The sequence below is a fragment of the Artemia franciscana genome, chromosome 18 (genome assembly GCF_032884065.1).
Source record: "Artemia franciscana chromosome 18, ASM3288406v1, whole genome shotgun sequence".
NCBI lineage: Eukaryota > Metazoa > Arthropoda > Branchiopoda > Anostraca > Artemiidae > Artemia > Artemia franciscana.
In genome coordinates this window covers 17,255,517-17,327,283 of record NC_088880.1, presented here as the reverse complement: position 1 = coordinate 17,327,283, position 71,767 = coordinate 17,255,517, and the positions used below count along the sequence as shown (strand labels likewise).

The 71,767-nt window shown below is 35.6% G+C and overlaps 1 protein-coding gene and 1 non-coding gene across 2 annotated transcripts; one reads left to right on the top strand and one right to left on the bottom strand.

Moving 5' to 3' along the window:
• Positions 1-31,268: 31,268 nt before the first annotated feature.
• LOC136038391 (uncharacterized) lies at positions 31,269-70,297 on the bottom strand. Its single transcript, XM_065721462.1, has 5 exons — positions 70,130-70,297; positions 69,958-70,039; positions 43,745-43,813; positions 36,022-36,140; positions 31,269-31,475 (listed from the first exon to the last, which is right to left on the bottom strand). The coding sequence occupies exons 1-5, from the start codon at positions 70,295-70,297 to the stop codon at positions 31,398-31,400; spliced, it is 516 nt and encodes a 171-aa protein (XP_065577534.1). The 3' UTR covers positions 31,269-31,397.
• On the top strand, positions 52,410-52,515 carry LOC136039017 (U6 spliceosomal RNA). The gene has a single exon (XR_010620350.1). It is a non-coding gene; the product is annotated as a U6 spliceosomal RNA (small nuclear RNA).
• Positions 70,298-71,767: the final 1,470 nt, after the last annotated feature.

The following is a 71,767-nucleotide window of genomic DNA, read 5'->3' as shown; positions in this document are numbered from 1 at the left end:
AAGTCACATTATTACACACAAAATCTGCCACTGTTACACATTAAATTTTTTTCACTCTGGCCAGTTAGACTAGATCTATTAATATACTATTGAACACACTCAAGCACAGTTGTAAAGACCGAAATATTTTTTTGTTCCTGCTGTAAGTGGCACATGAAAATCAAAATTTCAGTTTTAGAATTCTTATCTAATTAAAATAATTGTATCTTTCTTCTCGAATAGAAGACGAATTGTTAAATACCTAATTATGTTTGTGATACCTTCTCAATTTACAGTGGTTTGTCTCAGGGAAGCTTCTAATGCCTATTTTTATTTCTTACAATGATACATAACCTTGGCGTCCGTTTCTTTAAAAGATAAAAATTTATTGATAGTTTAACTGTCTTAAAAACATTTTGCATAAATGTAAAAATATCCCACTGGATAATCTGGAATAGTTATCATGTAACTAATTGCATAAAAGTAAACCATCTAACCGTTTCGGTCACTGCCCTCACCTGAGAACATACTCTAAATGCCCCATTTTCAAAAACCCGTTTAGATGTTTGTAGATTTGCGCTCCATGCTCACCGATGCTCAAAACATAAGTGGTATAGTTTTCTTCAAAATTATGTCTTCAATTTGTTGTGGTTTTTAGAAGTTGAACTTCAATTGTGTGCCAGGAAACAGAAGTACTAGGTATGATTAGTCCAGTTCTACTGTGGTTCTATGAGAATAATTATGTAAACAAGTACTCATTTTTTGTTCTTTACGTCCGAAGCCATCTGTTGGCACTTATTTTCGGCAGTAAAATCTACAAAGAGTTCACTGATTTCTAAAGTCTTAAAGTTCTTATTTGAGTCTGACTCGCCCTCTACTTTTTATCCGATTTTGGCTGGTTATTTTTGGCGATTCCTTCTTTTTGTTACGCTGTTTTCTTTCTTTATTTGTTGTTGTTTTTTACTGTCTTTGTACATACTTTTAATACTTTTTTCCTGGTTCCTCTGGTTTGCGTCCAACAAAGAGAGTCTGGTATGCGAATATTATAAACGTGTTGAACGAGATAGATTCTGATTTGTCTAATCTTTCCGACTTGACAAACTCAGATGATGAAGAGGAGGATGAGACACCGCCAAAGGTACAAAACCAGAGTGATGATGCTGAAACGTTATCGGAAAGTGTTGATGAAGAAGGTGCTTTAACCAATGGCACAGCAACATCAAATCCAAAGGTGCTTCGACTGATCTGAAAAAGTGCTATATTTAGAAGAAAAAAAATGTCCTAGATTGCGGTTTAAGTCGACAGCCAGTTAGACGAGGGAAGCCTTCAATTAGTATTTTGATTCAAACGCTCATGAACTCGGGGTAAAACAAACTAACTTACACTATGTCCTGGAAAGAGGAACGAGTATCGATTTTACTGCTACGAAAATAAAGAAACTCATTGGAATGCACATTGCTACGAGTTCATTCAAGTATCCCGGATATCGCACGTATTGAAGCAGCAAAACTCGCGTGCCGTTTATAGCTTATGCCTTAAATTTCAACAGATTTTGGCAACTTTGGAAAATAATGCCAAAAAATGGTAAGAAAAAAATTCCAAGGATCCTCAGAGCTCGGGTCGATTGTGGAAGGTTCAACCTGTCATATACCAAATCCTGCACAAAAACCGAGAGTGTTACACCATCTGAATATATTTTAGTTGATGAACAAATGATTCAATACACTGGAGCCGTCGACATAAAGCAGTATATACATGGCACACCGACGCCATGGGCTATAAAGATCTTTATTCTCTGCAAAAGCAACAGCGTAATCCTGACTTTCAATGTCTATCAGGAAAGAAGAGTATCCTCACTGACGAACAGAAGGAGTATGGATTAGGCGCAGGTATGGTTCTAGTCTTGGCAAGTCGTGTACACCTCTATCCTTATGTGAAACTTTCTTTTGATAACTTCTTTACAAGCATACCTCTGGCACAAGAACTGGAAAAGATGGAGCTTTACGGTACAGGTTCCATAAGAGCAAACATGGTACATCGTGCAAAGATCGACTCTGATTTAGCCCTCAAGAAAAGAGGCAGGGAATCTTGCCATGAATTAGTTAGTAGCAACCTATGTCTTGTGTAGTGGATAGAGAGCAGATAAGTCGGTATCGCCTCAAATGTGTTAAGAAGCGAAGAAAAGGCGAAAAATCAACAAGGCTGAAGTACCGGTAAGGTAATCTCAAGCTATTGCAGTGTATTATCGGTCTATGGGTGGAGTCGATAAACTTTACCAAATGGCTTCGGATTATCGTGTCTCATTCGGTCCAGGAAGTGGACACTGCGGTTTGGGGTCCGTATGACGATTTGGCGGTAGTGAATAGCTGGCTTAAATACACCGAATTTGAAAAGTCCAAGAACTCTATGGATTACTTGACTTTCCGTCTGAAGGTGGCCGAGTCTCCGATTATGATCAAAGAGGGGATGCTCATGAGACGAGGGATGCCAACCTTGATCCCCTCGACCCCCGTTGTCAGGAAGAGGAAATCAGTGGCTCCTCTGTTGCTGGGCCGTCCCAAAAGAGGAAAACAAAATTCCAAAGACCATGCTCTGCCGTAAAAGGTTTTGCTCATTGGCCTAAAAAAAAAAGAAAAAATTAACTTTAAAACAGGTGCAAAAATATCCCATGAATCATGAAAACCCGCTTCAGCTGCACCAAATGCAAGGTCTCGTTATGCATGGAGAAAGCCAAAAACTGCTTTGTGAAATTTCACGTTCCTAAATAAGAACGTAAAATGATATAAGAATGTATTTAAACGAGATAAGAACATATTTCGTAATAATGGCTTCTCACTAATTTTTGGTTATGAATATATAACCAGTGCAATTTTGTCCTCAGACAAGTACATTCAAGATCATGAACAATGAACAAATATAAAAATTCTGAGAAAAATACTGTATCATCTTGGGGTGTCAGAAGTCTTAAAAACAGTAGTATAATTTCACCCTCTCCAATAATTTCGTGTGAAAGCGTTAAAGTTAGCAATTTTAACCAAGACTGCTCCCCTATTTTTCACTTGCTCAACCCTTCTAAGACGAAAATCAGCACAATTAAATTACTGGGTGTCACATCCGTTTTGTTCCATGTGAAAAATACGGGTAATAAATATTTTACTTACTTACTTACTATCTCTAGTGACTTAATATGGGATTACTATGTTAACTGTAATCCTACATTTTCTTTCCTTAAACTCCTTAAAAAATTAAATGTCTAAAGTCCCATGTTTTAAACAGCAAAAGCTTTAAAATTAAAAATTAAAAATCGCCCCCGACTCCAGCTTAGGTCTATTCATACCTGGAAACTGAGATTTTCTGCGATTTTCTTTTGACTATTATAGAATTATTAGTAATTTTAGATTGCATAAAAGTCTCCCCTTTGTTGCCACACTGGAACATTATAAAAGGAAACAAGATGAAAATTTTCTTATTTACAAGCAGGCCCAACCAGACAGGCACAATACTCATTTTTCGTATGATCGCGAGCAGTACAGTAATCAATAGGATGGTGCAACCGTTATGTTCAATAAGGCTATTGAGCAAATATAGGCTAATGGGATATGTAAAATTAGGTAGTAAAAGTGGTTAGTTTTGAATCAGACAAAAATAAGGGTTCTATTGATATGTCAATAGTCAACTAAAGGGACGAATGTAACAGAAAAGTATAGCCTAGCTGGTCTTTCTAAAAATATGCTTCTATAGGTAAGTCCATTAACTAATAATATGAAGTGTTTCATCTTGAATGATTTTAATAATATCCATATTAATGCATACCTTGCATTTTTGGCAAGACTTAGATTTGATATTTAGTGTTGTTGGCACTTCAAGGATTTTCCTCTCATTCGTGCGCACCATCCTCGAGTTCCCACGTCGAATTTGGCATCCTTGCAATTCTTATGAATTGTCGGACAGACAAGTAGCAGTCCAAAAAATTGCTTAAGAATTGTCTTCAATAACGGTAGAGTCCCTTATATTTCCCTTCTTGAGATAGTGAATCTGGTCATCATCAAATAAAAGAGAAAACAAATTTCGTTCCTTTTCGGCAATAGCGCCATCCATAATACTCAAATAAATTCTATTTCCCTAGTCATTAACAGCTAAAATTCTCAAGATAAAAAGGGAATAAACCAAAAACAAACAAGAGTACAAAATTTAGTCTTGTGACGTAAAATGAGAGTAGAGATTTACTTAGTTAACATATCAACTACTTACTGGACAAGAGATCTTATATGTCTTTCAGTAAAAAATTTTATTGGTGGAAGGAGGGAACTTTTCGCTGAAGCAGAATGATGGAGGTGAGATCGGAAAGGGAAAAAATGACTAGGGAAATAGAATTTATTTGAGTATCAAACAGTTCGTGGTAACGAACTAGTAAGGAGCGACCCGGCTCAATAGTAACCAAAACTCTATAAAACGGAATTTTGATACCAATAGTTACATCAAAAGAATCGCATTTTAATGCTGATTTTAAATATATAAGTTTCATCAAGTTTAGACTTACCCATCAAAAGTTACGAGCCTGAGAAAATCTGCCCTATTTTAGAAAATAGGGTGAAACATCCCCTAAAAGTCATAGAATCTTAATGAAAATCACACCATCAGATTCAGCGTATCAGAGAACCCTATTGTACAAGTTCCAAGATCCTATCTACAAAAATGTGGAATTTTGTATTTTTTGCCAGAAGACAAATCACGGATGCGTGTTTATTTATTTTTTTTTTTTTCCAGGGGTGATCGTATCGACCCAGAGGTCCTAGAATTTTGCGAGAGGGCTCATTCGAACGGAAATGAAAAGTTATAGTGCCCTTTTTAAGTGACCAAAAAATTGGAGGGCACCTAGGCCCCCTCCCACCCTCACTTTTTTCCCAAAGTAGTCGGATCAAAATTCTGAGATAGCCATTTTATTCAGCATAGTCGAAAAACCTTATAACTATGTCTTTGGGGACGACTTACTCCCCCACAGTCCCCGTGGGAGGGGCTGCAAGTTGCAAATTTTGACCAGTGTTTGCATATATTAATGGTTATTGGGAAATGTAGAGACGTTTTCAGGGGGATTTTTTGTTTGGGAGGGGGGGGGGGGGTTCAGAAGAGTGGGGGAAATTTTCCATGGAGAAATTTGTCTTGGGAGAAGAAGATTTCCATAAAGGGGGCACAGCATTTTCTAGCATTATTTTAAAAAAACAAAGAGAAAATAAATATGAAAGAGTTTTTTTTCAACTGGAAGTATGGAGTAGCATTAAAAGAACAGAAAATATTACGCACATAAGGGGTTCACCTCCTCCTAATACCTTACTCTTTACGCTAAAGGATTTTTAGTAATTTCAACTATTTATTCTACGGCCCTTGTGATTCAGGGGACAAAATTTAAGGTTTAATGCAAAGAGTTATTGACGAGGTACTGACGAGTGGGCGAACCTTCTCATATACGTAATAAAAACATACGAACATAGAAGTTTGTTACGTAAGCTAATTCGTAAGTTACGTATATCTTTTACTAATGAAAACGTTCGTAAAAACTAAAAGTTCTAGTTGCCTTTTTAAGTACCCAAAAAATTGGAGAGCAACTGGGCCTCCTTCCCCTCCTTTTTTCGCAAAATCATTCAATCAAAACTATGGGAAAGCCATTTAGCCAAATAAATAAATATGCAAATTTCGCTTTAATTATTCATCTGCGGAGAGCCGAAATCAATCAATCAATCAATCAATCAATTTATTAATACTAAAAGAAAAACTATTACAAAAGTAAATCAGTTAATAGGCCCAAGAAGCTTTGCTTGTAATGGGCCACAGAGAACAAGAATAAAACACTTTTATAAAATATATACAAGAAAAAAAAAAAAACAAAACAAAAAAAACACTGGAACAAGACAAGGACATTTAACAGATAGAAGATTTAGAAGGAGATTTAACATATAGCTGAAAATGATTTTAAAAGAAGAGAAGTGACATACAAATTGGGGTAGAATTAAAAAGAGAGACAAAAATTATTGAACTGGAAAGACCCGACGAAATAATGCCTTTGCAGAAAGAAAAGAGGGACATCCGAAGGGATGGAGTTCCATAATAGAATTGACTGATATACAGGAGACCTCTGAGCTGCTGTAGAGGATCGTTTTGGTAAAATAAATCGTCGAGAAGAATTACGCAAAGAAGAAAAGTACCTACCTGATCCTGTCCTTGAGAAAAACTGCTGCAGGGTCGGTGGAAGAGTACCTAGAAAAGCAGAATACGCTAAATAAAGAGTACTTTTACCTATAATATGATCCAGCGGAGCTATTCCAGTATCATTATAAAGATCAGAGGAAGGGTAAAGCCGAGGGAGAAGAAAAGTAGCCTTCACTGCCCTATTTTGGGCTCTTTGAAGTGAGCAGAGAAGAGATTTATTAGTATTGCCCCAGACAGAGCAGCTATAAGAAAGGTAAGGATGAATAAAAGCATAATAAAGAGAAACCATAATATCAGGAGGAAGAAATGAATTAATCCGATGCAACATTGAAGACTGGCGGAGGATTAAGGAACGGGTGTGAGTTATATGCGGTTTAAAAGAAAGAAAACAGTCAAGATACACACCAAGAAATTTCACCATAGTAGCTTGTGGTATAATATCATTCCCAAAAGTCAGGGTGATTGGCTCCTGTACGTCTCTCATACGGTAAGGGGTCCTAAAGTTGATAATGGCACTCTTTCGGCTTTTAAGAGCCATACCATTTGACCAGCACCAATCCTTTACTTTATCAAGAAGACCTTGAGCTTTAGAAGTGGCAGATGGCAGGTCCACCGCAGCAATGAAAAAGTTACTGTCATGTTTTGATCAAATCAAAACATGGATTAACTAAAAAACGTTCAGAAATTAAATAAAAAAAAACATGTTTTTTTAACTGAAAGTAAGCAGCGACATTAAAACTTAAAACGAACAGAAATTACTCCGTATATTAAAGGGGCTGCTTCCTCATCAACGCCCTGCTCTTTACGCTAAAGTTTGACTCTTTTTCTTAACTCTACATTTTAAAACAGTAAAAAACTTTAGCGTAAAGAGCGGGGTGTTGAGAAGGAGCAGCCCCTTTCATATACGGGGTAATTTCTGTTCGTTTTAAGTTTTAATGTCGCTCCTTACTTTCAGTTAAAAAAAACTTGTTTTCTTAATTTAATTATGGATGGCGCTGTTGCCGAAAAGGAATGAAATTCTTTTATTTGATGATGACCAGATCCACTATCTCAAGAAGGGAAATATAAGGGACTCTACCGTTATTGAAGACAATTCTTAAGCAATTTTTTTGGACTCCCGCTAGTCTGTCCGACAATTCGTAAGAATTGCCAGGATGCCAAATTCGACGTGGGTACTCGAGGATGGTGCGCACGAATGAGAGGAAAATCCTTAAAGTGCCAACAACACTAAATATCAAATCTAAGTCTTGCCAAAAATGCAAGGTATGCATTAATATGGATATTATTAAAATCATTCAAGATGAAACACTTCATATTATTAGTTAATGGACTTACCTATAGAAGCATATTTTTAGAAAGACCAGCTAGGCTATACTTTTCTGTTACATTCGTCCCTTTAGTTGACTATTGACGTATCAATAGAACCCTTATTTTTGTCTGATTCAAAACTAACCACTTTTACTACCTAATTTTAAATATCCCATTAGCCTATATTTGCTCGATAGCCTTATTGAACATAACGGTTGCACCATCCTATTGATTACTGTACTGCTCGCGATCATACGAAAAATGAGTATTGTGCCTGTCTGGTTGGGCCTGCTTGTAAATAAGAAAATTTTCATCTTGTTTCCTTTTATAATGTTCCAGTGTGGCAACAAAAGGGAGACTTATGCAATCTAAAATTACTAATAATTCTATAATAGTCAAAAGAAAATCGCAGAAAATCTCAGTTTTCAGGTATGAATAGACCTAAGCTGGAGTCGGGGGCGATTTTTAATTTTTAATTTTAAAGCTTTTGCTGTTTAAAACATGGGACTTCAGACATTTAATTTTTTAAGGAGTTTAAGGAAAGAAAATGTAGGATTACAGTTAACATAGTAATCCCATATTAAGTCACTAGAGATAGTAAGTAAGTAAGTAAAATATTTATTACCCGTATTTTTCACATGGAACAAAACGGATGTGACACCCAGTAATTTAATTGTGCTGATTTTCGTCTTAGAAGGGTTGAGCAAGTGAAAAATAGGGGAGCAGTCTTGGTTAAAATTGCTAACTTTAACGCTTTCAGACACGAAATTATTGGAGAGGGTGAAAATTATACAACTACTGTTTTTAAGACTTCTGACACCCCAAGATGAAACAGTATTTTTCTCAGAATTTTTATATTTGTTCGTTGTTCATGATCTTGAATGTACTTGTCTGAGGACGAAATTGCACTGGTTATATATTCATAACCAAAAATTAGTGAGAAGCAAAGATTACCAAATATGTTCTTATCTCGTTTAAATACATTCTTATATCATTTTACGATCTTATTTAGGAACGTGAAATTTCACAAAGCAGTTTTTGGCTTTCTCCATGCATAACGAGACCTTGCATTTGGTGCAGCTGAAGCGGGTTTTCATGATTCATGGGATATTTTTGCATCTGTTTTGAAGTTATTTTTTCTTTTTTTGAGCCAATGAGCAAAACGTTTTACGGCAGAGCATGGTCTTTGGAATTTTGTTTTCCTCTTTTGGGACGGCCCAGCAACAGAGGAGCCATTGATTTCCTCTTCCTGACATCGGGGGTCGAGGGGATCAAGCTTGGAATCCCTCGTCTCATGAGCGTCCCCTCTTTGATCATAATCGGAGACTCGGCCACCTTAATCCATAGAGTTCTTGGACTTTTCAAATTCAGTGTATTCAAGCCAGCTATTCACTACCGCTAAATCGTCATACGGACCAAAAACCGCCGTGTCCACTTCTTTGTCTTTAAGGATGACATTTCCCCCACATTCCTCAGGGTAAGGGTTGTGAGTTATGCCCTGGGGGTCTATAAACTTTTTTTTTTGTACAGAAAGGTTGGTCATATAAACTCGGGAGGGGGATTATTTGATTGCCACATCCTCCGTCTCCATACCTTTTATTCTCCAAAAATACATCTGATAGAAATTTGAGATGGCCATTTGTTGTCGTAAAAACTTCCAAAAAAGTTCATTCGATTGGAAATTGAAAAAGCTAATGCCCTTTTTAATAGTGAAAAGTGATTGGGGGGCAACAAGCCTCTCCTCACGCCAATCAATTCCCATAACAAACCTAATTAAAATTTTGAGAGTTTATTCAGCGTAGTTGAAAAGTCTGGAAATTATGAATTTGAGGATGACAATCCCCTCACATCCCTCAGCCCAATGGTTGTACATTATGTCCCGAGGATATATAAAGTTTTCATGAAAAAGGGTAGTCGTATAAACTCCGGAGGTGGCTCAGTAGATTGGAAATCAGTTGTACTAGTGCCCTTCTTAAGAGTCAAAGTGATTGGGGACAGCCCCCCTCACGTTGAATTTTCCACAAATGCATCGGATAAAAATTTTGATATAGCTATTTGTTCAGAAATAGTCCAAAGATCATAATAAACAAGACAATAAGGGCTATGGGGTTGATAGAATCCCCCAGAGTCGCGGGGAGGGAGGTAGGGGCTGTGAGCCGTGCCCCAGGGGCAAATACTATTTTTATTGAAGGGGTGATCGTGTGAAATTTTGTAGAGGCTCGTTTCATTGGAAATATATTGTTCTAGTTCTCTTTTAAGAATCGAACATGATTGGTATATAGGTCTGAGGTTTTTTTATGGAATTGGTAGTCATATAAACTTTGGATCGGATAAAGCTCATTATATCTGAAGTCAGAAGCTTTAGTGCCCTTTTTAAGAGTCAAAAGCGAATTAAAGACAATCCCCCCTCCCCTAAGTCTATCATTTTCCATAATATATCAGATCAAAATTTTAATAGAGTTATTTTGTTCGTCATTGTTGGAAGGTCCAGTAATTATGTCTTTGGAAATGTCATCCTCCCCACAGTCCTCAGGACAAGGGCTGTAAGTTAGGCAATTCATTCTTTGTTTACTCATAGTATATGCTACTGAGAAAGGTATGCATGTTTGAACTTTAAGATGAAGGAGGAAATTTAATGAGCCTTTCATAAAATGTTGAGGGGAGTGCTGAACTAAATCAAAACACGTTTTGTGTGTATGGATTTTCAAATCGTGCAACACGGGAATAACTGAGTATATTAATTTGGAGAACTCAAGAAATAATAAGGGAGGTGGTCAAGAAGGCAATATTTGCATATTACTACAACTACCACAACTACTGCTACCACACTAATTCATTTACAGTGTTGAGGGAATATTTTAACTAAGTCAAAAGACGATATGTGCATCCATACCGTCAAAATAGCGTATCTTATGAATTGATTTGGGAGCAGAATTTATTGCGTATTGGAGGGGGACTGTCCTCTCCTTATCCACACCTCCACCTCAGGATCTCAAAGACTTCTGAGGTTGCTTATTAGATCAAAAAGGACAGATCAAGAAAATACAGTTCTTGTCCTTTCTTTATAAATTGAAAGTTATTTTAGACCAACCAGCCGTGGGGGAGGCTATTTTTCGAGGTAATATTTTTTACCTGGGGTATTTTTCCATGGGGGTATTTTCCTTGAGGAGCTATTTTCCGCAGGGGTTGGATAATTTTTGGGTGTTTCTCGGGGGGAGAAAGCCAACCACCATTTCTGATAAGTACTCTGAACAACCTGTGTGGGCAAAGTGTGTTTTAATTTAGTTTCAGACAGTTTCAATATTTCCCAATTACCCTTAATACTTTCGCCTTAATACCCTTAATTTTAGTAGCAGCAGTTGTAGAAGTAAAATCAATTCTAGTAGCCTTAGCTTTAGTGGGAGAAATGGTAATGATAGTAGTAGTAGTAGCAACAGTAGTTGCAGCAGTAGTAGCTGTAAGTAGGGTTTTCTTTTGGTTAGTTCAAGATCTCTTGCAATAAGCCCTGTTAGTTTTAACTTCACACACCAAACTGTTCCTAATATATTACTGTTTTGCTCTTTTGACAACCTGCATACAGACGGCGGGTGAGCTTCTCCCCCCCCCACCAAAAAAAAACAGAAGAAGAAAGAAACCTCCGTGAGAATTTCACGTTCATACCTTTAGGCATAGTTGTAATAGTAGTCATAGTAGCAGTATTTGTATTGCTATAGCAACAGTACTAACGTATTACCTTTACAAGTAGTTACAATAGAAGTAGTATTAGTAGTAAATCCAGCGGCGGTAGAAGTATTAATAGTAGTGTCTACAAATTGCCGTTTGGCTAGATGATTTTCCCCTTTTAGCATCCTCTTGAAGTTCCAACTTAAAAACCGAATCGATTCTTGAGACACGCACATTTGACAATACGCGCACATAGCATCCTTTAGTTTTGTTGAAATTTTCCCTCCATATTGTAAATGGAGTAGTGTTGTAGTAGTAGCAATAGTAGTAGTAGTAGTAGTAGTTGTTTTACGCAAATATTCCCTTTTTGACCATCCTCCTTCTCATCAAACAGTTCGTGTTAACGAACTGTAGTAAGGAGCGACCCGGCTCAATAGTAAACGAAACAAAAAAAAAGAAGAATTTTGATACTGATAAATACATCAAAAGAATTGGATTTTTATGCTGATTTTATATATATAAATTTCATCAAATTTAGTCTTACTCATCAAAAGTTAAGAGCCTGAGAAATTTGCCTACTTTTAGAATTTATCGAAAGGATTTTAATGAAAATCCCACCATCACATTCAACGTATCAAAGAACCATACTGTAGAAGTTTCAAGCTCCCATCTACAAAAATGTGGAACTTCGTATTTTTTTGCCAGAAGACCGATCACGGGTGCGTGTTTGTTTGTTTGTTTTTTTCCCAGGGGTGATCGTATCGACCAAGTAGTCCTAGAATGTCACGAGAGGGCTCATTCTAACGGAAATCAGAAATTTTAGTGCTCTTTTTAAGTGACCAAAACATTGGGGCCCCCTCCCACGTTCTTTTTTCCCAAAGTCACCATATCAAAATTTTGAGGTAGCCATTTTGTTCAACATAGTTGAAAAACATAATAACCATGTCTTTAGGGCTAACTTAATCCCCCACAGTCCCCGGGGGAGGGGCTGCAAGATACAAACTTTAATCAGTGTTTACATACAGTAATGGTCATTGGGAAGTGTACAGACTTTTTCAGGGGGATTTTTTGGTTGGGGGGGGGGCTACATGGAAGGATCTTCCCTTGGAGGAATTTGTCATGGGAGAAGAGAAATTCCATGAAGAATTTTTTCATGCAGGACTTTCTAGCATGATTAAAAAAAAATGGCATGAAAAAGATTTTTCTACTGAAAGCAAGGACCAGCATTAAGAATTAAAACGAACAGACATTATTACGCGTATGGGGGGGGGAGGGTTCGACTCCTTCTAATTAACTCGCTCTTTACGCTAAAGCATTTTTAGTAATTTTAACTATTTATTCTACAGCCTTTGTGATTCAGGGGTTATTCTTAAAGAATTGGGACAAAATTAAAGCTTTAGTGTAAAGAGCGAGGTATTAACGAGGGGGCAAACCCCTTCATATATATAATAAAAATATACGAATATAGAAGTTCGTTACTTAAGTTAATTCGTAAGTTACGTATATTTTTTTCTAATAAAAACGTTCGTTACAAATTAAAATGCTAATTGCCTTTTTATGTAACCATAAAATTGGAGAGCGACTAGGTCTCCTCCTCCACCCCTTTTTCTCAACATCGTCTGATCAAAACTAAGGGAAGGCCATTTAGCAAAAGAAAAATTAATACACAAATTTGGTTTTCATTATTCATCTGTGGAGAGCCAAAATCAAACATGCATTAATTCAAAAACGTTCAAAAATTAAATAAAAAAAAGTTTATTTTTAACTGAAAGTAAGGAGCGTCATTAAAACTTAAAACGAGCAGAAACTACTCCGTGTATGAAAGGGGCTGTTCCCTCGTCAACGACCCGCTCTTTACGCTAAAGTTGTTTATTGTTTTGTAAAGTAGAATTGAGAGAAAGAGTCAAACTTTAACGTAAAGAATGGGGCATTGAAGAGGGAACAGCCCCTTTCAGACAAGGTGCAATTTCTCCTCGTTTTAAGTTTTAATGACGCTCCTTACTTTCAGTTAAAAAAAACGCTTATTTTTTTATTTAATTTCTTGAAAGTTCCAAATTAATATACCTAGTCATTCATGGGTTACGCCCTTTTGGAAATGGGTATGCATATCGTGTTTGATTTTAGTTCAACACTTTCCTCAACATTTTCTGAAAGGTTTACCTAAATTCCCTTTATATTTTTGGAAAATGAAGTTCAAACATGTATACTTTCCTCAGTAACATATATTTTATGTGAACTTACAGCCCTTAACTGAGGACTCTGGGGGGGGGGGAGGTTGACATCCCCTAGGACATAGATACTGAACCTTTCGATAATTCTGAATACAATAGTATTCTTAAAATTTCGACTGCCTGTGTTTTGGGAAATGTTAGGCTTGTGGGGGAGAGGTTGAGTGCCCTCCATTTACTTTCGACTCTTGAAAAGGGCACTAGATCTTCCTATTTCAAATCAAATGAGCCCCATTCGGTCCAAAATTTAAACGATCATCCGATCCATAAAAAGCTTATATGCCTGGATCATAACTTACAACCTTTGTCCTTGGGCACTGGAGCGTTGGGTTCACCCCGAAGGCAATGTTATTTAGTCTTTGAACTATTGTGAACAAAATGGCTATCTTACAATTTTGATAGAATACGCTTGGGAAAAAAAGGGTATCGGGGAGGGGAGGAGTTAGTTGTCCTCCTTCACTTTTGACGCTTAAAAAGGACATAGAAATTTCAGTTTCCCATCAAATGAGGCTCCTCTAAGGTTATTACAACCACTCCTATCATAAAAAACTCGTATGCTCCTGGAGAACAACTTACTACCCATTTTCCCAGACTCAGGGGGGCTGTGTCAATCACAAAGGCCTAGTTATGTGATCTCTGGACCGTTTTTGAGCATACGGTATCTTCTAATTTCCATGGTTGCATTTGAAGGAAATAGACTCTAGGGGTGGGTGGGTGTTCTATTTGCCCTCTCATCACTTTGATTCTTAAAAAGGGCATTAAAACTTCCGATTTCCAATCCAGTGAGCCCTCTTTGAAATTTATACTACCACTCTTTCCATAAAAAAAAACTTATCTGCCCTCTGGGATGAATTTAAAACCCTTGCCTTAAGGGCTGTGTGTGTGGGGGGGGGAAGTCTTATCTATTCTAAGACATAATTACTGGACCTTTCAATTCAGCTGAACAAAACAGCTATCAAAATTTGTATTGGATTTGTATGGGAAAATGAAGGGCGTGAGAGTCTGGTATATCCAACTACGCTGCGAAGCACCATAGTTTCCAGTTTAGAGCAATTAGAAGTGCTAATCCTAAAAGTGCATCCATTGTTTAGCTTTCTAAAATCTATTTTTTAGCTTTCTAAAATTTCCCTTCAACGAGATAAAAATGCGTAAAGTGGGCAGTGTTTTGAAGTCAAGGGAAATGTTGGGGTTGTACAATATGAATGAAATCATATTTTAAATACTTTTTTCGGTCATCACTGGTATTTTTTTTTATAGTAGTAAGTCGAAGGATAATTAAAAAACTTACGCATCTATTAATACTAATCATCCACTTTCACTTTCGAGTTGAAACTAGCCAGTGAACCAGTGAATCACAGCGATTAGCTAAATGTTACATTTATGTTCTGTTGATTTGAAGAAATGCCTTCCGACAGAATGGAGACTATACAGTTTTTCAGTTCGAGACTCAATTTGTTTGTAAAGATGCTTTGGCTATGGGAAGGCCTTGGTGAAACAAATTTGGTTGAATACTGAGGTAACATTACCCATAGAGCGAAGCGATTTAGTCCGTGAGCCCCGCGGGCAGCGGGGTGAGGTCTGTATTCTATATTTATTGAATAATTATTCGGTCTGAAGCCTGAAAGACTAAACAAAAGTAGGTCATAAACATCAACTAACAAGTCAACCGATCAGAATACAGACCTCACCCTGCTGGCCGTGGGGCTCATGGACTAATTCGCTTCGCTCTATTGGTACTGTTACGTATATAAGCAAAATCGTATATTAGCAAAATCAGTTGTTTGTTTCCTTCAAACAGCTGGGTAGTTTAAACTCGAAAGTGAAAGTGTATAATTAGCGTTAATGTTTGCGTAAGTTTTTTAATTATCTTTTGACTTACTACGATGAAGAAACTACCCGTGACGACTGGAAATAGTATTTAAAATATAATTTCATTCATATTGTACAACTCCAACATGTCCCTTGGCTTCAAAACCCTGCCCAGTTTACCCATTTTTAATGTGCCCCATAAAGGACGAGTTAACATTTCTAAGTGCTTGTGTAAAGCACTTGTGAAGAAGTAAAGCTTGTGACGAAACTGAACAATTACCCTTTCGACTAATAAAAAGGACACTAGAACCTTAAATTTTTGTTTGAATGAAAAGTTTTGAAGTTTCTACGACAACTTCTATGCGAAGTTCCCTGGTCTAAATAAAAAAAAATAATAGTAATATATTTTTCTAACATCGTTTTTTAATTAGGCAGCGCCTAAGAATTGGAATTGAAAGAATTGGAAGATATGTCTGCGAACCAAGGCTAGAAAATTTGAAGATACAGTTATGACAGTAGTCGAATTTAGTTCTGAATCATGTGTGCTCCGAAAAACGGAAGAAAGTTTGTTAGATGTTTTGAAGAGAAGTTGGCTACGGATTGTTTGGGGTACCCGACTGACTGACCGTGTTTCCAACAGCTTGCTCTGAGAAAAGTGTGGTTCGATCATACTTTCTTCGGCTATATTGAAAAGAAGGATAAGATGGCTAGGTCTCGTTCTGCGGATGAAGGATGACATATTACCAAAGATCGTTCTTTTCGACCAATCGTCTAGGACTAAACAGAAGGCAGGTCGTCCTTGGTTGGGGTTGGAGGATGTCTTAAAAATAAAATCAAGGGAAACGGGAAGTCCCTGGGAGGGGAGGGGGGTGGTGTAAAGACTGTGATTTTTAATAAATTGGGATGGAAGAACTCGAGTTGCTGTGTTGACCTCAAGCACCTTGGTGCTGTGGTGAGCTGTTAGTTGTAGTAATGCAACTGGCCAATGATTTGATGTTAAAGGTTGAAACTTACACTTATTTCCAAAGGAAATATTGTGTATCTTTTGTTATTATAGTGAAAACATTATTGAAACTTTTAAAGGGAGCTAATTCGATTTAATGTTAAAGTTCTTGTGCACTGATTAAGAGTAATAAGAGATTGGAGGGCAACCAGTCCTTCTCTCAAGCCCATTCATTTTTCAAACTCATACAGTCAAAATTTTGAATAAGCCATATTGTTAAGCATAGTAGAACGGGTTAGCATCTATGTTTTTAGGGATATTGGGTATGTCCACCCACGATTATGTAATTGGACCATTATGTTCAAGACTAAATGTCGCTTTAAACTAAATGAAAAGGCATTGTGTTTGTGGTGGCCATAAGACACGTCAGCGATATATCGAGAGCGACGGGGGGTATTAAGTTGAAACTTTTGGACTGCTACTATTGCTGCCTCTTCTCTTACAATTTTAATAAATAAAAAGAGTTTAAATGTGTTTAGATTGCCAAAGAGAATAAATAGTATCTTTTGGAAATTATACCAAGTTTTATTTTCAGGTCAACTTCAGGAGTTATAAAATTAAATTAAAAGATACTGTTTGTGTCAGGATTAAAAATTGTTGGAAAATTTTTTGCAACATGCAATTAGCAACCTAAACTGGGATAAAATAGTAAAAACCGAAATGTACAAAAGTTAAAAATATGAAAAAGACCATGACAATAAACAACAAATAGAAATCCATTTAAGAAAACTGTTTCTATAAAACAACTTTTCCAAAGAAAAGTAAAGGGCTTTGTTAAGCCAAACTTTGCAAAAATAGAATTAAATAATCTTCAAAGCGTAAAACTACCACAGATCACCATCAATAAGTAAATGAAGCTCAAAACGAACAGAAATTACAATAAATAGCTGAGTCAAACTCAAAACGAGCAAAAATTAGATCTACATTGCATGGGCAACGTGGCGTATTGCGGCAACCTTTGTTCGGCTTCACCGAGTAAAGTGTTGCGAAAGCAACGTTTTGGTATTATTTTCTCGTTTCTATCAAACGCTGAAGTTGTTAATCTGTAAGGATCTTAAAATAAATACTAGGTACACCAACTCGCAAGAGTTGTAAACCCCTCATTTTAACTAAAAAAAGTTGCAAACCCCTAATTGCTGAAGATGATTATAGTCTAACAGCCGATTGTTACTTACAAGTTCCCTGCATGTCTTACCACTGGAACCAAAATGGTCTTACCACCAAATACACCGGAAACAAATAATAGGTACACGAACTAGCAAAAGTTGCGAACCCCTCATTGCCGAGGATGATTATGAGCTAACAGCCAAATGTTGCTTAAAACTCCCCTATATGTCTCTCATTTGGTATCGGCGTATTCTTTGTTTCAGTGTGTACCTTACTACTGAAGTTGTCAACCGCTTTAAACTTTCAAACTGATATATTTCATGAAGGAATTTTTCTCAATTTTGATCTGCTCATCCAGAGCTATCGACTGCCGTCGGAAAAAAAATCAATCTGTCTTAGTTCAAAAGTTGACTTTTTTGCCATAGGCCAAGTTTCTAACGTCATCACTTAGAAAGGAGCAAAGGATAAGCTGTAATTTCTTTAGCAATGAGAGAACATCTGAAGTTTAAGAGGCACATCTGATACCGTTTCTCTATCGCAATCCTAAGTGCAAAAAACGAATGATATATTCAGCTGAAATCACGAACAGAAATGTGTAGAAACAATACACTTTGGCCGCAGGTAAGAGATGTACGAAACTTTCCAAAATGCTAAGTCATATTCATATTCATCAATATTCATCATAGTCATATTCAATCAATTCAACGGCCTAAGGTCCACACTTTCGTAAAAACAACAGAGGTTAGAGCCTTACCATTTTCTAGGAATAAGCTGAAATTGAGGTGCTAGAAAAAAAAACATGACAAAACTAAAGTGTTGCTCTTGCAACACAATTAACATGAGTAAGGCTGATATCCCCCATGCTTCTCAAGACCAGAACATAATGTGTGCTTTACTGAAATAAATACGTTATAAATGTTTTCAGTTTTTTTTACTTTCATAAATAATAAAATATCAAAACTTTTAAGGAATAAATATTAGTATATGTGAATTAAACTGACAATCCCCGGTCATCTTTTTTTCAGTAAAGCTCAGTATGTTTTCTGGTCGAGTAGGAACGGTGTTATCAGCCTTACTCGTGTTAATTTTTGCTCGCTTTGAGTTTGACTCGGCTATTCATTGTAATTTCTTTTCGTTGAGTTATATTTATTTATTGATAGTAATTTGTGGTATTTATATTAATTATTAATTTATTATATTAATTTATTTCAATAAACACTGAGCAAGAAGGTATTATTTTTAAGCAACCCCGTGTACAGGAATTTGTTTACATGGGAGAGGGGTAGGGAACAAAAAAAAAAAAATACTAGGTGGTCGTGTATGTTTTTTACGCTGAATTTTGTCCTAGGAATTTGATCTAGACTAGTGCTTAATTTTTAGTGTTATTTATGTTGAATTTTGGGAGTTTGGGCTTTCACATAATTTAATTAGTTCTAGCATTGGATTTTTGGAAATGCTTACTATAAAAGGTTTTAGGTCTTCCAATCTAAATTGATACTCTTTTTGATAGAAGAAACAGTTTTTCTTTGCCCGTTCATGTCTTACAATTCAAAATATTCGCCATGAAAATTATGTCTTTTTTGTCTTTCAAGGCTATTTTTTTTTGTGCATCTATGGTCTTAAAACGTTGAAATAAAATGCTACGTCTATTTAGAATTGTAGTTTTACTCTGTAATTTTTAGGTACCCAGGGCGAAGATGAATCTGCAAAGATCTCGTCGCTTCTGTTATTCACAAGAAGCTGCTTCAGAAAAAAGCGAGCAAAGACGTTCAAACGATTGATATAATTTGCTGTAAACCGAGGACGATTTTTGCTGAAAAATGAGCAAGTGGTTGCAGACACATATTCAAAAGCAGTTTTCAAATAAAACTGGAATTTGTGTAATTCTGTTCGATGCGAGTGTTCCCAGTGTGGCCGAGCACAAGATACTTAAACATATTCGGAGAGAAAAAGGTAAGGATTGATATTTTTGGTATATATTCGTAGATTGTGAAATCATTTATCTAAATCAAGCATATAGCAAGATTTGACCGGCTGACGGTTTCTGTCATCTGAGCACTTTATGTCACTCTAACTCATAAAGAATACTATATATATATATATATATATATATATATATATATATATATATATATATATATATATATATATATATATATATATATATATATATGTGTGTGTGTGTGTGTGTGTGTGTGTGTGTGTGAGTGTGTGTGTTCGTGTGCGTGTGTATGTGTGTGTGTGCGTGTGTGTGTGTGTGTGTGTGTGTGTGTGTGTGTGTGTGTGTGTGTGTGTGTGTGTGTGTGTGTGTGTGTGTGTGTGTGTGTGTGTGTGTGTGTCTGTGTCTGTGTCATGTCTGTGTCTGTGCCTGTGTCTGTGTCTGTGTTCTACTTCGATAACCCTTTGGTTTTCTGAATAAAACAAATTCGAAAAATGTATTTTGTAATGCTCCTTGTTATTATTTATTTTTCAGTGCCTGGAATAACAATGCCTGATACAATTTTGGGGTGAGATGACATTGCTTTGCAGAGTAAAGGGACCTGTACAATACTTCCTGGTCCCTCCCCCACTACACACACAACGGAGATTGCATGTGAAGGTTTTTCTTCTATGTATCTAGATTGTTTCTATGATTAGTTCGAATAATAACGCACGGCAGAAAATTCTACTAATAATGAATAATTTTGATCGACACGTGTTTCTGAAGGGGGGGGGGAGAGGTTACTTCTAAGGCCCTGTTGATTTTTTTGCACGCATAAGATTCTTCATATTGAAAAGATCAGTAGACATTGCTGATAAAATACATTTGAAATTGTTTATTGCAATTCTGAAAGTCGTTGGCTGTATAAAATTATTTCTTACTAAGTTATTACACGACTGGGAAATTTGGGATGATGTGTCACTAAACAACCAAAAAGTATTTATACTGAATTTATTACATAGGCTATTGCTGCTGCCTTCTTTTTTTTTTCTTTAAATATATTTTTAGTTCTTCGTGAGATATGATGATGCCGTTAAGTAGCCACAAAGAAATCTTTAGCGTTATGATCTACGATCTTTGTTTTGTAATTATGTTGATTTACATGTTTGTTTTAAATATCCATAATTGGGAATAAGAATGTTTCAGATCTACCACTTCTATTATTAAGAAACGAAAAAAAATTAATTGATCCATACAGATACAAGTTTTAACTTGTTAAAAAACAAGTTTATTTGTAACTGCAAGTAAGGAGTGCATTAACACTTAAAACCAGCAAAAATTATTCCGTATACAATAGGGGTTGTCCCCTCCTCAATGCCTCGCTCTTTACGTTAAAGTTTTTTTTATTGTTTTAAAAAGTACAGTTGTGAGAAAAGGTTAAACTTTAGCGTAAAGAGTGGGGCGTTGAGGAGGGGACAACCCCTTTCATATACGAAATAATTTTTGTTCGTTTTAAGTTTAAATGTCGCTCCTTGCTTTCAGTCGATTTTTTATTTTTTATTTAAGTTTGACTTTCTCACAACTCTACTTTTTAAAACAATAAAAAGCTATAGCTTAAAGAGAGAAGCGTTGAGGAGGGGACAACTCTTTTCATATACGGAATAATTTCTATTCATTTTAAACTTTAATATTGCTCCTCACTTGCACTTGCAAAAAGAAACTTGCAAAACTCACTTGCAAAAAGAAACAAACATATAATTTCTGAACATTTTTGAATTAATGCGGGTTTCAATTTTTACTCACCATGCAGGAAGAACTAAAACGAAATCTGCATATTAATTTTTTTTAACTAATAATAATTTATAATAACCTATTTTTTATTTTTGTTCTAGTTTTTTAAGAATGACTCCTGAATCACAAAGGCTGATTAATTTGAACAGTAACCACTTTTAAAGTAAAAAAAAACAACTTTAGCATAAGAACAAGCTATTGAGGAAAAACAACCCCCTTAAATGCGGAATATTTTCTGTTCGTATTAAGTTTTAATGTTGCTCCTTACTTGAAGTTAAAAAAAACTACTTAGTTATTTATGGAATTGCTGATCTTTTTTAAATAACGTTGTGAAATCTGTTTCCCCCTCCAAGGAAAAATCCATTCCCCCACGCGAAATTTCTCCATGAAAAGATTATCCCACGTTGCTCAAATTTGCAATATTTGCGGAACTAATTTTGTAAGGCATAGTAATAGAACGACCAAAGAGGTAGAAATTTTTGTATGAAAACGAAGTCATAAGTTGAGCGATTCTCAAATGGCTGAAATAAATGAATGAGCGAAAGAAAAGATCTTTACCCTCAGACAAATCAAAATCAAGCTCATGTAAAGAATAAAACTTCATAGTGACAGATTACACAAAAAAACTAGTTTTTTTAACTGAAAGTAAGGAGCGACATTAAAACTTAAAACGAACAGAAATTACTCCGTATATCAAATGGGTTGTCCCCCCCGCAATCCCTCGCTCTTTACGCTAAAGCTTATAATTGTATTAAAAAGCAGAATTGTGGCAAAGAGTCAAACTTTAGCGTAAAGAGCGAGGGATTGCGGAGGGGACAACCCATTTGATATACGGAGTAATTTCTGTTCGTTTTAAGTTTTAATGTCGCTCCTTACTTTCAGTTAAAAAAACTAGTTTTTTTGTGTAATTTCTGAACGTTTTTGAATTAATGCATGTTTGATTTTGGCTCTCCACACATAAATTATTAAAATGAAATTTGCATATTAATTCCTTTTTTGGCTAAATGGCTTTCTCTTAGTTTTGATCAGACGATTTTGAGAAATAAGGGATGGGAAAGGAGGCCTAGTTGCCATGCAATTTTTCGGTTACATAAAAAGGCAACTATAAATTTTTATTTTTAACGAATTTTTCTATTAGTAAAAAATATACGTAACTTAAGAATTATCTTACGTAACAAACTTTTATATTCTTTAATTTTTATTATGTATATGAGAGGGTTTGTACCCTCGTTAATACCTCGTTCTTTACACTAAATCGCAAGTTTTGTCCCAATTCTTTAAGAATTACCCCTGAATCAGAAAGGCCGTAGAATGAATAGTTGAAATTACTAAAAATACTATAGCATAAAGAGCGAGGTATTTATCTCCTCCTAAATACCTCGCTCTTTATGCTAAAGTATTTTTAGAACCCCTCACATGCGTAATAATCTCTGTTCATTTTAAGTTTCAATGCTACTCTTTACTTTCAATTGAAAAAAAATTTCCATGTTTATTTTTTCATTGTTTTTTTATAGTAATTTTAGAAAATCCTGTGCCCTTTTCATTGAATTTCTGTTCCCCCATGACACATTTCTCCATGGAAAGATCCTCCCACGTAGCCCCCTCCCCTCAACCCCACCCCCAAAACCAAAAAAAATCCCCTGAAACCGACTGTACACTTCCCAATAACCATTATTATATGTAAACACTGGTCGAAGTTTGTAAGTTGCAGCCCCACCCCCAGGGACTTTGGGGGAGTAAGTCATTCCCAAAGACATAGTTATTATGGTTTTTGACTATGCGGAACAAAATGGCTATCTCAAAATTTTGATCTGTTGACTTTGGAAAAAAAATGAGCGTGGGAGGGGGCCTAGGTGCCCTCCAATTTTTTTGGTCACTTAAAAAGGGCACTAGAACTTTTCATTTCCGTTAGAATGAGCCCTCTTGCAACATTCTAGGACCACTTGGTCGATACGATGACCCCTGGGGAAAAAAAAAAAAAAAAAAAACAAACAAATAAACACGCACCCGTGATTTTTCTTCTGGCAAAAAATACAAAATTCCACATTTTTGTAGATAGGAGCTTGAAACTTCTACAGTAGGGTTCTCTGATACGCTGAATCTGATGGTGTCATTTTCGTTAAGATCCTACGACTTTTAGGGGGTGTTTCCCCCTATTTTCCTAAATAAGGCAAATTTTCTCAGGCTCGTAACTTTTGATGGGTAAGACTAAACTTGATGAAACTTATATATTTAAAATCAGCATTAAAATGCGATTCTTTTGATGTAGCTATTGATATTTTTAGAGTTTTGGTTACTATTGAGCCGGATCGCTCCTTACTACAGTTCGTTACCACGAACTGTTTGATAGTGGTCTTACTGAAAAAATCAGAACAAAGAATAGCTTGCGTAAATCCAATGGTAATGTGTTTTCAATTTAATGAGTGGCATATACCTATTAAACCAAACACACTCAAGAAGTGAATAAAGGTTAATCATAAAGAAATATATCAAAATATGATGAAAATATAATATTGAAATTAATTTCACGCTTTTGCGAGTTACAAGAAAGAGTAACGCATTCTAATAGGGAATAATTTTATAAATATATAATTTAATTTCTCTAAAAACGTAATTAAATGACTGGAGACCTGAGACCCCTCCCCCCTCGTTAGAAATACTGTAGGACATAACGCATGATTCAGCATTTTGAAGAACGATTGTCATATCCTAAAAGTAGCCAATTAATTTGTTATGAGATGTAGGATGATACAAATGATGTGTTGAATCTTCAATTGATTGATGATTTGCTACCATCTGGCCAACGGATTCAGATCGATGAGCAGATTTCTGAACTTTCAAACAGTTTTGGTCGATTGGAAGAGACAAAAGTGAACATAAGATTGCTTTTTGAAAAATGTTGTAGCTCCGAAAGTACAAGCCTAATTTTGAAATGAATCATTTTAATATTTATAAATTTAAATATATGTAATAACAAATCTAATTTCAAACTGATCTGAATTAGCGTAATTATTCATACTAAATTATCTCTGCTTAAGAAAACATTCCTGCTTCAAGCAGCTCAAAATTGGACAAGAAGTTTTTTAGTTTCCGAACTGAGCTGCCGAAGTTTGCCATAAGTGATGCGCTGTTTTACTACTACTACTACTACTAATAACTCACCGCAGCACCAAGCCGCCTGAGGCCAACACAGCTACGCATGCTCCTCCTCCAACCTAATCTATTCAAGGCCTCCCTCTTTACACCCTCCCAGGAAGTTCCCATTTAAATCCCCCTTTAAATCTTTATTTATGACATCCTCCTAACCCAGACGAGAACGACCTGCTTTCCGTGTAGCCCCTGATGGTTGGCCAAAAAGGACAATCTTCGGCAATCTTTCATTCTTGATCCGCAGAACGTGGCCTAGCCATCTCAACCTTTCTTTCATTGGGATTGAACCACATTTTTGGTACAACCTACTGTTTGAAATATGGTCAGTCAGCCGGGTAAAATCATTTAATTGAAGTATAATATTTCAATAATATCAGACTTTTAGCAATGATCGAGTTCTAGCCAAAATTATGTGCATAAGAGACTCATAATTGTACTCTCTCCTATTTGTTTTGAACTTGGCGTAATATGACTCAGTATTCAGCTCAGGTTGCCAATATTTATGTCAGGTTGGAGAGGGGATGGACGCCAAGGAAACTGAACAAAATTTTAAATTTTAGTTGTTTTAGACCCTCCCTATTTGTTGAAATAACAAATCTAGTTCCTATCTAAATTGTTAGATTATGTATATTACCTATTTGTATCGCCTTAATGTATAAAAAAAGGTTATTCAATTAATACATAAATAACAACTTAAATCATTTTGCAGCAGTCAAAATGAATGAAGAGGAGTGGCTCAGGAAAGGTTATGCTGAACATCGGATCAAAGTATTGAAGAAACTAAATACAAGGTCGATGATTCAGCAGAGACAGAACGAGGATGAATGGGTGAGTGCAACCATGATCGATTGTTAAAATTATTTAATAAATTTAAATTTAATTGTCATTGGACATGTCTAGTGTAATTATCATAAAGTTTTTAATTGATGTTTCAAAAGAAAAACTTAATCTTGTGATGGAGGCTTGGCTTTGAAACCAGACGTAAAACGGGATCTTAAGCTCGATCTCGGTAATGGCCAACGCAGTCAGCCAGTATTGAAAATCATCATGAATTCAAAACATTCACAGAAGGAATATTTGTCAAATAGTTACAAATTTGTACTTGAGAAATCACTTGATATTTATGAATATAAAGCTAAAAATATTTATAGCCAGTAAGTTGAAAATCCAACGAAAGGACAAAAATGGATAGAATATAGACTTGTTGAAAACTTACCTGACAGATTAAAGTATTTCAAATCTGATTTATCTAATACTTCAAAATTTATAAACTACAATAGCTATGTCAATGGCAGCTTATAGTTTCTCTTTAGGAGCAATTTGACTGATTATTAGAATTTATTCCAAACTTGAACAATAATTCTTTTTAGAAAAAGTACATGAAAATTGTCCAATTTTAATTAAATTATATTATAACTAAAGTAAAAAATTACATTTTCCGTATTCATATTTTAATGTTATGCTTAGAAAGAACTGAGAGATGAGCTATGTGAACCTCAGGCAATACTTTTCCAAATCTCATTCGAGCAATGCAAGTTTCCTACTTCCTGGGAGCTATCCCATGTAACACCTATTTTCAAAGGAAAAGGGAGACGGAGTGGCCCGGAGAATTATCACCCGATCAGCCTTACTTCACCATTCCTGAGAATCATGGAAAGGGTCATAGTGGAAAAGTTAAACTCGCACCTCAAATTGAACAACCTTATCTCAGATCATCAGCATGGCTTCCGTAAAAATCGTTCAACTGTTTCCCAACTAGTAGTGATACACGACTACATCCAGTCTGCTCAGGACCGTGGGATTCCAATAGATATTATCCTAATCGACCTACTTAAGGCCTTCGACCGAATATCCTTGCGAAAACTCCTCCGCTGCCTAGAAGTCTATGGAATCAAGGGACAGCTAAAAAATTGGCTCTCAGCATATTTGAAAGATAGAAAATAGCAGTCAACGTTGCAGACACACTATCCACATGGATAGATGCAACCAGTGGCGTCCCACAAGGTAGTGTTCTCGGCTCAGTCTTTTTCGTCATGTACACAGACATTTGCATAAATGCCATTTCCCAAACCGACTTCGGCCTGTTTGCAGTCGATACGAAGCTCCTGGGTGAAGCTAGTGCATTATCACAAATCCAAAGCGAACTGACAGAGAAGCTCAAAGAATGGCAACTTTCTCCAAATGTAGCAAAACGCTCTTTCGTCAATCTTGGCCGCCAAAATCCGAAGTACTCATACAAAATGAAAGGTATCGACTTGACAAAATCTACCTGAAAAAAGGACCTAGGTGTAAATCTGAGCTTGGATCTCAAACAAGAAAAGTATATCGGCCTGATTGTGCGTAAAGCATCAAATACTCTCTGGCTACTCAGAGGCGCTATTTGGGGGGGGGGGGGTCAAACTAAGGGCGCGGGCTGAAACTAAGGAAGACTAATAGAAATGAAGGTGTTTTCCTTGATATTAAAAACAGCGTCCATTTAAAAAGGAACTATAACTATTTGTATGAAGTTCAGATTAAGCTGAAGTCTTGTGATCTCGACCAAGGATTTTTCGTTCTTTACTTCGGCAAAGGAGATATCCATGTGGAAAAAATCAACCGCGACAAAAATTTCTGGCAACAGAAAATGTTCTGAAGCTCCACAGATTTATATGAAAACTTTGTTAGCTGAAAATGTGGACGGAAGAGTGCCAAATAATGTGTCAATCCCTGAGCCATTCTTGGGCGTGTCGACGGATACATAAAACCCTCACATATTCAGGCAAGGCTAGCTAGGTTAGTTTCTAGCTGAATTAATTTATGTTTAAGTATGCATTTACTCTATACTGTGCCTTAGTATGCGCTTTTTAGCGGTCCTTGTCATTAAAATCTATCTATTCAGGTTTGGATGAGACACTGGTAGGGCGCAGTTTCGAATCTGATTTTCAACGAAACTCTAAGACATTTATGTATTTATACGATTCAAATAATTGCCCGCCCTGAAACCCGAAGAGAACACTTTTGAACTCAACTTTCAATTGTTTTTTTTTGCTTGTCTGTACATTTACAGTTTCTGGCTAATGCCCCCCCCCCCAGATGATTCCCTTCCTAGACGGTTACCCATCGGAAGATTCTCCCTGCGTAGGAAATTTTCCTAATCTGATAAAATTACCAGTTCAATCAAGATTCTGTCTCTTGTACTTTTTTTTTCTGTCAAGGTGTAATGTATTCGTACAGACAAACCTAATCATTTGAAAATGTCAAGTTATGAAAATGTCAGCTGAAATTTAACGGCTAGCAATGTCATCCCTTGACAAGATGTAGTCAACAGTCCAGCTAAGATCATTACTGCCGACTGTGTGTGGGTTTGCTGAGGACGAACAGCAGTCACTCTGCGAGTTTTGGGAAGCTTTGTTTAGAAGTATGGGTGAAGAAGACTCGGGAACAAACTCAAATACTACTCTCAGTCCTCTTAGTAGACTATTCCAGTTCAAGAATCATAACTTTTTGGCTTGTCACCGCTGTAACTGAAGCCAAATTGATGATAATTTGACAAATGGAAAAGTGTTGGAAATCCTGTAGGAAACTTTTTTCCCAAATGAACATCAACTAACATCACACACTGTTTTTACTGAAATGCCACAGTTTCTTGTGATTAACTGGACAAGAGTGCAATGGCACATAAAACTAAGAGAAGAATAATTGGTATTGAGCCAGATCACATTTTGTTGAAAAGAAAAATTAGCCAGTTCATATCAGATGTTATCTACAATGACATCGTGATATCCTTGGATCCATGTATAGCAATTGCCATTGTTGTTCATACAGGTATTAGTTTCAACTCTGGTCACTATTACGTTTACAGGCTAACGTTGGAAGGTACATAGTGTCTCTGCGATGACTCAAATGTGAAATTAATGGGTAAACAAACAATGGACTGTTCAGGTATGACTTTTGCTGCTCTTCAAAGGTATAGCTCAGCTTTTTTTGTCTATGTTTTAAACTAAATTATACTTAAAGGAACTATAACTGATATTTTAGAGTGGTTTTAACTTCTTTTCTTATGTTTGGAACTAAATTATACTTAAGGGGAATATAGCTATAAGTCAGAAATATTCACTGCTTCTAGTTTATATTTAGTTACTTCATAGCAAACTTTATTTTTTTTAAATCATTAGAGAATTTATAGTTACTTTTAAGACCATGTGAGTATAAACTAAATACTGAATTGACATTTGTATACGAATGGCACACCGGTATACCCGGAAAACATGGTGTGTAAGCCTTGTTCCTGGGTACCGCAAATAAGACTGCTGGTTTGTTAGATACACTTGAAGCTAGAATCGTAGCTGATGGTGAACCAAAGGCATGCCAGCACACCTGAAAAACATGGTGTGGCAGCCCTGTGCCTAGGCAACACAATATGGATTTGACCTGGGTTACCCTGGATAGCAAATCCATACATTTTTCTCCCCTGGTTTATCTTAATTCATTGCATTTCGAATCTCATTTTGGAATTTGTAATGAAATTAGGATCACCATCAGCGGCGCCTCCTCGTTGGCGGTGGAGGGGCAACAGAATGGATTTATTGTTCAACAATCACAAGCAGGTGCGCATATGTTCTCCAGTGATTTCACGTAGAATTAAGCCTTTAAAAAAAGGTAAATTTTGGATTCGAAACACAGATATTGAGCCAAATCGATGATAATATGACAAATGGAAAAGTGTGCTATTTTCCAGTTCCAGGAGTTCTAAGTCTCGATGCACCAGCTTACGAAGAGGTTGTTGAGAGATCGGACATTCAATTTAGTGATGTGATAAGTCTAAATCCTGTTGGAAAATTTTACCCAAATGAACATCAGCTAACATCACACAGTTTTTACCGAAATCCCGCAATTTCTTGCGATTAGCTTGGACAGGAGTGCAATGGCACATAAAACTACGAGAAGAATAATTGATTTTGAGCCAGATCACATTTTGTTGAAAAGAACAATTAGCGAGGTCATATCAGACGTTAGCTAAAATGACATCGTGGTATCCTTGGAGCGATATATAGCAATTGCCATCATTGTTCATACCGGTATTAGTTTCAACTCTGGTCACTATTACGTTTACAGGTAAACGTTGGAAATTGATGGTAAAACAAACAATGGACTGCTCAGGTATGATTTTTGCTGTTCTTCAAAGATATACCTAAGCTTTTTTTGTCTATATTTTAAACTAAATTATACTTAAAGGAAATATAACTTAAGGGATGACATTTTAAAGTAGTTTTAACTTCTTTTTTTTTTCTGTTTGGAATCAAATTATACTTAATATAAATACAGCTATAGAACTAAAGATCAACAACTCAGAAATATTCAGCTGCTTCTAGTTCCTATTTAATTACTTCATAGCAAAATTTATTTTGAAAATAACTAGAGAAATTATATTTACTTTTAAGACCATGTGGAAGTAAACAGTAAATACTGAATCGACATTTGTATAAGAATGAAGTTAATATTGATTTGAAATAAGAATGCTGGTTTGTTAGATACACTTGAAGCTAGAATCATAGCTGATAGTGAATCAAAGGCACACCAGCATACCGGGATAAATATGGTGTTGAAGCCTTGTGCCTGGGCACCACAGTATGGATTTGACCCAGGTTAGCCTTGCTAACAAATCCATACATTTTTCTTCCCACGTGTATCTTGATTCATTTCATTTTGGATTTATTTTTTAAATTGTAATGAAATTAGGATCACCATCAGCGGCGCTGATCCTTGTTGGCAGGGAAGGGCAACAGAATGGAGTTATTATTCATTAGTCGCAAGCAGGTGCGCATATGTTCTCCAGCGATTTACCGTGGAATTAAGCTTTTTAAAATAAAATATAAATTTTGGTTTCGCCACACAAATATTGAAATTATTGGAGAAAATCTGGGCATTAAAATTGAGAATCTTCAAATTCATATGGAGCTGCAGCATCAACCTGCAAAACTTTTTCCTCTAACACGTCTCTAATTTTTTAGTCTTTTCAAATGTTTTCTTCAGACGCCTAAGGCAATAATTCTAAAAAAAATATTAATTTTTCGATGGGGAAGTAGTAAACATTTGAATCGAATGATGTATTAATTTACACCACATATGCTTCTTTAAATTTTTTGGAATGCTCCGAATTCATGAACGACAGTGTTTCATGAATTCGGAAACTTCCATTCTGTTAAAGTTAACTGTTTTATAAGCTCACCTCTATTTCTAGGGTGCAAACTGGATGATACTAACATATGACGACTACAGTTCAATTAATAATGACCAACTGAGGTCAACAGTTAAGACTTCTGGGATCCACGAGTACTCCAACAGAATTGGGAAATCATTAGTTTAAATAGAACGCTATTGCACATTTCATTATTACTATTATCTGTTTTGTTTTTTAAGCTAAAAAATAAAACCTATTCATTTAACTGTGTGCTAGGAAACTACCAATGCGTTACTTAAGAATAATTAATATTATTGTTTTACAATTCTTTTTTTAACATTCCAATATTTTGCATATAGTTGAAACTATTTTCAACGCTAAAGCTTTTCTTTACTTTTAATCAGGGTTCTTATTATTAGATTTAAACGACCCTTATGCTTCAACAGCCGTTCCTAAAGAATTGGGAGAAAAGTCAGAAATTGACTAACTTGGAGTTAGCGTAAATACAGAGGTTTTGAGGAGGGGACAGCCCCCTCACACACATAATAAATACTTCTGATTTTATACAGGGAGATTTTCACATTGGGAGAAGTAGTTTGGGGATGTGCACTTTCCAGAGAAATTTTTACAAAAGTAGTGCTGGTTTAATATATATATATATATATATATATATATATATATATATATATATATATATATATATATATATATATATATATATATATTGGAAAATTTTAATTACTAAATAAACTATCAATTTTCTCAAGTTGCTATCGCCAACTATTTTCAACTGAACACTACCAATCTTTATATTCTGATAATAGTATCATCAATGTTACGTTACCCTTTTCTTGTTGGAATTTTACACGAAAATGTCTGCGATCCTAGGGAGCTGAGCCAAGGTTATTGGGTATTATAATTATTATCATAATGGCAAGTTCAAAATTCAAGTAATAATCTTATATTCTGGTAAAAATATATACAATTTGTTTTATCAATTATACGATGACACCAAAATGTTTCTTTAAAAATCCCTGTGTTTTTCCGAGTTATTATACCGGTTCGCAGAGAAATTCAACTTTTCCTTATTTCCGTGTTTTCTTCTTCGGTATTTTCTCGGAGCAAATCAGGATGTTTCAGCAGATCTATCATCTAGAGAAGGAACAGATATTGAGTCTCAGTAGCTCAAAGTTGATACACATCTCATCGCACATTAACTGATTGTCTCGTAATTTTGACGAGCAATGTGGTATCAAATATAGAACCCTAGAAATTTTATTTTTGTTTAATAAGACCAACCAAGGGGGAGCCTTTGTATTTGGGTAATTTACTTTCACTTCAAAATTGGTTACACAAAGTATTTTCAAACGTTTAATATTGACATTTTTAGAACATGAATTTTCAATACTTGTAATTTTATCTTTGATTTAATTTAAAACTTTCCGATAGGATATAAAAATAGATTGCATACGAAATACATTTCCCTGGTTTCTGAAAAATATTCTGTAATAGTAATCCATAATTTATTCAAAGAGTTCCAAAATATATCTCTATTTCATTATAATATCATTTTTAACTATATCAAGAACATAACGTTAATCAAGCAATTACCAAAAATACATACAAAACGTCATAATTGCAAAAACTCATTTCAACTACTGTATGCATTCTGCTATTATGTTCCATACTAACGAGTTTCACAAAAATCGCAAAAATTAACAAACCAAAAAAAAAATTTCATTTTTCATATTGTAATCACTGTTACTGGGGGAATAACAATTAACTATTGATTCTAAATAAAACTGTATAAACCATATTTATTTCCACATTAAAGAATTAATTTCTTAATACTCAGTTGCATTCAATTTTTTCTTTACAACAATCTTTCTCTATATAATTGCCAAATAACACATTTGCGAACTAAAAAGACTTTTAACAAGGGTAAATGCAAAAGTTATAAATTGAAAGGCATTTTTTAATTTTAAAGGTATATCTACTTTTTGAATATTTATTCTTTATTGTATTTTAATAAAGTACAACCAATTTAATTTAAATTACTATAAAAACAAAAATAACCCAAATATCTAAATTGAAATACAAGCCACTATTAGACTTGAATAAGAAAAAAATCATGGAATAAATTTATTAAAGCAGCAATGCACCTAGACATTAATAATAATAATTTATTCCCCACGCCTCTCAATACAAAATTTCCACATAACTGACACCTTATTAAAAGAAAAATGTTATGGCAGGGCAAAGAGCGGATCGACTGCGGCACGATTGCTATTTAAAGCCGTCCTACGTTGAAAGTCTCGAGATATGGTATGTTTATGTTTAGGCTATTGGAAAAGGCTTCCAGTGATTTCATCTTTTCGACTGGGAATGGAAGTTAGTTCCAGATCCTGATGACCCAGGGTATGAACGAAGGATGGCAAGAATTAAATCTTGCAATCTTCATCTTCACAGGCTTCAATTGCAGACTGTGCGATCTTGTGTTGCTTTGAGGAGTTATTTGAACAAGCTTGTCTTTTACATTCCCAAAATTCTCGCGAACTATCTTGAAGAGGGTTTTTAAATCTACTATCCTTCTTCTTGTCTCAAGTTTATGGAGAGTGACCCTTCTTAGAGCTTCGTCACACGGAAGGTTTCTGAATCCTTGAAGTCCTTTTACAAAGCGTTTCTGGACTCGTTCTATTCTGTCAATATCCTTTTTGAGATATGGCGGCCAGATGACAGTGGCGTATTCAAGCTGTGGCCTAACGTATCTTGTGTATGCTGAGATCTTTGAGTGAATGTCAAGGTATCGTAGGGAGTGAGCCAGAGAGTATTTGATGCTTTACGCACAATCAGGCCGATATACTATTTTGGTTTGAGGTCCAAGCTCAGAATTCCACCTAGGTCCTTTTTGCAGGTAGATTTTGTCAAGTCGATGCCTTTCATTTTGTATGAGTACTTCGGATTTTGGCGGCCAAGATGGACGACAGAGCATTTTGCTACATTTGGGGAAAGTTGCCATTCTTCGAGCTTCTCTGTCAGGGCGTCCAAGTCGCTTTGGATTTGTGATGATGCACTAGCTTCTCCCAGGAGCTTCGTATCGTCTGCAAACAGGCCGAAGTCGGTTTGGGAAATGGCATTTATGCAAATGTCTATGTACATGACGAACAAGACTGGGCCGAGAATACTACCTTGTGGGACACCGCTGCTATCCATGTGGATAGTGTGTCTGCAACCTTGACTGCTATTTTTCTATCATTCAAATATGCTCAGAGCCAATTTTTTAGCTGTCCCTTGATTCCATAGACTTCTAGGCAGTGGATGAGTTTTCGCAAGGATATTCGGTCGAAGGCCTTAAGTAGGTCGATTAGGATAATATCTATTGGAATCCCATGATCCAGAGCAGACTGGATGTAGTCGTGTATCACTACTAGATGGGAAACAGTAGAACGATTTTTGCAGAAGCCATGCTGATGATCTGAGATAAGGCTGTTCAATTTGAGGTGCAAGTTTAACTTTTCCACTATGACCCTTTCCATGATTTTCAGGAATGGTGAAGTAAGGCTGATCGGGCGATAATTCTCTGGGTCACTCCGTCTCCCTTTTCCTTTGAAAATAGGTGTTACATGGGATAGCTTCCAGGAAGTAGGAAACTTGCATTGATCGAATGAGATTTGGAAAAGTATTGCCTGAGGTTCACATAGCTCTTCTCTCAGTGCTTTCAGGATAAAGGACGGGATGCCATCAGGATTGAGTGTTTTTGACGCTTTCATGCCCTTCATTACTCTTAGAACACTTCCTGGCATGAAGCCAGTTTAATATATTTCGTAATTTTTCTTCCCGAGACTAGAATATTTAAAATTTAAGCATAACATATTAAAATATGAATACAGAAAATGTAATTTCTTACTTTAGTTATAATATAATTTAATTAAAATTAAACAATTTTCATGCACTTTTGCTAAAAAAATTATTATTCAAGTTTGGAATAAATTCTAATAATCAGTTAAATTGCTCCTAAAGAGAATTGTGCTTTACGCACAATCAGGCCGATATACTATTTTGGTTTGAGGTCCAAGCTCAGAATTCCACCTAGGTCCTTTTTGCAGGTAGATTTTGTCAAGTCGATGCCTTTCATTTTGTATTAGTACTTCGGATTTTGGCGGCCAAGATGGACGACAGAGCATTTTGCTACATTTGGGGAAAGTTGCCATTCTTCGAGCTTCTCTGTCAGGGCGTCCAAGTCGCTTTGGATTTGTGATGATGCACTAGCTTCTCCCAGGAGCTTCGTATCGTCTGCAAACAGGCCGAAGTCGGTTTGGGAAATGGCATTTATGCAAATGTCTATGTACATGACGAACAAGACTGGGCCGAGAATACTACCTTGTGGGACATCGCTGCTATCCATGTGGATAGTGTGTCTGCAACCTTGACTGCTATTTTTCTATCATTCAAATATGCTCAGAGCCAATTTTTTAGCTGTCCCTTGATTCCATAGACTTCTAGGCAGTGGATGAGTTTTCGCAAGGATATTCGGTCGAAGGCCTTAAGTAGGTCGATTAGGATAATATCTATTGGAATCCCATGATCCAGAGCAGACTGGATGTAGTCGTGTATCACTACTAGATGGGAAACAGTAGAACGATTTTTGCAGAAGCCATGCTGATGATCTGAGATAAGGCTGTTCAATTTGAGGTGCAAGTTTAACTTTTCCACTATGACCCTTTCCATGATTTTCAGGAATGGTGAAGTAAGGCTGATCGGGCGATAATTCTCTGGGTCACTCCGTCTCCCTTTTCCTTTGAAAATAGGTGTTACATGGGATAGCTTCCAGGAAGTAGGAAACTTGCATTGATCGAATGAGATTTGGAAAAGTATTGCCTGAGGTTCACATAGCTCTTCTCTCAGTGCTTTCAGGATAAAGGACGGGATGCCATCAGGATTGAGTGTTTTTGACGCTTTCATGCCCTTCATTACTCTTAGAACACTTCCTGGCATGAAGCCAGTTTAATATATTTCGTAATTTTTCTTCCCGAGACTAGAATATTTAAAATTTAAGCATAACATATTAAAATATGAATACAGAAAATGTAATTTCTTACTTTAGTTATAATATAATTTAATTAAAATTAAACAATTTTCATGCACTTTTGCTAAAAAAATTATTATTCAAGTTTGGAATAAATTCTAATAATCAGTTAAATTGCTCCTAAAGAGAAACTATAAGCTGCCATTGACATAGTTCTTGTAGTTTATAAATTTTGAAGTATTAGATAAATCAAATTTGAAATACTTTAATCCGTCAGGTAATTTTTCAACAAGTCTATATTGTATCCATTTTTGTCCTTTCGTTGGATTTTCAACTTACTGGCTATAAATATTTTTAGCTTTATATTCATAAATATCAAGTGATTTCTTAAGTACAAATATGTAACTAATTGACAAATATTATTTCTGTGTATGTTTTGAATTCATGATGATTTTCAGTACTGGCTGACTGCGTTGGCCATTATCGAGCTCAAGATTCCGTTTTATGTCTGGTTTCAAAGCCAAACCTCCATCACAAGATTAAGTTTTTTAAAATAAATTTCCTTTTAAAACATCAATTAAAAACTTTATAATAATTATACTAGACATGTCCAATGACCATTAAATTTAAGTTTATTAAATAATTTTAACAATCGATCATGAATGCACTCACCCATTCATCCTCATGCTGCCTCTGCTGAATCATCGACCTTGTATTTAGTTTCTTCAATACTTTGATCCGATATTCAGCATAACCTTTCCTGAGCCACTCCTCTTCATTCATTTTGACTGCTGCAAAATGATTTAAGTTGTTATTTATGTATTAATTGAATAATCTTTTTTTTATATATTAAGGGGATACAAATAGGTAATATACATAATCTAACAATTTAGACAGGAACTAGATTTGTTATTTCAACAAAATAGGGAGGGTCTAAAACAACTACAATTTAAGGTTTTTGTTCAGTTTCCTTGGTGTCCATCCCCTCTCCAAATTGACCGGAATATTGGCAACCTGAGCTGAATACTGAGTCATATTACGCCAAGTTCAAAACAAATAGGAGAGAATACAATTATGAGTCTTTTATGCACATAATTTTGGCTAGAACTCGATCATTGCTAAAAGTCTTATATTATTGAAATATTATACTTCAATTAAATAATTTTTTCTAACTCATTCGTTTCTTATATTGTTCCAAATATATCAATCCGTTACACTTACAGATGGAACAAAAATCAAAACAATATAATTTGTTTCTAAGCATTAGTTGTAAATCTATGCGTGCATTATTCCTTTGTTATTAAATTGTATCTCAGTACATATAATTTTTTAATTCTTTATCGGAAACCTTTATTCTTATATCAGAAATACATTTATTAGTATTATAAGAAGCCGTACAAAAACAAAATTCATGACTATAGAAAGATTTGTTTCCTGATCGAGAAAAATATTAGAGACAGAACTAAAGCGGCGCAAATTATTAACCCCTAGAGTAGTGATGATACCTTTTTTTAAGTAATGTGTTATGCTATAATCAAGTTAGGGTGCATTATAAAAGGAATTGGGGCATAATGATAACTTATAACGAATTCTAATAACACTCAGTAAACCCGCTTTAAACAAAAACGTCCCAAAATACATGTAGAAAATATTCAAATATTAACTTTATTTCAGTAGAACGCATTCATTTATTTAAACAGAAATTTTGCAATTAAAAATAACGTAGATGCAATTATAAAGAGGAAGAGTGTGCTTGTAATTAGGATAAGTAATTAATCTTTGTGCTTACATTCCACACTTTCATTTATTGAGCTGTAGATATTGTGGGCCGCTGTTACAGCGGGGTCATTCCATGTCAAGTCAACCACGTCATGACACCCACCTCTTTAGATTTTGATGAAACTTGGCAAAATTGTTGCAATTGCTATCCTATTGATAAATACCAAATTTTATTTCTCTATCTCTTACAGTTTTTTTTTCTACAAATTTTTTAATTTTCTTAATTTAACGCGATTTTAGGTCTCGGATTTCGCGTCTTGCAATGTAACTTGTAGCTTAAAAAATTAATATCTTGAAAACTATTTGAGATATAACCATGAATATTTGCATAATATTTAATTAATATGTTTAAAATCAAGAAAAAATGCATTCACTAACTTATCTCAACTCCAAAAAAATAATAAAATATTATAATCAGAATTTTTTTTTTATTTGTAAACCGTTGTCGGGATTTACTAAAATTGCAATATCTCAGGTCTCAGACCTGGTAGAGTGTTCATATTTTTTTTTTTTACATACTCCTAGATACATAGGCTAACAGATAAACAAAAAGATGTATGGCTTTTTCACATGTTTAATTAATATTCCAAAAACTAGAATATTATTAAGAAATTATAAATTTGTAGTTTACTTACATTTAGTAAATGTGAAATAAAATAAAAACTGAAGTCCAAGAATCAATATCTTTTACAGCAATTATTAGTTCTGCTTGTTATATTTTTTCCACTTCATCCAACACCCTTCTGTTTTTCTGATACACTCTTTTTTGAAGTAGTACACTCTGCCAGTGCTACTTGATTGCGGTGCATCAACTGTACTGATATTGTGCTCCAAAGGTATTTTGCACAAATCTTCTCTTTGAGGCCAGTAAAAGCTGGCAGAAGGTCCTGGAGGGTGAAGAAAAAGAATTTCAGCATCTTCTTCTTCATGAAACACAGTTTTAACGAGTCCAAAGCACCACTTTTCATCATAGTTTGCAGCCACATAATCTTTTAAAGATGGTTGAATGCAGACCCAATCTGTAGCAGAATCAAAAGAAAACATTAGAGTAGGATTAGGACTATAAGTAGTCCTCCTTATTTCAATTTCATTTGTGTTTAATGGTTTGAAATAATGGAAGCTTCTAGTACCGAGAATAGTCTTGGTGGTTAAAAATCGTGACGCTAACTCCAATCTGAAAGCTTCAGCATTTTTTTTGTCAATAAAGTGAAAGTTTATTTTTTCAATGTTGACTTTACCGAAGTCATAAACTGCAGTTGCTGTCTTGATTTGATTTTCATCTGAAAGTTGAAGGCTGGCTTTTCTCAAAATTCTCTTAACAGTTCCTCCATCACATATTGATTTCCCGTGGCTTGTTGCAAAGAATGAATGTTCGGCTTTCATTCCAAAGTCTTCATGATGGTTTGTTAGGTTTTTGAAACTATTTCTATTTTTGTATTGACAAGCACAGCCGTCAGTGAAATAATGAACTTGGTTTATTTCGGGATGATTTTCTTTCAGCCATTTCGAAATTTCTTTTTGTACGTAATTCACAAAACAAGTGTCATGTTGTAAATCATCACTTATGAAACAATGGCTGGAAATTAAAACTTTATCATCCTTTTTCAAGTAGAGTCCAAATGGATGAATTGTGCATCCACCTCTGTTCCAGTGATAACTTTGGATTTCATTTTGAATGGTGTAAGAATAATTTTCACTGAAATCCATTACTACAATTGCTGTATTCAAAGGTGGATCTTCTTTCGGTTTTTTGAAAGTTTTAGACTATGATTTTATAATATATGAATGTGGGATTACGTTTTCTACAGATTTGCTCAGTAAAGAAATAAAGCCTTCAACGCTGATTGATTGCTTAACCATTTCTGTCCTGTCAGTATTAACCCATTGGCTTATAATTATTTCTTCTTCTAAATCATAATCTTCGCTCAATTTTGCAGTTAAGTATTCAATCAGGGCATCATCAGACAGACAGTTGTCACAATGGCGTAGCATACACTCACTGTTTTCAACATAACAAACCAAGATTTTGATCAAATCTTTGTAACTTTCTTCAATTTTACAGCATCTAGTAACAATTTCACATTCTGGCGTATGCTGCATACACATACTGTATGGGTACCTGCTGACCCAGCAAGTACACGCCACTTTGGTCTTATACTAAAAAATTTCGAGAATCCTATTTTCAAGTCGGGGCATTCCCATTTAAAACCAGAGTAAAGCTCTCTCAAATTACTGAGAATAATAAGTCTTTTTTGCATATAAATATTTTTTTTAATGCTCACTTTATCTTTTGCTCCGGGTAAAATTCTTGAATTCTCATCACTTTGGTAAAAGTCTGTCACAAGTTTAACTGTGTTTTTGGAGAGCGTGTTACCTTTTTTAGGGTCAGGGATAGCTAGGATACCTTTCTCTCGTTTAAGTTTTCTTGCTTGTTTTACCATATATTCGGTCACCTGAAATTCTGTAGCAACTTTTTTCTGGCTCCACGATTCTGGCACCAAAGTCAGAATCTGAACTTTTTGGGATCTCCCAACAGACATAAGTTTTTCTTTTAAAAGGCCGACGAGCTTATCAAAACCTTCTGCTTTTTTGATAAGAATTTCTTTTGTCTTCTTTTTCGTCTTCTGACATTTCAATATCATAATCTAGAGCTTTGGAGATTTTTTTTCTTTACTTGTTTTGTTACTTTTTCAACTTTTCTTTTGTAATACGATCCCTTACTGCGTGATGACAAATTATGAAGTTTAATCGGAGTTAAACCCAAATCATCTAAGGCTGCATTTGTTTGTGAAAGGGAGACATTTCTGATTCAAATGAATCCAATTCAATCATTAGTTCGTCTACAGATTCACTTTCAGTGATTTTAGTTTTTTCTTCACCGAAGTTTTGACATGAAAGGCATATCTTTTGTCCAGGTTTATTAAAAATACCTTTTTTTTCACACAATTGTTTTGAAAAACTTAAAGATACACTTCTTAGTGACTTTCTATTGGCTTTTTGTGCTTTTTTAATGGATCTATGCATACTGTTTGATATGTTTCAAACACATTGAGAAAGTAGTAGCTGTGATGGGAACAAACATTTTTAAATTCAATTAAATCGATTCGAGATCTAATTGAATTAACTCTTTTTTCTTCCTCGGTTAATTCTGATAAAGATTGTAATTTTTTGGAAGGTGTATAAGTTGTCTTAAACAGTCTAATTGTTTAAATAGTCCAATGCTAGAAGCTTGAGGATTTGTCAATTTGATTTCCGCATACCCCATTTTAAAGTCCAAGAAGAAAAATAGGTACAACCTGTAACTAGCCTATTCACTTAGTTGTACACAATCACCAAGTCAGAGAAAATTGACTCTTGTTGATTTCCAAAATTAAAAGGTGCATCTTTACTTCAAAACTAAATAGTTTTATTAAAAAATATTTAATGGAAATCACAGTTATATGCTGTAACTGTTATGTTTCACTTTTCACGTAATAAAATTAAAAATCACAATCACTGCACAAGAAGTTTGCACTATAGGTCTTCACTCCTTGCTCTATCAATAATTAATTGATTTTAGAAATAATTATAAAAAATAAGTGGATATATAAAATTTTTAACACTTCATAGTTGATACAAACATGATCAGTAGTAAATAATTTACAATTTATCTTCATAAATGTTTTGTAAATACTATTAAATTGAAAGTGACTTGAGCACCCTGTTTAATTGAGTATTTTTATTCTGATAACAACTTAATACAAGAAAAGTTAAAATTAAACTTTAATTTACTTTCAAACCAAATGTTTCAAATTGCGTATTCTTTTAGTTGGTTTGTAATTTTGTTACTCATAAATAATGTTGAATATCAGTCAAACATGTGAAAAAGCCATACATCTTTTTTGTTTATCTGTTAGCCTATGTATCTAGGAGTATGTAAAAAAAATATGAACACTCTACCAGGTCTGAGACCTGAGATATTGCAATTTTAGTAAATCCTAACAACGGTTTACAAAAAAAAAAATTCTGATTATAATATTTTTATTATATTTCGGAGTTGAGACAGATTGATGAATGTATTTTTTGTTTATCTTAAATATATTAATTAAATATTATGCAAAGTTTCATGGTGATATCTCAAATAGTTTTCAAGATATCAATTTTTTAAGCTACAAGTTACATTGCAAGACGCAAAATCCGAGGCCTAGAGTTGCGTTAAATTAAGAAATTTGTAGAAAAAAAAACTATAAGAGATAGAGAAATAAAATTTGGTATTTATCAATAGGATAGCAAATGCAACAATTGTGCCAAGTTTCATCAAAATCTAAAGAGGTGGGTTTCAAATTAATTATTTGACAGGGAATGACCCACATGTGAATATTTAACAAACACTTAACGCACGTTTCTTTATTAGAAAATAAAGGGTATCTAATAATTTATTTTAAACAAGCATTTGGATATTTAACTAATATTTTGTGCACTTAAATTGTTAGAAAATAAAGCTTATCTATCAAATTATTATAAATATGCACGTGCATATTAATAAACTTGAACCACACTGGCATTCCATTATACAAATAATTAGAACCAAGTAATTATTGGTTCTCGTTACCAATTCCCATAATAATAATTCCTCGTTATTTACCTTATTATTGCACCATGTTATCAAGGCCGTATCTAGGAAGGGGGGGGGGTATGGGATTTGAACCCTCCGTTAAAATGTTTGTCCGACTCGTAAAACATTACAAAAATACATATAAACAATGCTTAATGCGTTTTTTATTCTTTCTTTGGACCCTCCCCCCCCCCGATCAAAAATTCTGTACAACTCTTTGCATTTAATAGCTGCTGGCAGTTATGTAACGGAATGTATAAAAAAATTAAATATGCGATTTCAGCTAATTAAACCAATTAAATCAACCAATTTTAACTCTTTAACCAATTACAAAAACAGATATAAAAAAACGGAAAACTAAGTATAGTAGTGGTAGAGAAATATACACTGTCAGTGGAGAAATAACGTTTTAGACACAACTAACATTGGAAGTGTCTAGGCTAGTAGAATATAATGATAAAAAATTCAAATATAAATATAAAAATATTTAAAATATAAACATAAAAATAAACATCATAAAATGAGTCATTGTTCCTTCTTTCAAAACTAAGTACTTTAATTACATATTGTTGCATAACATCAACAAGATGATCTTTCGTCCCCCCCCCTCTTTCTCGTCTGAACTATTTGATCCTTTGCCAGTTCTTATTTCCTTTCGACAACTAGCATTATAATGTGTTGCTTAGGGTGATATTGTGATACGTATACTTACTATCCGTATATTGAAAAAAAGGGGTTGTGTGTATTGAAATTAGGAACTATTGGAAAAAGAGACAGGTACAAGAAACGAGCAGCACCTGTGAATTTTCATTCTATTTGGCATTTATTTTTGAATTAACGATCTTCATAGAGTCATATCAATTTGCCTTCGAGTCTATCTATTTATTTTTATTTTTTGCAAAGAAGCACTGCGCGGGATAAAAACAGGCTTACTGAGAAAACAAGTACAAATAGATGATAAATTTGAATTGTTTCTATTTGTCGAGTGTTTTATGCATTCCGTATTCTTAAAGGGAAGGCGAGGTCTCCACCAAACGGGAGTTTTTAAATTTTTTGTTCAAAGTGTGACCCCCCTCCCCCTAAATTAAATTATTATTACTGGAAATCAAATAACCCATTGGCCTGAAAAACCCATAGTATGTACCAAGCATATACCCTTATCCCTGAACTAGACCCAGTTCATGCTGTACCATCCAGAGAACAGGTCCAAAAACACACCAAGTGTCAATTCAAGAAAATTCAAGGAAGGGGTAAATACATTTTAAATATAGGGGAAAGCCATTTTTGGACAATTTTTCTATGAAAATACTTGAAAAATACTGAAATACTTGAAACTGAAAAATTTATTTTCTAAATTTATAAAGTGTACGGGGAGGGAAAAAAATATAGGATCTAAAATTTCTTTATAAATCTCATCTCAATGTTGACTACCCCCCCTCCCCCTGTTGACGCATGTATAATAGTTCATATGAATCCGAAACTGAAGCAGAAGACTTAAACAATCGGAAAACATGTTTGAGTAGTCGCTTATTTAGGAAAGAGCAGAGAAAATTTAAAGGATATGAGAGAAAACATACAGGAAAAAAATTTCATAAATGTGGGGTGTGTCAGAATAGTTTTCCTGGATCAGGCTCTTTGAATGGGCACCAAAGAATACATACAGGTGAGAGACCATACAAGTGCAATATATATCAGAAGAGTTTTTCCGAATCAAGCTCTTTGAAAACGCACCAAAGAGTGGATACAGAATATCAACACATTTAAAGAAACAAATAATATTTAATGCAATAAACATTATGAATTTTAATAAATTATAATTATAAATTCATAAATTGCGTAATATTATACATGTTATTACATTATAAATGTATTAATAAATCTCATCTTAATGTTGTCTGGATCCCCTCCTATTGACGCATTTATTATACACTCACTGTTGCTGCTAAGAATAGGCCCCTCATATTGCAGAGCCTGCTATTCCCTAAAACCCAGAACCCCAATTTTTTTTTAACAAGTATTTACCTTGATTTCCACGTATCGACCTTGCTTGCAAACTTGAAGACTGGGCCGCCATAGTTGTACCGTCATTACCTAGAACAAAGAATATTTCACTTAAAAAAAAGTTATTTATTATATGACGCTAATAATCAACAAGATCCAAAACGGAAAAAATACTTTCAGATTTAGGCAGAAAAATGTATTTTTAATGTACTTAAAAAAATGTATTATAAAAATCGCAAAATGAATGCTGAAACAAAACAAAAAACAGTATATACAATCAATTATTCGACCCGAGGATTTACTAAAGTAAAAGGAGGGCAGCTATGGCAACGCTAGAAACGATTTAAGAGGATAATTTTAGAACATATATTTATAGTAAAACGTTTTCAGGATATTATATAGTCAATACTGATGGGGTTGCAAGGTCGTCTTATAACACTCAGATCAGCACGGTACAAAGAAGAAGAAGAAGAAGAAAAAAGAGAATCTGACAACCTACGATTTAAAGCAATAACGGAAGATATAGTTGCATTAAAAAGTGTGAGGTAGCAGTAAGTGCCCTTGTATGACTGACTGGTGGAGATAGTAGTAACTCTGATAGATTTTATTTACGGTTACAGGAAGAAATAGACATGATCCCAAGTATAAACATAGTATTTTATTAAGAAATTTCAACCAGCTTGTTTAAAATAAGGATAGATGGGGCTTAAGCAACTTTGGTACAAAAAAACAAAATAGTAGTGGTTATAGATTTTCGCAATTTTGTGTTATAACAATCTAGTTTTAACAAGTTCAGGCAAAAACAAGTCCATGCTCAGTCCATGTCACATGATGGTGAGATAGCCAACCTTACAGATTACCTTTTTATAAACAGAAGACTGCAGGACCGATTGAAGATACTCGGGTATGCAGGAGTGCTATTACATAAACACCTAAAAGTACCAAAAAGATTGATTCAAATCTGAAACTTTATAGCAAACAACATGCGACTCCAAGAGCTCCCTTTGAAATGCCTCAATATCTTTATCTGTTAACCTTCACCTCAAGCTTAATAGCTGTATGATCAGATCCAACTAAATCTAATCCTCCCATATTAATTGATTCAGGTACAAATTGCGTATTAATTAGCACATAATCTACCACACTTGGAGTTGGACTCGAAAGGCAAGTAAACTCGCCCCAACCCTTATCATTCCCAAACCTACATTCGCAATCAACAGGACCATGTTCCCCACAAAACGCCGGGAGCTTTCTTCCCCATACCTTTATTTTTCTTTTTTCATCATTGTTGCTTCGTGGCATTCTACAATAAATTGGGAAAAAATCACCTAAATCTGGGATCAACACGTCTGGGATGTTTGCTCAACTATTCTGTGGAGATATATACACTACACCCAAAACTAATTGCTTCCCACATTTAAAATAAATATACAGCCAAAGCAAGTTGAAAATGCCACCACAATGTCTATTATTTCTTAACACATTACGCACGATCTGTTCTACCAAATACCCGGGGAGAGGTGATACAGGAAAGTAATCATCCCATGTTTCAATAAGCAAAATCACATCAAACGGAAATAAATCGCCATAAAAATAGGCCAACTTATCACGTAATCCTTGTGTTCGATGACACTAGACTCAGTATGTGGCCCTCTATTTCCTATGTATCTACGTCTTCTGTCAGCAGGCTAGCGTCACTAGCCTTTAGTTGAAATTACTCGCTAGTGGTCTTTGCCGGGGAAAAGGCAACATGATAATACTCACGACTGCGGTTATTTATATCCGTTAATACACTTCGGTGTCTATTGTTATAAAAATCTCGTGAAAAACCACCACTTTCGTTAAACTTCTTTCTTGGCGAATGGCTTCCATTGGGTGCTACATTACGATTACCTGGTCGATGTAGGTCATTTGGACTGATAATAGCAGTAGCAGGTCTTTTAGCTGTCGATACTGTCTGAGGATTGCTGGTCGATGGTACCAATGTCTCAGTATTACTATCATTGGCATCACTAACCATCCTCATTGTAATATTATTGGGATCATTTAAGAGCCTAGCACAAAGGGGTGGACCAGGATTTTGTACTGGCTTCAAATTACGCTTAATCTCGAATATTGAATTTTTATCTTACCTGAATGTTTGGCCTTGGATAAACAATTTGTAACCTCGTAACTTCGCATCACGGCCGTCATTTTGCGCAAGAGTCAACATTTCCTTTAAGTGTTTACGGGCCTCCCTTTGTACAGCTGTGTATTTTGGTTCCACCGATAAAGCAAACCTTCATAATACTTCTTAAAATAATTAAACTTCTTAAAATTATAAAAACTGCTTAAAATTAATGTTTCTTAAAATATAGTCTCTGATTTCAACCGGGTTTAGCTTTACTACTCTCATCCCTGATTTCAATCTAAAAATGTCAAGTATGTCACCTCGATTTATTCCGAGATACAGCAATGTATAGTTTAGTAACCCCGTTATTTCTTGCTTCAGAGTATAATCGCCGAGGTGTTGAGGAGTATAATTATAGATGATGGAATTCATTCTTTTCTGTTCTGCTGACATGGAACTAGGCATAAAAAAAAGAAAAAAAAAGAAGAAGAAGAAAAAAAACTGTTCAAGGGAACCTTACCCTGATATTTTTATGGCATTTCGCCAAAGTCTCCGCAGTGTAGGAGCTATGCAAATTGATAAAATTGCCGCGGTCGTTGTAAATAAGAATGTAAATTTTTACTCCTTCCTTCTAAAAAAAGAACAAATAAATATTAGAAAAGGATACACATGGATATAAAACATTTTATGAATTGAGGATTCAACATCAATGAAAACAATTCTTTTTAACAGAGAAAAAAAGCTTTTGATTACCCTGTACGTCTACTGGACCATTTTATTATCAAGCACCACTTTTGTTGTAACTAGTTTATAGTTCCTAAAATATAGGAAGTCTATTGTCATAACATTTGCTAGTCCCTTGATAAAAAGTACCATATTTCTACCTGGGATCTTGTCTATTTGTACCTATATGCAATTATCGTCAGAGTAGACGTCTTCCAACGTTATAGCGTTCCATGTTACAATCTTCATAATACTTAAATCATTGAAATTGTTATGGCCTTGAGAAAAACAATGTATCCCACTAGCATAGGTCTCCTTTCCGGGGATAGGGATAGAAGAAGGAGCTTACGACACAGTGGAGACCCAAAACCAAATCATACCACCGGAACAACAATGGTCTTTTATACCCAGCTAACTCTCGTCGATCCGGATGATTAAAGAGCCAAATATTATGCCCTTGTGCTTGCATTCCTTCTATTCTCCTTCTACCTTTAGTTTTTTGAAGGATTTCATTCTGCGTGAACTCGAATTCCAAAGTAGGGTGTTTTGAGTCGTGCATTCCCTCCCCAGTCAAAAAATAAAGCTGGTTGTAAATCAGAATACTGTAAATCAAAATACTGAATACGTACACATTTTAGACGTGGTGTTTGATTTCAATCAACACTGTAATAAAGATTCGGCAACTTGTTGGAATCTAAAATAAAACTATCGACATTTAAAATAAAAAAAAAGCAAATATATATCTTAAATTGTAATTCTGTGACTCCTGCAACAATTTTCGATCTGCGTACTTGAGAGACCGAAGAATTCGCCCTTGGGCATATCCCCCTCAAGGTCACCCACTCCAGTTAAAACTGGCATATTTGGAAATGCACTACGACTTTCGACTTATTGTCTACTAGGGATTGGTTAGAGAGGGGTCAATAATGTTTCAATGTTAATCCTTAATTATCGTTAGCCGACCCTGGAAAAAAGAATGGCGGTCCTTAATCAAAGAAGATGGGTACGCTTTCTCAAATGGCACTTGATTTCTACCAAATTGGCACTGATGTGCTACTGAGCTTATTGATTTGAAATCTGAAGTTTATATTCCAATACACAATTCCAGGGTCAAGGGCACTAAGTTGACATCTCAAACATGATGCGCGATTGAGAATAACCAGCCTCCCCCTCCCACACTCAAATTTACCTTTCTCTTTACGCTAAAGTTTGACTATTTGTCTGATTGATCTTTATTAACACCTACTGAAACACAGGGGTCGTTTGATTACAACAGGAAGCCTTTAAAAAGTGCTAACAGTTTTACCGTAAAGAGCAAGGTAATGAGGAGGGGCCAACTTTTCATATATTATAACATAGCTGCTTACTTTCAGTTAAAAACTGTTTTTTGATTTTGTTTAATAGCTATAAAATAAGGAAAATTATTATCTAACTCGTTCTTCACATGTTCATTTAATTAGGGAGCCTTCCTAACTTCATTTTAAATACGTTTGAAACATCTAAGGGCAATATGTTTAACGATCACAACTTGCGCAATTTTACTACGTCAGCAGTTGGCCACCATGTTGCCAACATGGTTGTGACCCTTAAAAGGGGTAGCCTACTAGAACTTTCATTTGCATTTTCAAATCGAGTGAATCTCCATTCCACACTTATGCAATCTATAAATTAGGATATGGGAAAATTATATGCGATGTAGATCTTATGTTATTGCTATAGATTCATATATTTTATAGTGGACATGGATGTAGGCTATTTTTGATTGTAATATAGTCTATAATCTAAATCTTTAAGGGTGAATTGCAACGATTGCCGTAATTCTTGTCGAGTTCTTTGAAAGAAATTAGCATCAGAAACCATATTAAAAAGGATATAAGACGAGCTAATGGCTGTTCACCTGTTGCTTCCATTGCTCAGACCCCATCGCTCACTGGATCTACCGTCCACTTCTCTTCCACCCAATTCCGTTCAAGGAACCTGTTACCTGTCCAATTCCGGTTACCTGTAATAGAAGGTACAATTGATCATACTCACTTGGATTATAAGCTTTCTGAGAGGTTAACAGAGTGAATCAATTAGTTTATTCAGATGTCAATTTCTTATGTTAAGATTAAAATATAGTAATGTAGATTGTTTAATTTCACAACTCCATGAAATAAAATATACACTAACAACAGAAAAAGCAGACATTTATGCTTTTTGCAAGATAAAACCTGAGTGGACTGAGGCCCCTCTTGGAAACACTCAGATCCAGATTCCTGATTAAACTTTGGTCACAAATTATCTGACATAGAAGGAAGAGAATAGCTGTATATGTTTGAAGCTCTCTTAAGGTAGAAGACATTGATATCAATTCAAACTAGGAGCCATATGTTGAACAAGTGTGGCGTTTGGGCCCTTTCATATAGGTTGCATGTACAGAAGTCAAAGTTCCCCAAGCCTCAAGCAGTCCCTTCTTGCTGTTAGAAAACCACCTGACAATAGAATGAAGCATCAAGGCAATGTGATTATTGTTGGTCACTTCATTCTCCTGTATATTCAGTAAGACTTTTTAACCATAATTTTAGCACTGAGAAAATGTAGTATTTTTATTCAAAAACATGGAAAAAGATGGCATTGAGAAAATATAGTATTATTTTGTGGAAAACAAGCAATAATTCATTTTTTAATGAAAATATGTCATTTTTAAGAGCTCAAAAAGTGCTTAAATTTGAATTTGCAGTAGAAGCAATTATTATATTCATTAAGAACAAAAAAAAAGCATTGATTGGTATGTTCACTTTTTGGTAAGTCAGTTATATGAATTGTCATATTTTTGGAAATTTGTCATTTTTAAGAGCTCAAAAAGTGCTTAACTTTGAATTTAGAGAAGAAGCAATTATTATTTTTATAAAGAACATAAAAAAATGCTTCAAGTGGTATGTTTACTCTATTGGTGAGGCAGTTAAAAATAACAATAGCTACTCACTCTTCTTATTCAGCGCATTTTAAACTATACAAAATCTTTTCTTCGATAGGTCAATTTATACTGAGCAAATATGAATGAAACATGCCACTGTCTTGGCTATGTAGTGCACATGGAAAATCCAGGGGCACAGTAAGGACGTTCTGAGAATATGGCACTCCACAGACAACCATCGGGAGCACACCGCAAGGGTAGACCCAAAAACAACAAGCACCGAACTTACCATACAGATCTGAGAAATCTCAACACCTCAATCCAGCCTTGGCAAGAAGATATATTGGTCGTCCCCTGAGAGTGGTTTTGTCGTATTTGCAACCTTTTCGGGAAGTGGAGTTAAGAATACCATCTAATGTGAAATTTTTTGCTCTATCCGATTCCGTCGACCATTTTATCGCATCTCAACTATAAGTGCCTCAATTTTCATTTCTCGTTTATCGTATCTCACATTTTGCCGTTTTGTTAAGAGCGGTTTTGTCGTAACTTATACGGGAAAATTACATGGCCATTTTGTCGTAACTCCGTCGACGTATACTTTTGAACAAGAAAAGATTTGGCAAAAGTTTCACAATGAGACACAAACGGACAGCATTTACATCTGCACAAGCCGCACAACATTTACAGGAATCCAGGTACCTCATTTTTGTGGAATTGACTAATACTTTGTTCCAAGAATATAATATATACTATATCTTATATTATATATATTATAAGATATATTATACATGTATAGAGCATAATTTGATATGATCAAATACCTGATTTGTTATGATTTTTGTTGCGTATCAGTGTTCAGAATAAATCTTGGCTATAATCATGTTTTGGTAGTGCTTCCTTGTAATGCAGCAGTCTGTTGGTAAATTTTTTTGCAGTTCATATTATTGACTTAGAAATAAAGTGAACATACCACTCGATGCCTTTTTTATGTTGTTTATAAATAAATCGATTTTAACGTAAATTCAAATTTAAACACTTTTTGACCTGACCTAACTAACCCAGCCTAACCTGACTAACTTAACCTAACCTGATTATAAATTATTTTGGCGCTGAAAAAACGTAGCATTATTTTGTCAAAACGACCGAAAACGCATACTGTATTTGAGAATTCGGCGCCAAGGAAGAAGAAAACGGCAAAATAAAATTTATTTATCCAACTTAATCGTTGAAAATTGGTGCTTGTGGATTATAAAATAGTAAAAAATGGATTTATAATGAAACAGTAAGTTTCTCAAACAGTCTGAAACAGTAAGAAAATCAATGAGATACTGTTGCATTTGGTTCGAGTTTGAGGCAGGACGCGGAGCAAACGAAATAGCTTGTGGACTAGTGGTCATACTCAAAAAAGTTCTTGATACTTACCCTGATATCTGTCAGTTAATTACTTGTTCGGACTCCTGCGTGTCCCAGAAACGAAACTGAATTATAAGCTTCGCCATTCAAGATGTTCTAAGAAAATTTCCACGCTTAGAAAAAGAGGTTATGAAGTTTTGTAAACCAGGTCATTCGACTATACAAGAGGTTGATGGTGTACATAGCACTATTGAGCGGGGGCTAAAGCACCTTGATTTGTTTTCTCCTCTAGGTCTGGTGAGGAAGTTACTGAAAGTAAGAAAGACACGTCCTTTGAATGTCCTACAAATGACCCAGTGAAAGTTCTTTGACTTGCAAAAGCCAGCAAAGCTGTACAAGTACTCGTTGGTACCGTATTCAAAGGTAAAACACCTTGAGTTCCGTCAGGATAACGCTAAGATAGTTTGGTTCAAAACTTCCTTCTCTGAAGGCTTGCAAATGGCTACTATATCACAAGAATGTACTTCGGTTAAAAAGTGTCCCAACACTTCGGCTGTCCGTGTTGTTGAACGTCTTGTTTTACCCAAACTTTGTGGCAAAAATATTGATTTATCTGATACGAAAACCAGAGATGCCAAGCATCTCCTAAAGTTCATCCCCAACCAAGACCAGAAGTATTTTGAAAGCAAGATTCAACAGTACTACAAGGCCAAGGGGGCTACTGAACGTTTGGAAGCCTCTCCGTGTGCGCGAGATCCATGTCTAGAGGAAGATTCCATTGAAGAAAAACGGCAGCCAGCAAAGAAACTCAAGAAAAATGAACATTTCTGATGTTTTTGTTAATTTTATACTTTTTCAAATAGTATTGCTGCGTCAGAACTCGTTTGCCGTACCTTCATGGTGAAAAAAAAGGCAGCCCACACCAATTTGTCATATCTAAGTTTACTAAAATTTCAGTAAGGTCGAATTGTCGCATCTGTATTTCATTTCAATTTTTGACAATGAAAACTTCACCTTTTTTTCTAATATTCGGGAGACCCTCCTAGTTATTTTTTCTCCTTTGTCTTTTGATGTATTTGGGGAAAAAAAAAAACGGTTGTACCGTGTAGGTTCCAGCAAAGGCAAAATTTTCAAAGTCGTTTTTCTCGGAGTTTTGAAAACCTTAGTTACGACAAAACTACTCTCAGGGGACATGATAGCAGTAAAAATACTGGAAGCTCGGCCGCTCCTTCCTATTGCCCTGGGTTCCTTTGCAGGTAGGGGGGTCAAAGATATAAGGCAGAGGGATTGATTCATAAAGTGCAATTTTAAGGTTTGAACGTATAAAGTAATAAATTATTCTGGGTAACGAATCCTTTTTCCAAGAAAAAAAAAAATTCACCACACTAACAAATAATAAGATGTAGCATGACGCTCCACTGAAACATAATTTTAAAATTCACTTTTATTGCCTAGAATCTCATCAGAAAATAAAAGAGATAACATGGACTGAAAAATTACTTTGGTCTACAAAATCCTATGAAATTCAACTATTAGATAATCAAAAGTATTTAAAAATGCATTAAACTTTCGTTATTTTGACTTTTCTGAACAGATTATTTGTTCTCCTTTGGAAAGACATATCCTAAAATTTAAACGATACAGAGAAGATCAGCATGGCTCCTGCGTAAGAGAGACACGCAAAATCGTGAAGCCCCCTAATTTTTTTTTCTTATACTGGTGAATGTTTTCATAAAAGTATATAAGGTGAAATGGTTCAGGGTTTCTGTTCTTTGAGAAGCTCCTTTCGCCGTCCCTATAACAGAAAAGAATATCCTGCTTTTATGGCTGCATAGTGGCATCCACAAGTTTTCCTAATCTGAAAAACTTTCTCCTAGCGAATTTATCTATTATGAACTGCCTCCTTATAGTAGCATAATAGTTGTAGGCACAAATACACACCGAATCGTAAGTAATAGGCTCTTGATATACAAGCATCTTTGAGGAGGGAAACCATGTTGTGATTATAATGGGCCTAGAAATTCACAAAGCCATCGAGTGGATTTGAGAAGATCTATTAGTCCCGGTCCTGCCTTGTTTTGAGGTACATTGCTTTCCCTAAGGCCATAATAATTTTAAAGATGTAAATAATACGAAAATGTCAACTTAGAATGTTACAACGTTGAACTTTTCACTGACAAATCCAGACGTTTTCAATTAGACTTTTTAAGAGTTTCAGTAATGTATGTCTCAGAGGTAGGAAACATATAATTGGGTGATATCAAATCTATTTATTCAGGCAAAAAGGATGGGGTAGATAGCCATAGATTCTATGGATTAGGGTTCACAATGAATTAGGAAGGTTTTAAGCACATCATAGGTTGCAAAGGTATAAATAATAGAATGGTAGTTGCATTAAAAAGTGTGAGGTTGCAGTATGTGCCCTTGTATAACTGACTGGTGGAGATAGTAGTAACTCTGATAGATTTTATTTACGGTTATAGGAAGAAATAGACATGATCCCAAGTATAAACATAGTATTTTATTAAGAAATTTCAACCAGCTTGTTTAAAATAAGGATAGATGGGGCTTAAGCAACTTTGGTGCAAAAAACAAAAACAAAATAGTAATGGTTATAGATTTTCGCAATTTTGTATTATAACAATCTAGTTTTAACAAGTCCAGGCAAAAACAAGTCCATGCTCAGTTCATGTCACATGATGGTAAGATAGCCAACCTTACTGATTACGTTTTTATAAACAGAAGACTCCAGGACCGATTGAAGATACTAGGGTATGCAGGAGTGCCATTACATAAACACCTAAAAGTAGCAAAAAGATTGATCCAAATCTGAAACTTAGAAAAGGTAAATAGCTTTCGGGAAGTTATGACGTTGGTAGACTTCAGGCAGACTTTTGCGAAAAACCTTCTGGGAAAAGTTAAATATTAAACTAAAGATTAAAATAAGACTATGTAGAAGATGAAATGTACAGTTTCAGGAGTACAGCGTGTGAAGTCAAAGCTAGGTCTAGGTCAAAATCAGAGAAGAGGGGGGAGATAAAGGAAAAAATCTTGGGGGTATCCCTTGACCCTCATGGGTCAAGCCCTGTCAGGAAGAGTACTTGATACTATAGGGAGGAAAGTCAGACACGCAGCTAGGAATATTAGTGAAAATATTTTCTGTATGTTAGATAAGAGGAGCGGCTTTGGAAAAACTTTCATTAACTTGAAATATTTCATTTCTGATTGTTTTTTAAATAATTCCGGGGAGTCTGGCTCCCTCTCCATTGAAAACTCCTTCGCGGAAAGATCATTCCACGTAACCCTGCCTTTTTAGCCAGACCCCCCCCCCAAAAAAAAAAGAAATGTGTGTTATCTTCAATAAATAATTATTATATGTAAACAATGGGAAGAGGTCATAGCTGCAGATTTTCCCCCGATTACTGGGGAGGGACGAGTCATTCTCAAAGACACAAATATTAGATCTTTTGGCAATGGTGATCAAAATGGCTATCTAAAAATTTTTAACAGGTGGCTTTTAGGAAAAGAGGACTCGGGAGGATACTAACTGCGCCGGAGCATTTTGTAAATTGAAAAAGGCACTAGAAATTTGGATTTCTAATCAAATGAACCCCTTCTCGATCTTCTAGAATCAATGGTTCGATACGATAAACCCTGGGGAAAACAAACAGAAAAAAAACAACAAAAAGCTCTTATATACAAAAAATATAAAATTTTTCGTTTTTTTTTGGCAGAACAAAGATCACGGATACGTGTTTACTTATTTTTTTTTCAGGGGTGATGGGTTATTGATTATATGGGGATTTCACTAAAATTTCAGTGTTGCATAGTATTTCACAAAAAAAAAATTATTTCTCAAGTAAAAAAAAAGATTGATGCATTCATTTTTACGAGCAGCCAAGCTCATTTGGCTAAGGTTGCACTTGTTCACCAGTGAGTCTAAGCAAATTAAATCTCAGATTTTGCATAAAAGTCAGCGGACATTGTCCATCATGATTCAGCCCAAAATCAATCCAATCTTTCAACCCTTAGTTCTATGAATATCTACTATAGCTCTGCCTTAGTGGGTTTTTTTTTTCTGGTGCATCACCTGGGCTTACATCGTTTCTTCCGCCTTAAATATCTACTTCGCGGGGAATAAATCCTTGTTACATGCTGTTTACAGTGCCTAATATTTTAAGCAAATTTAAAATATTACAAATACGCTATAATGACCACTTGGTAATACACAGCTGCTTTTGTTTTATCATGCTGCTTACTGCCTAACATCTTACCCTAGAACAGATACAGGTTCCTAAAGATTTGTTGTTCAGAAACATATATATGGATCTGAAAAACCATCGAGCCACTCCCCAGAACCTTCGCTTCCAAGTTGAAATTTGAGGTCCACTTTACCCTCCGAACACTCCCTGAAAGTATATTAACCTAATGCTAAAACCATTCTCAATGTAATGCATATACGGTAATTTGTCAACCTGGTGTTACGAAATGTCTGTTGATTTAGCTCAGCCCTCTCCCTCAGAGTAAAATTTTACAAAGTATATACAATCATCCTTTCTATAATTGCCTTATTAGCCCCGGGGCATAACTTAAAACCCATGCCCTGAGAGCAGTGGGTTCACGAGTGTCTTCCTCAACGAAATTTGCGGGCCCTTTGACCACAATGGACAAATTTTGTTATCTCCAAATTTTGATTGGAAGTCTATGAAAAAATGATGAACGCGGGGGGGATGGTAGTCATTTTCAAACCACTTTTACTCTTAAAAAGGCAGTAAAAAACCACTGCTTTGTAAAAGGTACAGGCCAATCACTGATTCGTCGGTTATCAGCAAAATTTTTGAGAAAGTACAACAGCCTCATATTAAAAACAAAGTCGAACCTTAAAACGTACAGGAATTAGAAGAGGCAGTTGGGGGGCTGCCGCCCCCCAAACCCCCAACTTTTAAAGACTCTTTTGTACAGGTTTTTTGTTTTTTTGCTAACCCCCAGCTCTTGGCTTCGGAAAGGCCCTCTTTTAATTAACAAAAAATTGAAATGAATGAATAATGGAATAACTTCGAAAAATGTTAAACACAAGAGGACAGGAGAACCATTGCGCCGAAACTAGTAATTAGTAACAATGAAGTCCCCCCCCCCAAAAAAAAAAACCTGTACAAAAGAGTCTTTAAAAGCTGGGGGTTTGGGGGGCGGCAGCCCCCCAACTGCCTCTTCTAATTCCTGTACGTTTTAAGGTTCGACTTTGGGACGCAGCCTCTTTAACTCTTTAAGAAAACGAAGTTTTTTTCATATTATTTCTGTACGTTTTTCTACAATCCATGGTGGATGTAATTTAATAATTCCTGTACTCCTCGTACAGGAATTAGGAGAGGAACTTGGGTGGCTGCCGCCCCCCCCCCGCTTTTAAATCATTGTATAAAATAGAAAAAAAAAATAGATAGAATGACCGAAATGTTTCTTTTGCTCATAAGAAGCTAATATTCTGTTATCTCTCAAATGATAAGCTGTCCAGGTGTTATCAAAATTTTTTTGATGTTGTGAAAAAAAACCGCCCGTAAGGGACTTGAACCCTTGACCCGAGGATTAAAAGTCTCACGCTCTACCAACTGAGCTAATAACTTGCATGTGTGTAAATATAACTTCTCAATAGCTTTTAAAAATTTCAAATTAACATGGGCTCTTATGGAGAGAAATCCGTTAATTAAATAGCTAATGGGTGGTTTCTGGAAAACAGGGAAGGAGTTATCGGATCAAGCTGAAATTTCGCGGATAAGCTCCTGGGCCGTAGGGGACCTTAACTTGTGAATTTCAGCCCGATCGGACAACGTTAAAAGGGGTGGGGGGGGGGGTTGGAGGGTCGAAACTTTCGGGGGGTTAAGATTTTTCTACGAAACTTTCATGGGCACTTACTCGGAGAATTCCGCATCGAATGAGTCTTCGTACACCCAGATCCGATGTCGGATGTGACCTGTAGGCGTCTAGGAAAAAAAAGTAAATGAATTTTAAGTGGCTATGCGTGGTTTCTGGAAAACAGGGAAGGAGTTATCGGATCAAGCTGAAATTTCGCGGATAAGCTCCTGGGCCCTAGGGGACCTTAACTTGTGAATTTCAGCCCGATCGGACAACGTTAAAGGGGGGCTTGGGTTGACAGGTCGAAACTTTCGGCCAGATTTTCCCCATGAAGAAAAAGTTGGAGGGGGATGAAATTTTGCAGGTTTCTTAGTTGGAGCTCGGGCTACGAAATGCATCCCTCCCCATCCGTCTGCGACCACTGGAACCGAAGATCGCTTAACATTGTCGTGTGTCGCCTCTTTATAGAGGCACGAGTGTGCCTCCTTGATGGAGTGGGCCGTGGACACGCCCATAAGCTTTTAAAGAGAATGACATCAACTAGATATCTGGTCAAAAAGCCATTTTTTGTCTGCGCGTCGACATTGCTCCTGCCTTCGAACCAATCGTCTACTTGCAAGCACTGTGCTGCCTCTTAGATTCAGGTATAGATACCAGCCCGTATACATATATATATATATATATATATATATATATATATATATATATATATATATATATATATATATATATATATATATATATATATATATATATATAGTCACGTATCTTAGACAGGTTTTTATTCTTCCCATCCACTTTCATCCTGATCTCACCGCTTCAAGTATTTTCAAAGATTTCTGGGACCCCCAATTGCCCCCCCCCCCGAATTACGCTGGATCCGGTTGAGATTTAAAATAAGAGATCTGAGTTACGAGGTCCTTCTAAATATGAAATTTCATTAAGATCCGATAACTCCTTCGTAAGTTGAACATACGTCATTTTTTCTAGTTTTCAAGAATTAACCCCCCCCCCCAATAGAGCGGATCCATTCCGATTATATAAATCACGTATCTAAGACTTCTGCTTATTCCCCCCCCCAAGTTTCATCCCGATCCCTCCAATCTAAGCGTTTTCCATCATTTTAGGTTCCCTCATCCCACACTCCCCCCAATGTCACCAGATCTGGTCGCGACTTAAAATAAGAGCTTTGAGACACGATATCCTTCTAAATATCAAATTTCATTGAGATCCGATTACCCGTTCGTAAAATAAAAATACCTCATTTTTTCTAATTTTCAGAATTACCCCCCCCCCCAAATACCCCAAAGAGCGCGGATCCGTTCCGGTTATGTCAATCATGTATCTAGGACTTGTGCTTATTTTCCCCAATGTCACCAACCCCCCAATGTCACCAGATCCGGTCAGGATTTAAAATAAGAGCTTTGAGACACGATATTCTTCTAAATATCAAATTTTATTGAGATCCGATCACTCGTTCGTAAGTTAAAAATACCTCATTTTTTCTAATTTTTCAGAATTAATCCCCCCCCCCAACTACCCCAACGAGGTCGGATCTGTTCCGGTTGTGTCAATCATGTATCTAGGACTTGTGCTTATTTTTCCCACCAAGTTTCATCCCGATACCTCCAATCTAAGTGTTTTACAAGTTTTAAGTTCCCTCCTTCCAACTCCCCCCCCAATGTCACCAGATCTGGTCGGGATTTAAAATAAGAGCTCTGAGACACCATATCCTTCTAAATATCAAATTTCATTGAGATCCGATCAGCCGTTCGTAAGTTAAAAATACCTCATTTTTTTTAGTTTTTCAGAATTAACCCACCCCCAACTACCCAAAAGAGAGCAGATCCGGTCCGGTTATGTCAGTCATGTAGCTTAGACAGGTTTTTATTCTTCCCATCCAGTTTCATCCTGATCTCACCGCTTTAAGTATTTTCTAAGATTTCCGGTTCCCCCAACTGCCCCCCCCAATTACGCTGGATCCAGTTGAGATTTAAAATAAGAGATCGGAGTTACGAGATCCTTCTAAATATCAAATTTCATTGAGATCCGATCACCCGTTCGTAAGTTAAAAATACCTCATTTTTTCAGAATTACCCCCCCCCAACTACCCCAAAGAGAGTGGGTCCGTTCCGGTTATGTCAATCATGTATCTAGGACTTGTACTTGTTTTTCCCACCAAGTTTCATCCCGATCCCTCCACTCTAACTGTTTTCCAAGATTTCAGGTTTCCCCCTCCCAACTCCCTCCCAATATCACCAGATCCGGTCGGGATTTAAAATAATAGCTCTGAGACACGATATCCTTCCAAACATCAAATTACATTAAGATCTGATCAACCGTTCGTAAGTTAAAAATACTTCAATTTTTCTATTTTTTCCGAATTAACAGGCCCTCCACTCCCCCTCCCCCCAGATGGTCAAATCGGGAAAACAACTATTTCTAATTTAATCTGGTCCGGTCCCTGATACGCCTGCAAAATTTCATCGACCTAGCTTACCTGGAAGTGCCTAAAGTAGCAAAACCGGGACCGACAGACAGACCGACAGAATTTGCGATTGCTATGTCACTTGGTAAATACCAAGTACCATAAAAATTGTTTATAAAAGAGAGCAAATAATAATTTGTTTTTTTTGATCTACCTGGTATAGATGGGTCTCTGAATTCTCAGTTTGAATCAGTGGAATGGGATTCATTTTTTTTCCAAACATTTGAAAATAAAAATAAAAATGACAAGGGGAAATTCGCATAACTTGAGTTAAACACGGAAACAGAATGCAACAGCAATATTACTGTGATGCATATATTTGCCATAAAATTGTCTGAACTGCTGTATATATATCTATATATAAAATAAGATGTCTGTCTGTCTGTCGAGTGACGTCATTATAAGGATTGAGCTGTATGTCGTCATGAAGTTAGTTGTCGTCATGTTTGTTATGACGATGCTTAGTATATGACGTCACTATAAGTATTTAAGAAAATCGTTCAAAGACAAATCTATATATATATAAATAAGTTGTTTGTCTGTGGGTCTGTCGACTCACGTCATGTGTGTCGACTGGCGTCATTATAAGGATTGAGCTGTATGTCGTCATGAAGTTGTTTGTCGTCTGACGTCATGCTTATCGACTGACGAAATTACAGACCGGGACACAGGGAATATAAATGACGACCGGAACACATCATATACCAATTCAAAAACGAATGTATTCAAGCCGAAGTAGCTGAGTTGGTAGAGCGTTATGTTCCAGGTCCGAACCTTGGCATTAGCATTAATACAAAAGAAGAAAAAAAAATAAAAAAGGTAAAATACAAAAGAAGAAAAAACTAAATAAGGTAAAAACTACAAAAAAACTAAAAAGAAAATACTAAAAAAACTAAAAAAAAACTAAAAAAAGGTAAAAACTACAAAAAAAATAAACACAAAAAGAACAAAAACTAATAAAAAGAAACTAAATAAAATAAAAACTGAAAAAGAAAAATAACTAAAAAAAGGAAAAAAACTGAAGATTAAAGGAGAAAAAGAAAACTAAAAACCGGGACACAGGGAATATAAATGACGACCGGGACACTCAAAGAGAAATTACAGACTGGGACACTCAAAGATAAATTACAGACCGGGACACCGGGACACAAATGACGACCGGGACACAGGGAATATAAATGACGACTGGGACGCTCAAAGAGAAATTACAGACTGGGACACAAATGACGACCGGGATATTAGGAATATAAATGACGACCGGGACACAGGTACACAACTACAAGGGGGTGCCGGGGGCACAGGGGGATATATAAATGACGACGGGGACACAGGGAATGTTCGATTAGCAATCACCATCAACAAAGCTCAAGGGCAATCATTAGAATAATGAGGTGTAGGTCTGAATACGGATTGTTTTTCCCATGGACAATTATATGTTGCATGTTCAAGAGTCGGTAAACCTGACAATCTATTTATATGCACAGACAGTGGGACAGCGAAGAATGTTGTATATTCGCAAGTTTTACGTAGTTAAGAACATATATATATATATATATATATATATATATATATATATATATATATATATATATATATATATATATATATATCTATATATATAAAAATAAGTTGTTTGTCTGTCTGTCGACTGACGTCATGTTTGTGTGTCGACTGACATCATGTTTGTCGACTGACGTCATTATAAGGATTGAGCTGTATGTCGTCATGAAGTTGTTTGTCGTCTGACGTCATGTTTGTCGACTAACAAAACTACAGACCGGGACACCGGGACACAAATGACGTGTTATGTCTGTTATAACGTAATAGAGGCAACAATCTTGACAGGGCCTTTCGAGGGTGAGGCTTTTCTTATTCCACGCATTCTCATGATTCCAATGGATCTGCCTTTTCAACCTAAAAGATTGCAATTCCCAATTTGATTAGCATATTTAGTTTTTAGTCCAGAACCACTAAAGCTATTATGTAAATATCAAAAATATTTATGTTGTCTGAGCAATAATTTTTAGTTTTTATTTATCAAAAATATTTATGTTGTCTGAGCAATAATTTTTAGTTTTTATTTCAAAATAGAAAATTACCTGACAATTTTAGAATTATATCTATCTATATATATAAAAATAAGTTGTCTGTCTGTGGATCAGGTGACGTCATGTTTCTGTGTCGACTGGCGTCATGAAGTTAGTTGTCGTCATTTTTGCTATGACGGTGACGTCATTAAAGATATTTAAGACATATATGTTCACGTAGAAATCTATTAATGTTTAAGTTTAAAATGACTGATGAACTTACAATGGCAAAAGCCGATGAAGATGCTCAAAGAGTCTATGCCAAAAAACTTGCTGCTGATAGAGAAAGTCAGAAAAGAAAGCGTGCCGAGGAATCAAAAGAACAGCAAGGAAACATGCTTGAGGCTAAAGAACGCAAAACCGCGCAGTTAGATGAAGATCCACCTGGACAGCGAGAGTCAAAACATATCAAAACTGAAAATGATAGCGATGATGATTGGGTTTGGGATCTTGACTTGGATAAGGTCATTAATGCCTACCAGATTTTAGTTAAAAAAACAAAGGTTCGGCGATATGTATTTCATAGTGAAGCTGAAAAATAAAGAAGAAAAAGAAAACTGAAAAAAGAAAAAATGCAAAAAACTAAAAAATACTAAAAAGAAAAAACACTCAAAGAGAAATTACAGACCGGGACACAAATGACGACCGGGACAGAGGGAATATAAATAACGACCGGGACACTCAAGGAGAAATTACAGACTGGGATACCGGGACACAAATGACGACCGGGACACAGGCAATATAAATGACGACCAGGACACAGGTATTTAAGAATATCGTTCAAAGACAAATTTTTAATTGTAAGATGACCGTTGAAAGAGAAATTTCTAATTGTAAAATGACTGAAGAACCTACAATGGCAACACCCGAGGAAGCTGCTCAAAACGAATGTATTCACACCGAAGTAGCTGAGTAGGTAAAGCGTATTATGTTTCAGGTTCTAGGTCCGAGAGGCTCCAGGTTTGAACCTTGGCTTTAGCATTAATACAAAAGAAGAAAAAAACTAAAAAAGGTAAAAACTACAAAAAAACTAAAAAGAAAATATATATATATATTTATATATATCATCTTTTCCACAAAAATAATAATTTAGTGCTTCTGCTTAAAAACAGCAATCGAATTGATGCCTCCTGATACGCAACTATCAACAAAGTGGCAATCGTTGTGGTCGGTGATCAGTTCTTACCTCGAGATAATATTTTTTATAGGCGAAACAATCAGTTGACAAGAATTGCTTAAACTCATCGATGCTACGATGCCCTACAATATCCTGACGAATATAAATGACGCCCGGGACACTCAAATAGAAATCACAGACTGGGACACCGGGACACAAATGACGACGGGGACACGGTATATAAATGACGACCCGGACACAGGGACACAACTACAACGGGGACGCCGGGGGGCACAGGGGGATATATAAATGACGACGGCAACAAAGGAAATGGTCGATTAGCAATCACCATCAACAAAGCTCAAGGGCAATCAATAGAATCATGAGGTATAGATCTGAATACGGATTGTTTTCCCATGGACCATTATGCGTTGCATGTTCACATGACAATCTATTTATATGCACAGACGATGGGACAGCAAAGAATTTTGTATATTCGCAAGTTTTACGTAGTTAAAAACATATATATATATATATATATATATATATATATATATATATATATATATATGTATATTCACAGGTGGGACATAGGGACACAACTACAATGGCGCGTAACTAATATGGCGCGTAACGACTTACGCGCGCGGGGGGGCTTGGGGAGGGTGGTTGCGAAGCGCCCCCACCAACTAGGTGTTGGGGTGGCGCTTCGCGCCACCCCAACAGCTAGTATATATATATATATATATATATATATATATATATATATATATATATATATATATATATATATATAAGTTGTCTGTGGGTTATGTCTGTTACACTTTGTCTGTTAAGCCAGATTATAACTTCTATATATATAAAAATACGTTGTATGTATTTTTGTGTTGAGGGTTTAAATGTAAAAACTGGGAATTGCATAAATATTTCGAAATATTTTGACAATAGATTAATGTAATTTGAAAACCTTAAAAAAGATACTTAAAAATTTGAGGTTTATTATAAATTGTTGAGCTTTAGCAAGCTTGGCACGTGGAGATTTCTCCAACTGTCAATGTTATAGAATGTTACCAAAAAGCAAAACCAGGCTTGCGGTTCAAAGAGAAAGGGCCAGATTAGGAATGTGCAATTTACGTCAACGAAGGCGTGTCGAGGAACTACCAGAGCAACGCGAAACCAGACTTGCTGCTGAAAGAGAAAGTAAAAAAAGAAGGCGTGTCGAGGAATCACAAGAGCAACGTGAAAACAGGCTTGCGGCTTCAAGAGATAATGCTAGATTAGGAATGTGCAATTTACGTCAACGAAGGCGTGTCGAGGAACTACCAGAGCAACGCGAAACCAGAATTGCTGCTAAAAGAGAAAGTGAAAAAAGAAGGCGTGTCGAGGAATCACAAGAGCAACGTGAAAACAGGCTTGCGGCTGATAAAGAAAGTAAGAAAAGAAAGCGTGCCGAGGAATCACAAGAGCAACCTGAAAATTATCGCATGGCATTCAGGTACAGCCCAGTCGATCATTATAGTAGATGTGTTCAAATCGGGACTATGTCTAAAATTTGTCCCTATTGCAAGGCCTTGAAATTTAATGGTGAAACAATGGGAATGTGTTGCGCCTCAGGGAAAGTTAAACTTCCTCTACTGGCTGCACCCCCAGAGCCATTGAAGACTTTGCTTACTGGAACTACGTCAGAATCTAAGGGTTTTTTATCAAACATCAGAAAATATAACTCATGTTTCCAAATAACGTCGTTTGGTGCCCAAATCGAAAATCAAGATCAATTTATGCCTACTTTCAAAGTAAAAGGGCAAATTTATCATAGAGCAGGGTCCCTTCTACCATTCTCAGGCGAGAATCATAATTTTTTACAATTGTACTTCATCAGTGATAGAAATTCTGAATTGAATACACGTTGCGAAATTTCTCCCAACGTTGAAAGGACAATCGTTTCCCAATTGCAACATCTTTTCCACGAAAATAATAATTTAGTGCGTCTGTTCAAAACAGCCATCGATTTGATGCCTACTGATACGCATAAAATTGTTATTTCCGCTGACAAAACACCTCCTGGCCAACATGTGCGTAAATACAATGCTCCAACTATCGACGAAGTGGCAATCGTTATGGTCGGTGATCAGTTTTTACCTCGAGATATTATTCTTCATAAGCGAAACGCTCAGTTGGTAAGAATTGCAGAAACTCATCGATGCTACGATGCCCTACAATATCCTATCATTTTTTGGGATGGAGCCGACGGCTATCACTTTAATATTAAATTGATGAATCCAGCCACTAACAAAGAAATGAATAAGAAATGCAGTGCAATGCATTATTATTCCTATAGACTAATGATTCGGCAGGATGAAGACAATTATATTTTGAAATGCCGTCAGTTGTTTCACCAATACGTCGTTGATATGTATGCAAAAATTGAATCAAAACGTTTGCTATATATCCGTCTGAATTAGACCAAGCTCCGCTCTGAACAATACATTCATTTGCGAGATGCAGTTGTAAATGACGGTAATACCACAAACGTTGGAAGATTAACGATTTTACCTTCGTCATATGCTGGCAGTCCCCGTCATATGCATGAATATGCTCAAGATGCTATTGCGTATGTTCGTCTCTATGGTCGTCCAGATTTATTTATTACATTTACATGTAATCAATCTTGGGACGAGATACAGCAGCTTTTACTTCAAGGACAATCGGCGGTTCATAGACATGACATTACGGCCCGTGTCTTCCGGCAAAAGTGGAAATCACTGATAAACTACATAGTAAAACTTGAAGTGTTTGGGTCAGTGCGATGCTGGATGTACTCAGTGGAATGGCAAAAACGAGGTTTGCCACACGCACATATACTAATCTGGCTATATAATAAAATTACTTCTAACGAAATTGATGATGTGATTTCCGCTGAAATACCTAATGAAAATGTCGATAAGGGGTTATATGATATATTTGTAAAAAATATGATACATGGACCTTGCGGTTACTGAACGAAAATTCACCATACATGACCAAAGGAAGGTGCACGAAGCAATATCCTCGACTTTTAGTATCCAACACATTTACTGGCAATGATGGTTACCCGCAATATGGAAGAAGATCTACTGAAGATGGCGGTAAAACAGCAGTAATAAAGAAGCGTAACGGTACCACCATCGAAGTAGATAACCAGTGGGTTGTTCAATATTCCCCATTATTATCAAAAACATTTAATGCACACATAAACGTTGAATACTGTAACTCCGTAAAGGCAATCAAATACATATGTAAATACGTCAACAAAGGCAGTGACATGGCAGTTTTTGGCTTGCAGTCCGAAATCAAAGATATCGACGAAATCGTACAATATCAGGCTGGAAGATACATAAGCAGTAATGAAGCTGTTTGGCGAATTCTTTCATTTCCGATACATGAACGTAGTCCAGCTGTTGTTCACTTAGCGGTACATTTACAGAATGGTCAACGTGTTTATTTTTCAGAATCCAACGCTCAACAAAGAGCCCTGAATCCACCGGATACAAAGTTAACTGCTTTCTTTTCGCTATGCAAAAATGATTCTTTTGCAAAAAAACTGCTGTATACTGAAGTGCCTTCGTATTACACGAGGAATACTAAAAATAAAGTATTTGAACGTCGAAAACAGGGTAAGTCAGTCGATGGCCAACCTACCATCTTCAAAGATACCAAGATAGGAAGACTCTACACCGTTCACCCCAGTCAACATGAATGCTTCTTTCTACGCCTGCTTTTGGTGAATGTACCCGGTCCGACGTCCTTTGAGTATTTGAGAACTGTAAACGGTACTATACATAAAAAAAACTAAAAAAGGTAAAAAACTATAAAAAAAATAAAGAAAAAGGAAAAAAACTAAAAACTAAAAAAGAAAAAAAACTAAAAAAAATGAAAAAAGGTAAAAACTACAAAAAAAACAAAAAGAAAAAAAAAACTAAGAACTAATAAAAAAAACTAAAAACAGGAAAAAAACTGAAAAATAAAGGAGAAAAAGAAAACTAAAAACCGGGACACAGGGAATATAAATGACGACCGGGACCCTCAAAGAGAAATTACAGACTGGGACACTGGGACACAAATAACGACCAGGACATATAAATGACGACCGGGACACTCAAAGATAAATTACAGACCGGGACACCGGGACACAAATGACGACCGGGACACCGAGACACAGGGAATATAAATGACGACCGGGACACTCAAAGAGAAATTACAGACTGGTACATTGGGACACAAATGACGACCGGAATACTGGGAATATAAATGACAACCGGGACATAGGGACACAACTACAACGGGGACGCCGGGGGCACAGGGGGATATATAAATGACGACGGGGACACAGGGAATGTTCGCCCATTTTTCTGACGATTTTAGTCTTTATTTAAATATTTCAGGATGATTAGAAGAGGAAATACTAACGAAGACCTTTAAACTGACAGCAAACTGCAAACTTTCACTAAAATATTGAGGTAGATATTGACTGTGTAATTAATAGTTGTGGTGGGAGTGGAAATAAATAAATTGACTTTTTCTTATAAAATTGTGAATTCTGTAATTTAAGCAAAATATATTGAACTATAAAAAACGGAAGGATACGCCACGTTGTTATGAAAAGTAAAATTTCGATTTGTAAATTTTTGAGATTTTGTCAAAGTTGACACTGTTTATTAAAACACAATTTTTAAAAAGAAAAAATGATTGGTTAATATTTTATTGCCTTTACTTAAAACCCTCGTTTTAAATGTCTTCTATGCATTTCTATCTCTTCGTTCTGTTTTTCTTGTTACACCCCTAAAAGGACTAGAATTTAGTGTTTAATATATCTTTTACGAATATACAAGTTGTGTCTTTATCCTCAAAGTTAGGAAGAGTGCATGACCCAAAAATATGTTTCAAGACTTTTTTCCTTTTTTTTTACAATAAAAAGCCCAAGTTCGTCGCTATAGTGGTCGGACGTGCAAAGGCCAAAAGTTTCAAATTATTTATTTTTATTTCTGCATATTTAAATGACTCATCAAGTGGGACATTATCGAAACTTTCGTCATGGAACTCTTTAGTCTTTTGAGGACGATTTATGAAAAAGCCATTTACTCCGTTTGATAAAACATCAGTTTTGCAGTGCTCTATGGGATTTTTTTTTGTAAGCACTATTGGTGTTAAAGCCTGGTCGAAAGAAAAGATGTATTCGAGTCACAAAGACTGCTAAGAGCATAAAGTAAATGTTGGCCCTCTATGTGAAATTTGTATTGCCTTTATTGCTAAGCATTTTATCTAAAAGATTTTTCCTGATTTAACATCTTCCTTTTACAATTTATGTATCCTGTCAAAATTTATAATTGTTAGGAGTGTTAATTTTACAATTGTCAAATTTTTCTTATTTTTAAATTGTTAGGTTTATAATTATCATAATTTAATAATTCTTGTTTCTGGTCGCTGTTATTCCTAAAATGTCTGATAAAATTGAGGTAAAATTTAAAAATTTTGAGATAATAAACAAAATATCATCTTAAAAAACTTAAAGTGATGTTTCTAGCAGATAATCTTAAGCCTGTACTAGCATTAGATAAGTGACAGTACTTGTTGAATTATTTATAATGTGGTAAATTTAAGAGTACAAACAACAGCCTAAAGAAAATTTTTCATTGGATAAATTTCAGCATAAAATAAAAAAATTGAGCTATTCATGGAGTGAAAATTGATTTAATCTAAACAAAAAAATTGTCTACTTTAGGACTAACCATTAACAGCAGAACACATTACACATCCATGCAACAGTAGATTTGCCTGAAGATAGGTTAATAGGAATCTAACCCATTACCAAACTTTGTATAAGGCATAATTAAATGTGCAACATATACTTAATTTTAATTAACATCCCAACACCTAGTTGGTGGGGACACTTCGCGCCCCCACAAGCCCCCCCGCGCGCGCAAGTCGTTACGCGCCATATTAGTTACGCGCCATTGTAGTTGTGTCCCTGTGTCCCACCTATGAATATAGATAGATATATATATATATTTTTAACTACGTAAAACTTGCGAATGTACAACATTCTTGGCTGTCCCATTGTCTGTGCATATAAATAGATTGTCAGGTTTAACGACTCTTGGACTATAATTGTATTCAGAATCTGTATTCTTAGAATCTGTATTCTGATCTATACCTCATTATTCTAATGATTGCCCTTGAGCTTTGTTGATGGTGATTGCTAATCAAACATTCCCTGTGTCCCTGTCGTCATTTATATATCCCCCTGTGCCCCCGGCGTCCCCGTTGTTGTTGTTTCCCTGTGTCCAGGTGTCCCAGTCTGTCCCGGTCGTCATTTGTGTTCCGGTGTCCCGGTCTGTAATTTCTCTTTTAGTGTCCTGGTCGTCATTTATATTCCCTGTGTCCCGGTCGTCATTTGTGTCCCGGTACTTTGTTGATGGTGATTGCTAATCGAACATTCCTTGTGTCCCGGTCGCTTTCTCTTTGAGTGTCCCGGTCGTCATTTATATTCCCTATATCCCGGTGTCCCGGTCGTCATTTGTGTCCCGATGTCCCGGTGTGTAATTTCGTCAATCAACAAACATGACGTCAGTCGACACACAAATATGACGTCACTCGACACACAGACAACTTATTTTTACATAGATAGATGTCCCGGTGTCCCGGTCGTCATTTGTGTCCCGGTGTGTAATTTCGTCAATTAACAAACATGACGTCAGTCGACACACAAACATGACGTCACTCGACACACACACACAGACAACTTATTTATATATATATAGATATCTTTGAACATCCTCAACCCCCAATTTGTAAACTATGCTGTATTGCATCTATTTTTAGTTAACCAAGACAATGACAGCAAGAGCTTCTGCCAGGTTTTTAAAATACATAAAGTTCAAAATTTGTGTATGTGACTTTGAGCAGAGACTGAGTAATATATAAACAGACTCAGACTATAGAAACAAGTTCAATATAGAACAGTATTCCCCCTGTCTATACCATAAAAAGATATAAACAGGTCTACAACTATGCAAAATTAATGAATTAATTAGGAATGCAGTTTAATTAGACTTGACAAACTGAGTATGCAGCTAAAATGTGTTGATAATTAGTCTTAAAAACACAAGATTTTGAGCAAAGTATCTTCTCAAAGAAGCTAAAAATTCTTCAAAAATGATGATCCACTAAAAACGGCAAAGTTACAATGTTTTTCAAAGTCAGAAGTAAAGCATGATATATTTGACCAAAGTAGGAAAAAAGTCTCCCTGTCTGTTCCAATGAATCTGGGGCAGTGTACAGTAGTAGTATACAAGTTCAATACCATGTGATCTGATTAAAATTTAATTCAACAGACTGTATCAGAAGAGAGCTTTAATGAATTATGATACCAAAGATACAAACTCTACCACATCCAACAGGACTTTTGAAATACTAATCTAAGTCAAGAGATACTTTTTTTTAAGTTGGGAAGTTTTTGCTAATCTGACAGGATAAACCTTTTCTAGAAACAACTTCAGTCAATTGTGGCCTTTCAACTTGGATTTTAAGAATCTCCCTTTAAATTAATAACCAAATAAAAAAATTCTACATACCACCATCTGCATCAGCACCTCCAGCAGCTAGAAAACCACCAACTCCAGAGGCAAAGGTCTTGAAGGTCTTGATTTGAAGTCCCTAATAACCTAATAACCTAATTAGGGACTTCAAATCAAGACCTTCAAGAGCCTTAGTGAAAAGACGTAGCCAGTGTGGTTCTACACTAACACCAGCCGCTTCTACAGGCCGGGTAACATTTTCGGTCTTTAAAAGAAAATAAAGAGCAGTTAGAGACAATAGATAATTATATTTAACAGGATCATGACCAGAATTTAAACTGGCAATAACACGAATACCAATAACAATAACAGTAGATAGAAAAAATTTGAATGTCATAGATTTTTTTTAAAGAATAGATTAATTCTAAGGTTTGCTGCTAAACCTTGATTGAACTACAATAAGGTGTATTTACTAAGTAAAAAAAAAAAGGTAAAGGATACAGCATTAGACATTACAGTCCCTACCGGCGGTGCTGATCTCCGTTTCTTGGCCCTTCAGCCAGGAAGTGCAATGGGGGGTTGGGGGCCAGCCATCCTGTACTTTCGCACACCCTTCCTGTTTACCTTCCCCAGATTTCTCCAGGTACCCATTTAAAGCTGGGTCAACTCTGGCTAAGCTTACAGAGTCACGCCACTGACTCCCGTCCCAAACTGAATAATTGGGTACACTGGGATTCGAACCCGCGTCCTTTCAGACAAAGGATCCCAAATCCAGTGCATCAACCGACTCGACTAGGACCGTCATTTACTAAGTGGGTAACTGATAATATCTACCCTGGGGCAAAGATAAAATTACACAGCTAAATTGTTTTTTTTTATCGAGAATTTAAACACAACTAAAGAATATTTTAATAAATCATGAAACAAGCTGATACTGATTATTGTAAGATAAAATTATGTTCAATATGTTCTTAGACGATGATCTTCATGACTTTCATACCTTAGAACAATTACATACAGTTTCAGAAACTTATTTTAGATATTGGTGAATGATTCAGATTTTTAATTAATTTGTTATTTCTAATTTTCTTTTTTTTGGATGGCTGATGGTTAAGTGGTGACATCAGCCTTTGGTAAAGAAAACTATACAAGTAATTAAATTGTCAAAGAATGGAACAGTTACCAGAGGTGCCAAAAAGAAGTCATAAATAAAACAGCGAACCTCCGAAAATTTAAACAAAATTGATATGAAGATTTTTTCAAGGAATGTGTCATTAATATATGAATTTTAAGAGCTTTGTCACAGAAATGTAATGACCAGGCTTTACATCAGCCTTTGGTAAAAAAAAAAACTATACAAGTAATTAAATTGTCAAAGAATGGAACAGTTCACAGAGGTTCCAAAAAGAAGTCATAAATAAAACAGCAAATCTCCGAAAACTTAAACAAAATTGATATGAAGATTTTTTCAAGGAATGTGTCATTAATATATGAATTTTAAGAGCTTTGTCACAGAAATGTAATGACCAGGCTTTGACAAAGAAAACATTCAACAAGCTAATTTTATTTTACACATGTTTTCAATAACAGTCATTATCTAGTTTTCTGACTATACTGAAGAAAAACAGACAAATTTGTGACCTTTCTTTGAACTATTATTAAGTTTTAGAATTAGCTCTCCCCTCAGCTTCCCAAACCTGACAAAAATTTTCATAAGTCAATAGTGATGAGGGTTGGAAAAATCAACTTTGATCTTGGGTAGATGTTCAGAGCACATCTCAAGATTTGTTGTAATTAGGTTTTTGAATAGTTGGATGGAAATTTGCATGGCTGTTGCATAATATGGATCTGATGAAAACAAAGTATC

Bases quoted from the DNA above. Each gene is read 5' to 3' on its own strand.
- LOC136038391 (XM_065721462.1), bottom strand. From the start codon at position 70,297: ATGACATTCAAATTTTTTCTATCTACTGTTATTGTTATTGGTATTCGT. The intron at 70,040-70,129 runs GTTAGTGTAGAA...TTAGGTTATTAG, and splicing joins GGCCTGTAGAAGCGGCTGGT to GGACTTCAAATCAAGACCTT. The intron at 43,814-69,957 runs GTATGTAGAATT...TCTTTGTTCTAG, and splicing joins AGGTGCTGATGCAGATGGTG to GTAATGACGGTACAACTATG.